General features: G+C 38.9%; 3 protein-coding genes across 7 annotated transcripts in view; all 3 read right to left on the bottom strand.

Annotated features, from left to right (window-relative positions):
- LOC127956072 (membrane-spanning 4-domains subfamily A member 8-like) overlaps positions 1 to 9670 on the bottom strand; it is a 27351-nt gene extending 17681 nt beyond the window's left edge. For both annotated transcript variants that reach the window (XM_052553848.1, XM_052553849.1), the window contains exons 1-3: positions 9576 to 9670; positions 8055 to 8259; positions 7767 to 7877 (exon numbers count right to left, since the gene is read on the bottom strand). In XM_052553848.1, coding sequence (XP_052409808.1) covers positions 7767 to 7877; positions 8055 to 8240 — 297 coding nt within the window. In that variant the 5' untranslated portion in view covers positions 8241 to 8259; positions 9576 to 9670. The remainder of the gene's footprint in view (positions 1 to 7766; positions 7878 to 8054; positions 8260 to 9575) is intronic.
- Positions 9671 to 17532: 7862 nt separating this feature from the next.
- Positions 17533 to 51455, bottom strand: LOC127956073 (membrane-spanning 4-domains subfamily A member 4A-like). Its single transcript, XM_052553850.1, has 7 exons — positions 51394 to 51455; positions 41953 to 42163; positions 41643 to 41753; positions 41477 to 41545; positions 30660 to 30803; positions 28460 to 28576; positions 17533 to 18033 (listed from the first exon to the last, which is right to left on the bottom strand). Exons 2-7 carry the CDS (start codon positions 42136 to 42138, stop codon positions 17962 to 17964), a joined length of 699 nt encoding a protein of 232 aa, XP_052409810.1. The 5' UTR covers positions 42139 to 42163; positions 51394 to 51455; the 3' UTR covers positions 17533 to 17961.
- An 18679-nt stretch (positions 51456 to 70134) lies between these two features.
- LOC127956058 (membrane-spanning 4-domains subfamily A member 4A-like) overlaps positions 70135 to 72089 on the bottom strand; it is a 5608-nt gene continuing 3653 nt past the window's right edge. For 3 of the 4 annotated variants that reach the window (XM_052553822.1, XM_052553823.1, XM_052553820.1), the window contains exons 7-8: positions 70994 to 71071; positions 70135 to 70560 (exon numbers count right to left, since the gene is read on the bottom strand). In XM_052553822.1, the coding sequence (XP_052409782.1) occupies positions 70551 to 70560; positions 70994 to 71071 (88 nt within the window). In that variant the 3' untranslated portion in view covers positions 70135 to 70550. The remainder of the gene's footprint in view (positions 70561 to 70993; positions 71072 to 72089) is intronic. The other variant, XM_052553821.1, reaches the window with a different exon arrangement.

Genomic DNA, 72089 nt, shown 5'->3' with positions numbered 1-72089 from the left:
ACACAGTTTATTTACTACTTACTATTTACCTGAGCATTCACTATTGTGCAGTATAGCACACAGAAGGTGAGGGACATTTTGGGGGGAAAGAAGTGCTGTATGTTATCATTTAAACGTGACTTTTCATGAAAATTATATAATTCAAGATGGCCACCACCATATGACGTCATAATATGCATATTAGATGGGAAAATGTAATCCTTACATAAACATTGGGTCATCCTTAATATTTTTATAATTGACAGAAAGTCTCTATCTTTTATCACTTTTAAGATATAGCCTTTTGAATTTAAATTGTCAAAATTGAACGTTTTAGGAAAAAACCTCTAGCGCCTAAAGGGTTAATGTAAGGTATTGCATGTAATCTCCATGAAGAGAGTGATCAGGTGTACTAAGTTTTATTTTTGTAGAAGTAGTGATTCAAGAGTTATAACAATTTAAATGTTGAATTTTGAACTGCTGGTGGCGCTATAGAGTTGGTTCTAGAGACCCCAAAGTTCACTAATCATGGCCATCACTACAAGTGTTCCAAATTTCATCATTTGCCTATGTTCCCTTCATAGGGCTGCCATAGACTCCCATTGGATGAAAAGAAGAAAAATAAATCTTACAGAAAAGGTGATTTGTGTCTGTCACATTCACTACACACATCCCCCCAGGATTCACCATTTCAGAAAAACCCAACAGTCAATGGGGATGTGGGCGTATCAGCCCGCCACACCAGCTAAACTGTACTGGAGGTCGAGGAGACCCCACTGCAGCTGGTGTATTGTCAATTACATGGATGAGGGGCATGGGGTGGGAGGCTTGGGTGGGATGGGAGCATGGGGTGGGGGCAGAGCAGGAGGCCGTCCACATCATGGGGGCTGGGCCAGGTCAATAGGCCTGGCCACTTCCAAATGAGCCGGTTTAAGGCGGTCAATGGAGAGTCGCTCCAGTTTTCCACCCCTGTCCACCATGAAGTGTTTGTCCCCTGTCTACAGAACCCGGAATGGCCCCTCGTTGGGCGGGCACAGCGGTCCCCTGTGGGCATCATGGCGAATGAAAACATAGTCAGCTGCTTGATGTCCAGCGGGGATGTGTGACTGAGGGAGGCCATGACAGGAAGTAGGAACAGGTGCAAAAAGCCTCGTATTATCCAGTAGAGTAAACCGCTGGAGAGTAGCAGACCAGGGAACTGTGGTGCTAGGGACAAAATCCTTTGGTGGAGTCCTGACACCCTGCATCACCCAGGTGAGCTTGTCAACCAAGTTGCTGTCTTTGAGACTGGCACGCAGAGCAGCCTTCATCGATCTATGAAAACATTCATGGAGTCCGTTCTCCTGCAGGTAATATGTGGTCGTGCGGTGGAGTCTCACTTCGAGGCTCTGTGTGACTATGTCCCAAAGCTCAGACGTGGACTATGCACCTCGGTCATAGGAAATGTCCAAAGGGGTGCCGAAATGGGCAATCAGATGCCACCGAAGTCAGGCCAGCGGGTGGTCCTGTCAACCATCGTTAACAGATATGTGTAAATTTGAGAGGAATCTCTAATTTCCTTCTTGAAGCCGTGCCACACAAACTTGAGTGCCCTCTGCTTTCGCACCTGATTGGGAAAGACCATGGATGGCATCAAAAACTTTTCGCCTCCACTCCGAGGGAACGATAGGCTGAGGACTACCTGTGGAGATGTCACACAAGAGCATGCCGGGATCACCAAAAACCATGTCCTCGATCTGCAGCCCGGCAGTCATGGTTTTCAGATGTTGTACGTCTGGGTCTGTTGTCTGAGTCGCGGCCATGCAGTTGTAATCCAAACCAAGATGAACTGCCCCTGCAACAGCCATGGTAGGCAATCCGCCATGTGGTTGCTCTTACTGGCTACGTGCTGCAAGTCCATGGTGAACTCTGAAATGTAAGACAGATGTCATTGCTGGCAGGCGGACCACGGCTCAGCCACCTTGGCCACGGCAAAAGTCAGTAGCTTGTGGTCCACAAAAGCAGTGAAGTGTCGGCTTTCCATAAGAGCGCAGCTGACGGCTAAAGAAAGCCAGCGGCTTACAGGCACGGCCTACCCACTGCTCGTAAACAGCACCGACAGCTTAATCAGAGGCATCCGAGGTGATGGCAATGGGGGCTGTAAGAGAAGGATGCGCCAGCATGGTGGCGTTCGCTAATGCTGCTCTATTGGCATCTAAAGCCTTTTACCTTAAACTTTTAAGGCCTAGTGCAAGGGCCCCATGAGCTGAGCAGCTCGAAGGATGAAACAGAAATGAAAAAATTCACCATGCCGAGGAACTCCTCCAGGGATTTGACAGTGAGTGGGCGTGGGAACGGTATGACTGCCTCCAACTTAGATGGGAGAGAAACTGCCCCATCCTTAGTGACTCTGTGTCCTAGGAAGTCAATGGTTTAGAGATCGAACTGAAACTTGGCAGGGTTGACAATCAGTCCATGGTGGCTAAGCCACTCAAAAAGGGATCAGAGGTGCGCAAAGTGCTGAGGCTCGGAGGTGCACACTACCAGAATGTCATCCAAGTACACAAAAAGGAAAGGCATGTCCCACAAAACAGAGTCCATGTGGTGCTGGAAAGATTGGGCGGCATATTTAAGGCTTGAACGGCATGATCACTGACGTTGTGCATGGGAAAAAGCGTGGCCGCACAATGTCCCTGACTAGCCCGGAAAAATGTATCAGCCTCTTCAGCTACGACAGTCAGTGATTGCAGTGTTGGCTAATGCAGCTCTCACTTGGGAAGGCGGCTGACACAAGAAAAGCTGGATGAAAAGAAAGTCAGGTCTGTGTTCACCCAAAAGATCCAGCATACAGTCCATGAGCTCGGACTGTTTGCTGTCACCCAGTCCTTGAAGTGAGAAAGCGACCGACAGTTCAAACGTTTTCAACAGGTGGGCTTTAAGTAATGTATGGACCAACGCTACTTTTGCGTCATCGAAGGGTAACGCCCCTTTTTGGGGGTAAACAAACGGATTCCTGATACAGAACTCGCTCCAGGGACCTTTTGTTTTTCATTGTTTCTGATGTGTACAGGCCTGTCAGACACAATTACAAACAGATATTGTTTAGTCCTAGCCTGCGAATATTTCAAACTTAAAATCAGTTAACAGCCAAGGTAGCGTGCCTAATGAGAGCTAACGTTAATCACGTAGCTACTAGCAGCTTCGTATTTCTAACTACAACAAAACTGTCAATAGCTTAAATTAAGTGAAATATGATCCAAGTAAACCACCGACTCCTCTTGACATGGCCTCATCGTCTAGTTTATCATACTGTGAGTATGTGAATGACAAAAATAGGCTACTTGGTGATTCCACGAGATAATGGTAATGTTAGATGTCCATATTTGGCCACTGCGTGGGGTTATTAATCCAGTTTTCGACCATTTCATAGGGAAACCTCTGTAAACACCATATCCAGTAGCTTCTTTAAATACCTCTCACAGTCCTCGGCCCGCAAAGAGAGTGTGTATGTTTCTGCCATTTTTGCTATCAAGAAATTGGATCTAGTTCTGTATCAGGGGAATCCGTTTGTTTTCCCCCAAAAAGGGGTGTTAACCTTCGATGACGCAAAAGTAGCGTTGGTCTATACTTCTCATTTTCATATTTCTCACCACTCTGGATGCTGTTTAATATCCGAGATCAGACTCAATGTAGTAATATTTTGTAGTATCCGCGGTGATCTCACGCAATGCAAACTGCACTTCAGTTTGGGTGAACCATGTCTATGCTGATGATTCCAAGAATTTGGGGAGTTTGAGAGTGACAGCGTTCGTGTCTCTGGATACGTCCAGCAGACTCGTGTTGGGGTCACCAGTGTGGAAATTGCAGTAGTTTGTAAGAGACAACTTCTCACTTTGAGCACACGAATGCATGTGTCGTTTATTTTTCAAGGAAAACAAAGCACACAGAACAAAAGGCACTGACCAGCATTCCACGTCATCATGCATTCGAACATTTAAAGGGACTGTGATCCCTGAACAGTTACGCAGAAACACACTTACATTCACATTCACTACATCCTGTCATTTACTTACTCTCGAGCTGTTGCAAACCTGTGTTCTTTTTGCTGCTGAACACAAAGGAAGATATTTTGAAGAATGTTTGTCACCAAAATCTTGAGTCCCATTCACTTCCAAAGTAGGAAGAAATAATACAATAGAATAGGATCCAAGACTAGTTTGTATATTAACATTATTCCAAATATACTCCATTGTGTTCAGTAGAACAAAGAAATGTATACAGCTTTAGAACAACTCGAAGTTGAGTTAATGATGAAATTGTTCACTTTTAGGTGAACTATCCCTGAAAGCCAGGTAACATTACTGTGATTGTATTTAATGAAGTACCACTGTACTGGGACTGGAACACCATGGTGCCATGTACAAAATTATTTTGCTACTTTTTGTAAAAAGGGGGTGGGGAATTTATCAGTTTCTCCTGAGCGTCTGACTGACTTTAGTGTTGTGTTTTGCAGATGATGAGCAAGGTGACCATGAGACCAGACAAACGGAGCCATTGCAGCTGCCCCTTCAGTACAGTGATGCCTGAAGTCCAGGCATTGACAGACCACACTTATGCCTCAGGAGATAAAATAATGTTACACAATGCAATACAGTTCCACAGTAAAGATCCCCTAGCCCTTGCCATTCTCAAGAATAACACTAGCTCTTTACTGTACACTGTTAAATTCTACTCTTCCAATTTTGAAACTGAATTTATTTCAAGGAGATCTTGATGAATGCTTTGAGGAGCAGCACATAAGTCTATATCCATGTCATTTTATATTAAATTAAGAATGGTGTAGTAATTTTGGAGACATTGTGTAGCTTTTTTGGAATTATTCAGTTACCATTAAATATACTGTTTTTACACAAATATTCTTTTAATATCTCATATTACCATACATTATCATACATTATTTTTCAGACTATAAGTCGCAGCGAAGTATAAGTCGCATCAGTCCAAAAATACGTCATGACGAGGAAAAAAACATATATAAGTCGCACTGGACTATAAGTCACATTTATTTAGAAACAAGAACCAACCTCTTGTGGCTGTACACGGTACATGTTTTCTCTTGGTTAATTTCTCTTGGTTTGAGTCAAATTAATTTTGATAAATAAGTCGCACCTGACTATAAGTCACAGGATCAGCCAAACTGTGAAAAGAAGTGTGAATTACAGTAGGTGGACAGCCTAAATGGGCATTACCGCTGCGACCCCGCAAATGTAATTACTGTAAATCAGTCGCATGTTAAAATCATTTGCAAAACTACCGCCAGGTGGCACAAATGGATGGATTGCAAATTGTATGTAATTGTAAAATGAGATAAAAGGATGAAGTAAAACAACAATAACATTGGTATTACATTGTAACATCTTCAAAAAACATTTAATTTTTTTAATTAAATAAATTTCAAAATGTAGGATAGTCTTAGGCTACAGTCTACTCATCAAAAATTAAAAGAAGACCTTTACAAAAAGGATCATATGCATGCTATTGTTATTAAACAGTAAATAAATTTAAGCCATATATATATATATATATATATATATATATATAGATAGATAGATAGATAGATAGATAGATAGAGATAGATAGATAGATAGATAGATAGATAGATAGATAGATAGATAGATAGATAGAGATAGATAGATAGATAGAGATATATAGATAGATAGAGATATATAGATAGATAGATAGATAGATATAGATAGATAGAGATATATATATATATATATATATATATATTAGGGCCGGGACTTTAACGTGTAATTGAGATTAATTAATTGGACTTAGTATGTTATGGCCTCTGAAGCAACAGAGAGATGTTTTCTAATAGTCAGTGTTTCTAATGTTCTGATTTCTAAATTGTTTCTAAATATGCTATTGCTACACTTCATGGCAAAAATTGCACTGGTCTGCTAGACTTGGTTGAACAAAAATAAACAATATTTTGTTGCTAAAGCTTATGTATTCAGTCATTATTCAATGGTATACTATAAATCCATGTGAAAAAAAATTACTTCTCACTGTTCTCAGGTCAAATATTTATATGCGATTAAAATGCGATTAATTTCGATTAATTAATTACAAAGCCTCTAATTAATTAGATTAATTTTTTTAATCGAGTCCCGGCCCTAATATATATATATATATATATATATATATATATAGATATATATCTATATGTATACAGATAGATAGATAGATAGATAGATAGATAGATAGATAGATGGATAAAAAGCTAAATTCTTGGTTTAAAAAAATCGTCAGGTTCTATATGCAGAGCGAAATGAGAAATTAGTTCGCAACTATGGTTTTGGGAATGCACTCAGGTTATTTTTATTTTTTTTCATTGCATCTGAGTTAGTGCATCACATTCATTTCACGTGCTCTGGCGCAGATCCGCCTCTCGCGTTGCTCAGCTGTGGACGATTTAAAAATGCTTGATATAAAGGTTGCTGCCCCATGTTATACAGGAATAGTTCATAAAAAAAAAAAACGAATTATATTTTTAGTTCTAATTATATTGTTAACACAAGTTCATTAAGGACACGCACTGTTACTTTTTAACTTATAAACTTATAAACATTTTTTAACTCCTTGAGATTTCAAAGTTAGTTTAATAGTATTTAAATTCAAGTTAAAAAAGGTTTTAATTGCTTAAATTATTTATATGAATTAATTATATGTTATGTTTATTCTTGTAGAAAATAAGGAAAAAAATAAGGGGACGATCCAAATATTTGTTTTGCTTCACCTGTTTATGTAGGCTACAATTATTTAAAAAAAAAAAAAATAATTACATATATATAAATAATGTCATTAAAAAAATGCCATCGGCCTGAGTAAATTTGACCATTATAGAATTGTGACTTTAAAGGTTAGTGATTTGGAAGGTGTAAATACTGTAAAATTACAATTGGCAAGGATTTTAGAGCATAACATTGAATGTCTATGAAACAGCCAATAAAGCATTTTTTTTAAACAATGTAACTTAAATTTGTGAACTAAAATTTTATTTCAACCATGTAGCCTGTGAATAAATAAAATGCATACTTTCATAACGTTTCATTATTTATAAAATGCATAACGTTTCTGTTGTTTGGATTTGTACTAATGAGCTTAGTTTAAGAATAGCCCTAGACTTGGTTTTCTCTCTTTCTCTCTCTCTCTCTCTCTATTTAACCACATTAGCTCAATGAAATACATTCATGTTTACAAAATTCATGAAATTAATGAAAAATATTCTGTATAGTACTGTAAAAGGAATAACTGCATACAAAATAAAAGTTATATAAATATATAAAAAGTACACACGTTTATTTAAGTTACGACTTTTATTTCAGATCCAATTCTGCACTATATAGTAATGAGTTTATGGATAGGAGTAAAAAAAAATCATTACTACTAATCAAAACAATAAGTGATTTCACAGATGTGATATGCTTCAGTGCTTTTATAATTCGCATCATAGACCTGTCTACGCCAAGCGCCAAAAGAAAATATTAAAAAAGTTATTGCAGGGAGCTTCTTAATTTCATCTTCCCACTGTGTCATACACCGCGGGTGTGGTAAATTTTTACCATCACTGTGTTTAATAGTGTTCTGTGTGCGCCCACCATATCACTTCTGAGCTTCTTACCATCCGGCTAGCGAAACGGAAGATTAACACATTATCAGGAAATAAGTCATTGTATTTATTTCCGCGTTGCAAAATAAGGTGGATAAAAGACGGGACACTTCCTTGTACGACTGTTTCTTACTATGAGAGATCCCCAGAAAGGAATACCAGCATAGACAAAGATGGGATCAGCGTAAACTTTAGCCACAATGCCTAACAGGAAAGTCAGCACACCGATCATTATCTGGACCGTCTGTGAGAGACAAAAAGAATGCAGAAAGTGTGAGAGTCTTTAATAAATTTCATAAATATACAATATGCATTTATGGCAGCTGTAGTTATTGACTAATGAATGTACCAAAAAATATATTAACAAAATATTAATATGTTAATATTAACATATTAATAATGTTTATGAGAGATTTCTCACCCCAAGGGCTTTCGGTTGTCCTTTCAGAAATGCCTGAAGTCCATGAAAAGGTGAACCTCCTGTTATCTGTTGTACACGAACAGGCCCGGGAGCATTTGTTCGTGTCGTAATAGGAGCTGTTTGTGTTACTGGTTGAAACTGGATGATGAGTGTTGAAGAGTTCACGGGAATGACTGTGTGGGACATCCTGGTTTCTAAAACTGACCTGTTCAAAATCTTAGTAAATTATAACATATAAATGATATTTCAGCATATAATACAGCATATAAACTGAAAACATTTTGAGGTACATTATGAGGTAAAAAAGGATCATAGCCCTGGTGTCTGAGATAATGACCTTCTGTCTTTGTCATTCAAATGCATAGGTGCTAATTCAATCCGTCTTAAAAAGCAAAATGGCAGGGAAAAGTACACTGTTATGCTGATGAGATCAAGGCTGGGAAAATGTCAGTGTCTGGAATTTTCCAGATTCCATTTACTTGCTTTGTTTAAATTGTCTCCACCTTTACTGTAGATATCCCTCCCCCTTGAAATGTATATAAACTACAATGGATTTAAGGGTTAGTTCATCCAAAAATAAAAATTATGTCATTAATGACTCACCTTCATATCGTTCCAAACCCGTAAGACCATCTTCAGAACACAATTTAATATTTTAGATCGAGTCCGAGAGCCCTCAGTTGAGAGAAAATGTTGTTTTCGATGCTTCAAAACATTCTAACTGACCCTCTGATGTCTCATGGACTACTTTGATGATGTTTTTCTTACCTTTCTGGACATGGACAGTATACCGTACACACAGCTTCAATGGAGGGACTGAGAGCTCTCGGACTAAATCTAAAATATCTTAAACTGTGTTCAGAAGATGAACGGAGGTCTCATGGGTTTGGAACAACATTAGGGTGAGTTATTAATGACATAATTATGATTTTTGGGTGAACTAACCCTAGTTATATAGAACTAAGGACTAGTTAGATTTTTGATGACGCCATGCAGATCTTTCTCAATAACGAATTCTTCTGAAGATTACCCAATAGTCTCCTGGTATTCGTTTCAGAGTTTCCAACACCTGCAGGGATTGAGGCGTGTGAACCAGGATGTTTTTGTTGTTGTTATTTTATATGCTTTGTTGGAGGTTGATGACCTTCCCTCTGTACATGACTGTGTGTACAAGCAGTTCTGTGGTATTTGGAATTCCTTATTAATTAAAAAAAATATAGTCACATTGATGTTCAATTAACATGTTTCATTTTAAAATATAAAGAAATTGTAACACTTAAGTGTTTTTAGGTGTAATATTTCTGTAAAGGCTAGGAACAGAAAAAATTACATTTCCAAATAATGACCTTGAATCATAATGGATTTGAATCTGCAGAATAATAGACAGAGTTTGTGATGAATTGCCCCTGACTCCTCGAGTAAACACCTTTCAGCTAGAAGTATACCAAACATACAAACACGCACTAAAATCATCACATTTAAATGATAGCATCATATACGTTATGGGAAGGACATACTTACCGATATGTAAGACAGAAGTTGTAAGCTTTGGTTTATAGCGTTCAGAAATTAAGTCTTATCACAAGACGAACTCAAACTTTTAGTTTCAGTTTACATGTGAAACACCTATAGAGAGAGAGAGAGAGAGAGAGTTGCGACAGGGAAATGCTCAATAATCACATGATTCACCTAGACTTCAAATAGTTTAATAAGGTTCACAGCAGACAAAGAATACATTGAGTTATAGAGATAGAACTGTGATTAAAATTATTTATTAACATTACTTCTACAATACATCAACACGTGTATCGGTGTTGTTTTTAAAAGATAAATTACGTAATGAGGATTAATGTGTTAAACTTTTGCTGCTTGCCTTGTTAACATTTCAAGATTAAGTTACCTGGGTTAAAGACGCTGTGTTTGCTGATGTTTTGAAATAGTTGGTTATATTAGTGTGTTGTCTTAAAAAATGTAATTCAAAATAAGTGAATTATAAAATTAAGGGAAAATAAAATCTTTTTTTTAAGGGAAAAAGTATCTTTTTTAATGTTTTAGATTTTTGCTTACTTCATAATTATTTATTATAACTTAAAACATACTTTTTACTATTAATCATATAGTTTATTATGCTGTATGGGAATGCTCCAGTCACTCACAGAAAGCAGAATTAATGTAAGGTTTTCCTACTGACATGGAGAAGAGAAAAAAAGATGCAAGTTTTATTCAATTCACATTTATTTGTATAAATTTATCGGTTTCACGATGAAGTGAGAGTTTGAAACTTGTCTGTGCTCCAATCCTTGATAAAGTGTCTTAACTCCTTAAGTGTCACTGGCCCACCGGTGGGCCCAAAGCCATTGCATATTTAAAACCGTAATATTCTATACTAAACCTAAACTAATCTTGACAAACTATATATCATTGGAGACCTTAGAGGTTGTATTTTTTATATTTGACCACTGTTTTATATTTAAAATTATGTAGTGACAGTAATTCATAAATTTGTGACAAGAAAATTTAGCAAAAAAAAAAAAGTAGTTGCTTTTTGTTACAAAAAGCTGATACATACATATACAATCACGAAAGTATATATTTCTTATATTTTTTTGGCTGCCAATAATTCAGACAAAACATCTTTTCTAGTTTTTATAAAAAAAATTGAGAATAAATTGAATATGTATATTTGTATATCTATGATTGATGTTGCAAGTATTCAGTAAAACATTTAATGAATGTCAATTTCATGTATGATCATAATATGATGTGATAATATGATCATGATCATGTATGAAGTTTCTGTAACAACACTCTAGTAGCTATGTTTGATTAAAAAATCATTTACAACCTATCTAGAAAGTTTTATTGCTTTTTGAATAAAAAAAATCAAATCAGTCGTCCATTACAATTCATACAAGGAGCATGACTAGTACCTAGTGGACATTGTTGGTATAGCAACTAAAAATAACACAGAAACCTCATTTTTTGTGATATCAATGTCAAATTTGGAACACAACTTCTTTAGATTTTAGGCTTTTCATTTGACATGAAATTAAGTGATATTAGGGAGCAGAGTGAAAGCAGGAATGGGCAAGACTAATAAACCTGGCAGTGCTTAAAAACAAGTAGCATCTTGTAAAGAATTCCAGGTACCTGACACGAGGGCGGCAGCAACTGCTCCTTTAACACAGAGCAGCTTGGGAAGTCAAAGGAAAGTTTAACAGAGGAATTTACTACTTTTCTCAAGCCTTCCCTGTCTCCTTTACAAACATCTTTGGATAATATTCACGGCACTTCGGCCTCTCATACCACCACTATTTCTGAGTTGGAAAAGGCCCTCATTGATAGCAGGATTACGGAGTTGGGGAATGAAGTCACTTCGTTAAAGGCCAAATTAACAGCATGCTGCTAAAGCTTAGAAATGTAATTAAATGCTGCTTTAGACGATTTAGTGTCCCGAACAAAGCGACACAATCTATGGGCGGTAGGCTCTCCAGAGGGCATTGAGGATAGAAATCAAAGAGAATTCATGATTGACTATTTCTTTAAAGGGTCATGAAACCCTGGACAACTTTTTCTGAGCTCTAAGCGGAGGTGTATGTGTTCCTCATCATAGAACACAATGTTAGCATCTTTTAATTGAAATTGTTTAAACGATGCTTGATTTAAACTATTTAACCAGCTCAACTGGTACTAAGGGTCCCAAACCACGCCAAGAAAATATCCCACACACCATTATCACAACCAGACTGAACCTTACATACAAGGCAGGTTGGATCCATTGGTGCCAAATTCTGACCACAACATTTGAACATCACAACAGAAATCAAGACCCATCAGACCAGGCAACCTTTTTAAAGTCCTTTTATTGGGTTACATTCCTGTTCCTTCACTTCATCTATTACATAAAGGTCTATTATAGACATTACACTGCACATTACACTGTCTTAAAATCTTTTTTAAATGATTGTTAGGTCTTTCTTAACAGTAATCCTAGTAAAATGAGACAACCCACAAAAAAGGTCATTCTCCACCTCATATATTTATACATATATTAACTATGTATACATAATTCCAAAGTCTGGTGTGCCAGGTCCATTGGTAGATTACTTTTCGAGTTTAAACCACCTGTCCATGGGTCAATTTATTTATTTTTTGGAGATATAGTTACCCAGAAATTATTGTGAGATAAAATATTATTGTAATTTTAAGACCATTTAATGTCACTGATTATATAGTTACATTTCAGCAGTATAAGTGGGTTAAGGCTAGATGGTATACAGTAGTGTTACATGTGCCAGCTATTTTCATTTTAGTCTTAGTTCCGTCTTAAAATGTCCTTGTTAGTTTTTATTAAATTTAGTCAACCTTATGCTATGTAGTTTTAGATGACTAAAAGTCTTAACATTTAGTGTAGTTTTAATCCAAAAACTGAAGTATTTTAGTCTATGTAGTCAATGAAAACTTGAGATTTTAGCAATAAATGTATTATTAATTAACCGTACAGTATAATTTTTTGCAGCCATTTTTTATTTATTCTTAGTCTTACTCAAATGTACATTTTAAATATCATATTTAGTCAATCTTGTCCTGTTTTACTTTAGTCAAGTTTAGAGTCAATTAAATGTATGAGCGGTTTAGTTAATGAAATATTAGTCACATTTCTGTCATGCTGGATAATGATTAAACTGATAAAAAAATGATTGCTGTCATTTTGAGAAATGTACTTTTGCATTTCAGGTTTTGATCACTAAACTCCAGCCTGTTTTTCTGTGTTTTCAGGTCATCGGCAGCGTTACTTCTGCAATGAGGAGCGTTATGGAGCCATTATTATGACAAAATGATTTGAATTTGAATTGTGTAAATTTGAATAATTTGCAATTTTAATCTAACTAAATTGAATTTTAGGTGGTAGTTTAAATAGTTCTGAATTAGATTTTTTTAAACGAATATTGAACATTTGAAATTTAACCAACTGAAATGTTTTTATGGCTGAATTTTATAGACATGTATTTTCAAACAGCTAGTTTTTTTGTTCTGAATTCTTATACTGCAAATATTCAGTTTAAAAAAATTCAGATTCTATTTTTCAAGATGAAGAAATTCAGAACTTCAAATTCAGTTTTCTAAAATTCAATGTCAAAAATTCAAACTCAAAAATTCAGATCTTACAGAAAGTAGGTCACAGGTCATCCACAGGGAAGAGTAGATGATCTCAGAAAAGTCGAAAAGTCGAACACTCTCTGACGCCCGGAGGTAGGTGATTCTTAAACATAAATGATTTTGTGTTTATATGTTAGGTTAGCGTTCTCAGCACATGAGACATTTGTCTAAGCGGTCTTTGGTGTTTGTTTTAAAGTATATTTTGTGTCAAATTGATTAGAAACGCCACCGTGTCTACTAGGCCTAAGTTACACAGACAGGGCACGAGCGGCGCGACGCAACACAGTGCTTGAAGCGACTGTTGTAAAGAGCTGGGACTAGGTCAGAAATAGGAGGGGAATCCGTGTGCTGTTGGGATTTCACGGGTCACGTCGCACCGTTCGCGTCCGGTGTTGTGTAATATTCGGTTCCCGTGAAAAACTGTTTTTGTACAGTGTCAAAACAATGCAGTTTGTGTAATATTAATCGTCTGTAAGCTGATTTGCTTGATTGATTGAAGGCACACAGAAAAACAATAAGCGAATAACCTATGCTAACCTTGGGATATATAGTTTCTTAATCATATTTTTTTATGTGTTTAGATTTTTATACATTTAATTTGTGGGGCATTAATTGCTGTTTGAATAGTATGATTAGCTAAGTTAGGCTATTGGTTACTATTACTGCAATGTATTCATGACAATGCTTGAAACAAATATATATGCCGCCTAATAAATATAGCTATAGGCTAGCTATCCTGTGTCATTTATAAAAAGTTTAGTTTGTATGTAGACAGAGTTTCTGTTACCTAAAAATTTTACTTGTAGTGAAAATGTCAATATTGTAATCAATCTAATTTCTAATTGGTTATATAAAATGGTGCATAAACCTTAAAGTAGTGTTATGTAGTCTTCTTGGACATAGGTCAGCAGCTACTCCAAAAATATTATTTTTAAATTTGGATAAGAAATCATGTGTCTCATCAACACCAATGTTATAATATGGCTTTGATTTGCTTTTGTGATGTTTCCACATATATTGATCCTCATGTAAAGTCACTGTCTGTTTCAGACTGGATAAGAGAGCTGAAGTCACTGGTACAGTAGCTGATCATTGTATGAACTGGACATACATGGAGGCTGTTCTCATCCAGAGACAATAAATATCTCAGACACTCACCTCATTTTGCATTGCTTCATTCCATGCTTACTTTCACACAACTTTCCTTGTCGTTTCAATTTGAGTTATATTCATAAAGCAATTATTTCTTTACTTGTCAGAGAAACATTTAATGAATGTAATATTTGTTTTCTACAATATTGTTTTTTTTAGTATATTTTTAAACCGTAAACATACTTAAAGATAACATGTTAATTGTTAACCTGTATGCCATGTTACTATTAATACACATCAGAGAACTGTCAACATTAAAGAGTGTTGTTAAATTATTGAAATATTAACTTTAATGAATCTCCGAGGATATTAATTTCGGTAAGCGACAGGAGAACAGAGTTTGGCTGACAAAGAAACATTTGGGTTTCATTCTATGTAATAGTTGTAAAATGTGAAAAACTATTTTGAATAAGATTTTCAAATGTTAAACATTATTTACACAATGGATCACTATTCACTATTCTTAAACATGACATGATGAGGTTGTTTTTCAGTGCCTATGGTCAAAGAACAGACACAAGGTATGCTTAGACATACAGATACAATGTATGCAATATATGCTTATGATATTCATTATTATTATATTTATTATTAGTAGTTCTTTCTCAGGTTGTCTAAAGCGTTAAGCTCTGTATTTGACTATTAACTCAATGCAACAAAGAAAAATGTCCATTTTAAGACTGTTCATTTAAATATAAAAATTAACTCACATGTTGTTTCAATGTTGCATGACTTTAAAATCTTAGTAATAGGATAAAATATGTGACAGAAGTAAATTTGCATTTTTAATAATAAATAGACTGATGGGGCTGTGAAGGCTGGTAAAAAACTGGTTATAAAAAAAAAGATTAAAGAAAGCATGACACAGGATGCTCACACCGATTTTATTAAGACACAGATACATTTGTAGTGGGTTTTTTTCAGGTTTTGTATACAAATTGTACTAGTCTCTCTCCAATGACAACTAGGTAGTCTAATCAAAGCAAACTATTATTAAAAAAAGCTCCACAAATGAAATATATAAAAAGCGAAATACACCAAACAGTAAAAATTAGGTAAGATAGGCTATATTATCTTATTGATTGTTTTTCTGTGTGCCTGTAATCAATCAAGCAAAACATGAAAGACAATGTATCATATTACACAAACTATCCATTGTTTTGGCACTGTTGCAGTTAATGCTAATTAACACTTAACATTGATACTTCGTTACCTGATCAAAACAATCCATTAAATCAAATAGAGATTTGACAAGCGTGCACTGATATTTTCAGTTCCATTCGTTTGCACGTTGTTTCAAGGACACGCCCACAATAAGGGAACTAATGAATATTCATGTTAACTCCACCCACGGGAACAGTTTTTCACGGAACCGAATATAACACAACACCGGGCGATTCATGATCAGAGTCAGAGAGTGGCAACCTCTTGAACCACCACCACATTCGCGCTGGAAAACTTCCGCAGTCCCCAAATGGCCAAACTTTTCTGAGATCATCTACTCTTCCCTGTGGATGACCTGTGACCTACTTTCTTTAAGATCTGAATTTTTGAGTTTGAATTTTTGACATTGAATTTTAGAAAACTGAATTTGAAGTTCCGAATTTCTTCATCTTGAAAACTTGAATCTGATTTTTTTTTAAATGAATATTTGCAGTATAAGAATTCAGAACAAAAAAACTAGCTGTTTGAAAATACATGTCTATAAAATTCAGCCATAATAACATTTCAGTTTGTTAAATTTCAAATGTTCAATATTCGTTTAAAAAAATCAAATTCAGAACTATTTAAACTACCACCTAAAATTCTATTTTATTAGATTACACTTGCAAATAATTCAAATTTACACAATTCAAATTAAAATCATTTTGTCATAATAATAGCTCCATAGAGCGTGCGCACATGTTTGCCAGATTGCAAAATAAGCAAAAAACACCGGGCATAAAATATATACACACACATCTGGCAACCGCACTCATGAAAGCTTACATAGTAGAGGTGTGTATTGAGCAGTCTCTAATAACATTTTGTCTCCTTTTTTGACGAAATAAGAAGTTATTGGAAAAGTAAAAAAAAAAAAAAAAAAAGAATCTCGTTTTGTTTATTGATATATTGTTGATGGCCTTTTTTCCTATCATTTATCACCTGTTTCCAGGTGGAGAGAAGCTGCTTTTAACCGTCCATATTCATCGGGTATTGTTCATTGAGATCTGATATGGTACACATGGTGAAAGGCAATGGTCTAAACCGTTTCAGCCAGTTTGAGTTTGATTTGTAGATTTGATCTTGATGATATTTAATTTTTTTATCAAGTGTACAGCTGTACAGTTTCATATTATGCGTCTTGAAAAAATATTTCTGTGTTCTGTATCCCTCTGTGTTGTGTTTAACTTTTCAGTTTGGAAGATGAATGGTCCTTTAAATCTCCTTTGTGAGTGATTTAAATGTATAAACAGTCCCTTACTTTAGATGAGCTCAAAAAAATAGATGGCTGGCAACTACTAATTTTTTTATATAAAAAAATGACTTTATCATGAATTACAGCAGGAATATGTGTTAATAAAACAGTTATTAACTCAACTATTATCATTTATCTAAATTATAATATTTATATATTTACACTTAAATAGTTATTAATCATTTAATTTCAGTTTCTTAATGAATATTGTTCTGTGTGTGTGTTTTCAAAGTCTTGATGGTTCTGATTAACCCTTTAATTGCTATATCCCTTAAAACCTGACAGCCAGAGGGTTACTATAAATGCATATGCTCGCTGGGCACATTTTACGGGATGCCACCGGGGTGGCGTTTGCACTAATGGCTTGAGCCCGCCATCGCTGCATGCAGCTATATGTTTATTTTTATGTTTGAACTTATATATCTCTATTATCATAACAGTCTGAGTAATTCTGATTCCTGTAAACTTTTTGGAGTGTCAGCATTGTGAACATATGTTGATTATGTATCTAGTCAGAAAGAATCATGAGCAGAAACCTTTTTATTTTGGGTATGTCATTTCTGTCTCCATGCCGAAAAATGGATGGGGAGACTAGTAAGGGGTTAACTATTTTGAAAAAATATTGAATAATACATTGCATTAATATATTACAAAATATTGAATAATACTCAAGTGTCAAGGGTGCAGTGTACAATAAGCACATGAAGAAAAAGAATAACATCTTTAATTAATCCACACAAAAGTTATCCACATCAGGCAGGCAAGTAACACATGCGCAACTGAACACAGGATGAGGAAACACAGGACAGACTAGAACTAAATACGCAGGCAAAAGATGAAAATTAACAAGACAGGTGAACTGAATGACGTTATCAGGAAAAACTAGGCCATGGGTGCATGAGGGAGAAGCAACCAACATTTCTGGGGTGTGACAATAAGAAATCGATGCTTATCATATATTGAAAAAGGTTAAAATATATTTACTTATTATAATATACATATTCAATGTTATTCTTTTATCAAATATGGAAGTATAATGTGATGTAATATTTAACAATAAATGTATTATTTATTACATCACATTAAACTGCCATATTTGTTTTCATAAGGAAACACTGTCCACTTTATTTTTTAAATTCATATTTCACTGTATTGTGGAGGAGCCTCTGCAGGTTGGCCATGAATGGAATAACTGCTTACCACAGGTATCTGCAAGATTTAAAAAAAAAAGATTATGATCAACTTCCTTTCTCAGTGATAGATATATATATATAGATATATATATATATATATATATATATATATATATATATATATATATATATATATATATATATATATATACACATTTAGTCAAAAGCAGATGCTTTTATCCAATGAGGACAATGGAAGCAATAAAAAACAACAAAAGAGCAATGAGTGCTGTAACAATACGCAGCAAGCGTATTACTTTTAAATAATATAATACATAAAAAGAAAACTAATAGAATAGAAAAAGAATAAAGAAAGCTAGTGTTATAGGTCTTCTTTATATTTTTATAATAAAGGAAAAATGGATAGAATACAAAAAGATTAGAAAGGTAGTTCTATTTTTTTAAAGAATAGAATAGTGTAGAATAGTGAGGGTCAAATAAAGATGGAAGAGATGTGTTTTAAGCTGGTTCTTGGAGATTGCTAAGGACTCAGCTGAATTTAGGGTAAAGGAGTACAGAGCCAGTAGTGGTTTTGTTGGCAAACATCAATGCCTTGCATTTTATGCGAGCAGCTTTTGGTAACCAATGCAAATTGATAAACAGAGGTGTAACATGTTTTCTTTTCATCTCATTAAAAATTTATCTTGCTGCCGCTTTCTGTATTAATTGTAAAGGTTTGATAGAACTGGCTGGAAGACCTGCCAAGAGAGCATTGCAATAGTCCAGCCTGGACAGAACAAGAGCTTGAACAAGGAGTTGTGCAGCATGTTCCGAAAGAAACATCAGATCATCTGGATGGAATGAGAGGTAGAGCTGAGTGTCATCAGCATAGCAGTGGTATGAAAAGCCATGTTTCTGAATGACAGAACCTAATGATGCCATGTAGACAGAGAAGAGAAGTGGTCCAAGAACTGAGCCCTGAGGCACCCCAGTAGTTAGATGGACACCTCACCTTTCCAAAATACCTTGTAGGAACTATCTGAGAGGTAAGACTCAAACCACCGGAGTGTGGTTCCTGAGAGGCCCTTCGGCAATAGGGTTTAAAGGAGGATCTGGTGGTTAACCGTGTCAAAAGCAGTGGACAGATCCAGCAATTTAAGTAATGCGTTAAGTAGCACAGCTCATTCAAGTGTTTTTACAATGAAAGGAAGAAGGGAAACTGGTCTGTAGTTCTCTAAAAGAGATGGGTTCAGAGTGGGTTTTCACTGAAGCTGTCTTCACATGCAAGCAGAATTATCTTAAATATGAATGTGATAGTTAAAAACTGCATATTAAAGAAATGTGAAGTGATCTCTTGAATTTGTCGAGTTTATAATCACAAGTGGGACTAACGGTTATTTTTTTTATTTAACATTTTGTGATATTATGCAAAGGCAACGTGAAATTAATGTAATACAAACGTACTTCATAAAAACACATTTATTATGCTCAGTACAATTAGATGAATGATAACAGGCTTGCACTAATAGTGTAATGTTTATTTGCAAAGGCCAACCCATCCTGAAGTATCGATATATCAATACTGATGCAAGTATTGAAAGTATCAATACTAAAATAAAAAAATATTGATACTAAGGTCTTTATATTTCCCAGTGATTTAGTTTAACAAAAAATAATGCATACAATATGCATTAAATTGGACATATAACCTATGTTAGCAGTGTGGGAGGGATTTTCCTGCTCATCTGAACCAAACACATGCAAATGTTGCAAGGCAGAATCAAGTAATTACAAAAAGCATTCACTCACTTCTGATTTAAATAGAGTTTTTGTTTCCCCAAAGTAGCCTATAACAAGAAAGCATTTATATTTTTGGGAACGGCATCCCAGAACAATGAAGAAAAAAACTTGAGTTATTTCACAATAAACATATTGAAACTGTGCCCTAGTTTTTGCAGTACATTTATTTAAATTTGAATGTTAAAAGTTGATATTGCTCATGTTCTATTCTGTATAGATCATACACTGAATAAAAATGTTACATTTTATGCATGCAACAGCCAAATAATGGCAGTTCCTTATGACAATGAACCTAAAGAGACCATAGTTTAACTATAGTATTTGTAGATTTCCATGGTTACCACTACTGTAAACTTATTTTGACCATATTGTTAACAAAAAACATTACCTAATAAGTTGCTTATAAGTCATATTGAATGTTAAAATGCATTTCAAATATGAAGTTAAGTAGGTGTTATTACCCATTGTATTCTAAATATTTTAATGAACTTCATAATTTAAAAGTTCAGTTTAGAAGTATCGTATCGGTATATATGCTGATGATACTGGCTATTAAAAGTATCGAAATAAGTGTATACCCCATCCCTAATTCTCTGTGCGTGAGAATGTTTTTGCTGATATGCCGTAGTATGAGCTCTTGAAGATCCACCCTCTTCTGAAAGAGGGCCGGGAGCACCAGCTCATTTGCATTTAAAGAGAGAAATAAAAACATGTTTTGACTCATACCCTAAACTCATACCCTAAAGCAATTTTAACAAGTTATAAAAATATTATCTGTAGGTTATTTTGAGCTAAAACTTCACATACACATACATGGGAACATCATAGATTTCTTTTACATCTTGTAAAAAGGGCATAATGGGCCACCAATAAATAATTCCAAAATGAGGAGAAGAAAAAACAGTTATGACTAGAGGTCGAAAGATGTATCGGTTTTGTCCATAGTTGATTGATGAAAAAAGCAAAAATCCATGCCGATAGTTTTCCGGGTTGTGTCCGTTGCTGGAGTGGCTGAGAAGGGTCTGTTTTCATTATACAGTGTGATTTAAATGCAGCTGACAGGAAATCCTGTCTCGCCTCAGAGCGCCATTCACATGGTTTTATCTTCAATTACATTACATTCACCTCAAACCATTGTTAATGTACATAATACATTTTATATTGAAATGTTTGTCTTTTTGTGGCTTTAATAAAGTCTGTATGCTTCATTTATAGAGCTATAATATAGATCATATAGATAGTTTTTTTTTCCAATGAACTTCAAACTTATCTATGCCTCATTGTTCATTCTTGAAGTAAACTTGTGTCTGTTTGGTGAATAATTAAACTGTTTTTTTGTTTAATTAACTGTTTAATTGAACGTGACTCATCCAAGAGTGTGTGACAAAGGTGAGTTCTCCTAGGCTCAGCCACTGCTTTTATTTTGATTAGATAATTACCAAGTGTTCAAGAATACAAGAATAATGAACTAATTGATCAAAAGTAGGTCATTACACTTAAATCAAATCATGATATGGACTATTATCTATAACTTTAAAGCCGTAAGAGTCGATTTAAATATGATTCCTGCATGTCCTGCATGACTCTGTTAATGAATGGCACAAATGCGAGGTTTAATTTTTTTTGCACATATAACGTTACTGAAGAGCGTGACGCTCGCAGTGATTTCAGCATCTGCCTTGTCACTTAATGGGGATGTAAACACATGAACAGCATCTCCAAAACTACTCTGAGAGAGAATTCATGAGCATCTGACCATTAGAACTGTAAGGGTATTCACGGCTACCCATCAAAATTAAAGTCCGGTTTGGTTTTGTAGTCTATTGTTCATCAGAATGTACATAGTCTACTGTTACTACTAAAATGAAACAAACATTATTTTTCAAGGAATAACCACACAACATTTCTTCCATGTTTTAATTTTAATAGTAAATCCCATTTGTTTGCCAAAAAATAAGTTTGCTTAATTTTCAGTAATTAAAAGGCAAATTAAATTAATGTTTCATGACTTGATTTGATAACCAGAATTTTTTTCATACACAACACAGATTTTTTGGGGGGGGGAAAAATCATAAGCTTTTTTATGCATTCAAATAATTAGACATGCTGAAACACAGAATTTGCAAACAAATTAGACTAGCTTTTTGATTAATAATCTCAACATTTATTATTACTATTATATTATAAGAAAAAGCAGCCAGACTGTTCAAGATTTTTTATTTTACTGTTTGCTTCGCGATGAGAGGAATAAGACATAATTCACCCCAAAAAGATGGGATGTGGATTACCTCAGGATTTGAGATTTGGATTTCCTCAGAAAAAAGAATGAAACACTTTATTCAGGAGAGATCATAAACATGAGCAAGTCTCTTTTTATTTATTTATATACTTGTACTAGTTTTCACATAATGTATAAACTTTTTACTAGACCTTTTACAAACATTACAAATTTCCTGACTAAATGTATAATCAAATGAAACTGTCACGGTAGGAAATCCAGTGTTTCCTCCGTGTCATGTTTTGTTATTGTTTTTGTACTTACGTTGTCTCCATGTGTTCGTTTAGTTGATTGTCATCACCTGGGTGTTGATTGTCTCGCTCCAGCTGATCGTCATCATACCTCTGCTACTTATACTCACCTCGCTCTCTCTCTGTTGTCAGATCCTCTCTTATGTCTCCACGTACAAACTGGATTACCGTCTTCCGTGTTTGTGTGCTGGTTGGATTCGTGTTGTCGTCCGCGTGTCAGTGTTCCGGTCTGTTCCTGGTTCTAACCATTGACCACCTTCACCTGCACCGCTGACTTCACCATCCCGCTCTTCGCACGCCACCGTAGACCTTCCTTGCCATTGCCAACACTCTGGACATTCCTTATCAATAAACAACATCTGATTGCCTGCAATTGCTTCCTCCTCTTTTGTCTGTCGTTACAGTAGGATCTGACCATCATGGAAGCAGCAGGCGATCGCTCCCCATCTCATCTCGAAGAATTTCTGCAACGAGCTGTGGGTCGTATGGATCGTCAAGACAAGGCGATAGATGAGATGGGTCGAGCCTTCCAAGCAATGGTGACGAAGGTGTCCGAGCTCGTTCTCCAGACGCAACAACAACAACAATCGTCACCCGCTGCGCCTCCCACGCCACCCACACCGCCGATCGTCTCCGGGGGGATTTCCCAGCCCGATCCACGCCTCCCCATCCCGGAGAAATATACGGGTGAGCCAGAGTTCTGTCGATCTTTTTTGTCTCATTGTTCTCTGCACTTCGCCCTGCAGCCCCGCACGTTCTACACCGAGGAAATGAAGGTGGCATTCGTCTTATCTCTACTTACGGGAAGGGCTGCCCTCTGGGGGACGGCGGTGTGGGAGAACCAAGACAGCTGCTGTGCCTCGTTCCACGCACTTTCGGAAGAGATGAGACGGGTCTTCGACCGCTCCGCCGCCGGGAGGGAAGCGGCTTGGCTTCTCACGGACCTACGTCAGGGGGAAAGGTCCGTTTCTGACTATTCGATTGAGTTCCGCACCCTGGCGGCGGAGTGTAAGTGGAACGAGGAGGCGCAGTGGGATCACTTCCTGCATGGGTTGGCTGACCGCATCCAACAGGAGATCCGCGCCGTCGAGCTCCCCACTTCTCTCAACAGTCTGATTGACCTAACCATCAGAGTGGAGAATCGACTCGATCAAGCCACCAGACGGAGGGGGAGAGCAGTTCTCACGAACAGACCGGAGGCCCAGTATCAGCGCTCAGATGTTGCGGTCAGCCCACCGGGAGATCTTGAACCCATGCAGGTGGGGCGAGCTCGGCTCTCCCGGGAGGAGAGGATCAGGCGGAGATCCCTGGGACTATGTTTATACTGCGGCAGTCAAGAACATCACATCCAGCGTTGTCCGGTAAAAGACCAAGCCCGATAGTAAGACGGAGGCTACTATCGGGTGGGATCTCTGCCAGAAAGACCTCTTCTACATCGACACTCCTTCCGGTGAGTCTACGGTGGTCCACCCACGCACTCGAGCATCACGCCTTGTTGGATTCTGGGGCAGAGGGTAATTTCATGGACTTCCAGTTCGCTAGTAAGCTCAACATTCCTCTCACCTCCCTCAAACACCCCATTGCACCCTTTGCTCTCAATGGACACAGACTACCAGTCATCACTCAGACCACCTTACCTGTTTCCCTCACCACCTCTGGCAATCATACAGAGGAGATATCATTCTACATTACGGACTCACCTTCATCCCCCATCGTTCTCGGTCACACCTGGCTTCAGAAACACAACCCCAGCATCAATTGGCGCCTTGGATCTGTGGTTAGCTGGAGCGAGGAATGTCATTTGTCTTGTCTTTTGTCTGCTGGTGTTAATGTTTCTGAGTCTGTGTTTCAGGGGGAAGCAGTGGATTTGGCTAGCGTGCCCGCGGAGTACCACGACCTGAAGGAGGTGTTCAGTAAGTCTCGTGCTGATTCTCTTCCTCCTCATCGTCCCTATGACTGTGCGATAGAGTTATTGCCAGGTACTTCTCCGCCTAAGGGCAAGTTATATTCTTTGTCTGTTCCAGAGACGGCGGCCATGGAGAAATATATATCCAGTTCTCTAGCAACGGGGTTTATCCGCCCTTCCTCTTCTCCAGCGGGGGCGGGGTTCTTTTTTGTGGGAAAGAAGGACGGATCCTTGCGACCTTGCATTGACTACCGAGGGCTGAACAACATAACGGTAAAGAATACCTATCCTTTGCCGCTTATGTCTTCAGCTTTTGAGAGGTTGCAGGGAGCGTCCGTTTTCACTAAATTGGACTTACGTAATGCTTATCATTTGGTCCGCATCAGGGAGGGGGATGAGTGGAAGACTGCCTTTAACACCCCTAGAGGCCATTTTGAGTACTGCGTTATGCCGTTCGGGCTAACCAACTCGCCGGCAGTCTTTCAAGCACTCGTTAATGACGTGTTGCGAGACATGGTCGATCTGTTCATATATGTTTACCTGGATGACATATTGATCTTTTCTTCGTCTCTCCAGGAACACGTGCAACACGTACGACGAGTGCTTCTGCGGTTGCTAGAGAATGGATTGTTTGTCAAGGCGGAGAAATGCGTTTTTCATGCACAGTCTGTTTCTTTTCTAGGACACATCATTTCGACTGAGGGTGTTCGCATGGATCCTGAGAAGGTTAAGGCTGTGGTAAATTGGCCATCCCCTGAGTCTCGCAAGGCCCTGCAGAGATTTCTGGGGTTCGCCAATTTTTACCGGCGTTTCATTCGCAATTTCAGCCAACTAGCCGCTCCTCTGACCGCCTTGACCTCCCCTAGTTTGACGTTCAGGTGGTCAGACGCAGCTGAGGCTGCGTTTGCCAAACTGAAAAGCTGCTTTGTTTCAGCTCCCATTCTCGTCACCCCTGATCGCTCACGTCAATTCATAGTGGAGGTCGACGCGTCAGAGGTGGGGGTAGGAGCAGTGTTATCCCAACGCGCATCCTCAGACGGAAAGGTGCATCCGTGCGCGTATTATTCTCACCGTTTATCTCCTGCAGAAGTTAATTATGACATTGGCAATCGAGAGTTGTTGGCAGTCAAACTTGCACTGGAAGAATGGCGTCACTGGCTTGAAGGGTCGGGTGTACCTTTCATTGTATGGACAGACCATAAGAATCTCGAATACATTAGAACCGCCAAAAGACTTAACTCCAGGCAGGCTCGGTGGGCATTGTTTTTCGGTCGTTTCGATTTTACACTTTCTTACCGGCCGGGTTCCAAAAACATCAAACCCGATGCTTTATCCCGTCTTTTTGAGCGTTCCGATCGTACTGCTACTCCCGAGCCCATTTTACCGGGGACCATCATTATCTCCGCGCTCAGATGGGAGGTCGAATCGAAGGTGTTGACCGCCTTAGAAGGGGTAACGCCCCCGGCTCGTTGCCCACCGAACCGATTGTTTGTGCCGGAGAGGTTACGGTCAGACGTTCTCCAGTGGGGTCATTGTTCCAGTGTTGCTTGTCACCCAGGGGTTAGTAGAACTAGATTTCTGGTCAAGCAACGATTTTGGTGGCCTGGTATGGCTCGTGACGTCCACGATTTCGTCTTGGCTTGTTCAGTTTGCGCTATTGGTAAGACTTCCAATCGACCTCCAGATGGGTTACTCTTACCGCTGTCTGTCCCTTCAAGACCCTGGTCCCACATTTCGCTAGATTTTATCACCGCCCTCCCGCCCTCTAAAGGCAATACGGTGATTTTAACCGTAGTGGACCGGTTCTCGAAGGCGACTCATTTTATTCCCTTGCCCAAATTACCTTCAGCCAAGGAAACAGCGGTAGCTGTCATTGACCACGTCTTCCGCATACATGGCCTCCCGACAGACGTGGTTTCTGACAGGGGTCCCCAATTTGTGTCCAAATTTTGGCGAGAGTTTTGTAAATTGTTAGGAGCGACTGTTAGTCTTTCTTCCGGGTTCCATCCCCAGAGCAATGGTCAAACCGAACGAGCCAATCAGGATGTCGAGAGGGTTTTGCGATGTTTGGTTTCCAATAATCCTTCGTCCTGGTGTCAGCAACTCTCAGTTGTGGAGTACGCACACAATTCTTTGCCAGTGTCATCTACGGGCATGTCTCCATTTAAGTGTAGTTTAGGGTACCAACCACCTAATTTTGTCAGTACGGAATCCGAGGTTTCGGTCCCCACCGCACACGCATTAGTCCAGAGGTGTCACCGCACCTGGACCAGAGCTCGCAGAGCTCTGCTCCAGGCTAGGTCGCGCACCAAGGCTAAGGCCGATCGCCACCGGTCGAAGCCTCCCCGTTACGTCGTCGGTCAAAGAGTGTGGCTTTCTACCCAGAACATTCCTATGCGGTCCGTTTCTAACAAACTTGCTCCCAAATTTATTGGCCCGTTTTCTATTACCAAGATTATTAATCCGGTTACCGTGCGTCTTAGCCTTCCTCCGGCGTACAGGAGGATTCATCCCGTGTTCCACGTCTCCAAAATTAAATCGGTGATTTCTTCCCGTCTTAATCCGCCTGCTCCGGTTCCCCCCCCGCCTCGTCTCGTTAATGGGGAAACCACCTATTTGGTTAATCGTATTCTGGACTCTAGACGGAGGGGACGCGGTTTTCAGTACTTGGTGGATTGGGAAGGTTACGGTCCGGAGGAGAGGAGTTGGGTTCCTGCTCGGGACATATTGGATCACCACCTTATAGATGATTACAATCTACAGGTAAAGCAGGCTGGGAACGTCAGGTGACGTCCTAGGGGAGAGGGTACTGTCACGGTAGGAAATCCAGTGTTTCCTCCGTGTCATGTTTTGTTATTGTTTTTGTACTTACGTTGTCTCCATGTGTTCGTTTAGTTGATTGTCATCACCTGGGTGTTGATTGTCTCGCTCCAGCTGATCGTCATCATACCTCTGCTACTTATACTCACCTCGCTCTCTCTCTGTTGTCAGATCCTCTCTTATGTCTCCACGTACAAACTGGATTACCGTCTTCCGTGTTTGTGTGCTGGTTGGATTCGTGTTGTCGTCCGCGTGTCAGTGTTCCGGTCTGTTCCTGGTTCTAACCATTGACCACCTTCACCTGCACCGCTGACTTCACCATCCCGCTCTTCGCACGCCACCGTAGACCTTCCTTGCCATTGCCAACACTCTGGACATTCCTTATCAATAAACAACATCTGATTGCCTGCAATTGCTTCCTCCTCTTTTGTCTGTCGTTACAGAAACATTATAAAGTTTCAATAACAAATACAATACTATACCATTCAAAATATTGATGTAAATAATATAAATGTAACAAATAGATAACTGTAACAAATGTAACAAACTGATGTTCTTTCGAAAAAATATTCTCAGCTCTTTTCAACATTATTAATAATAATAATTATAATGATAACAATAAATGTTTTTTGTTTTTTTTTAGAAAATCAGATTGTTAAAAGGATTTCTGAAGGATTGTGTGACTGGAGTAATGATGCAAAAAATTAGTTTGAAAGTCAGCTTTGATTGTTCCTAATAAACTGTTTAACTGCTTCCCCAAGTGGATATTAAATTATGTTGTGGGATAATTAAATATATTCTAAATAAACTACAAACATAAAATGATATACATTTATTTTGTCCTCAAATTCTTTCTTTTAACTCCTCACTCACAGTGACACAGCTGACTGAGAGGCTCATTATGCAGCTCATTATGCAGGCCTTTGTCTTCTCAGGTGTAAATCACAATGATATTCATGGTAGTTGACACTTACTCACATAAGACTCTTACCCATAAAAAGTGTCTCAGAAAATTTAAATCAATATATTGTTTTCTGTAAGTGAGTAAACAAGATGATTTTCACATAATTTAGAAAGAAAAATTCTAGGCTACAAGCTCCAGTTCACATTTTTAGTTTTTCACTAACCACGCATAACATTTTTTTTATGTACATACATGCTACTCACATATTATTATAGCCCAGTTTGTGCTGATTACAGTGAGATTACACTTTTACCATTAGATATCTATAAGAAACTGAAAAAAGCACAAATGTCAGGGCATGACAAAACTTCTCCAGGCCCCAAAAATACCCTTAGACCTCAAAGGGTTAAAGGTCAAGTAGCACCAATGTAACAGGGTGGACTGGAGTATTTCACAAATATTTTTATTTTATTTATTTATATATTTTTATTTTATTTATTTTATTTATTTTATTTATTTTTTACAGAAATTGATATTACTCACCTGAGAACGAGAACGGCAGGCTTTTTCTTTACGGGCAAATGTTAACAGATACATGGAGATGATAAACTCCAGCAAGGCAAATATCAGGAATATTCCTCTGATTCCTCTGAAGAGATTCTGAGAGAAAAATCAACATGAACACAATTAGAGACCCCTTTCTCTCAAATGGCCCATTAACACTCTATCTACAATCTCAATTAGGAGTTAAAGCAAGAAGAAGTTGATGCCTCAATTGTTTTGTACTGTAAACGTGTTCTCAAGAGTTCTAACAGTATGGACACTGCGTGAATCAGAGGTAAAAAAAAAAGATATAAATACTGTTCAGTTTCTTGCACAGACTGATTGTTTTGTGTCTTTACACATCAATGTATCATTGTGAGCCATAGGGTTTAATTTGGATTTGTCTGTTTATGTTTTTTTCTCTCTCATAGATTCCATTACCATTTGCCAAGCATGCTACGACTGATAGGCTGCAACACCTGAAGCTAAACATCATAATTTGCGTTCTACTGAAGAAACAAAGTCACCTTCATCTTGGATGCCCTGGGGGTAAGCAGATGAACATCAAATATTCATTTTTGGGTTAACTATCCCTTTAATGCATTAAGATTCACAATGAGCAATCGCTACATTTGCTACAGAAGTTATTAATCTTTGTTAAAAAATACAAGTTTTAGTTCAAGTTAGCTAATTAAATAACACAGTTACAACTTTTGATTTGAACAACATGTTATTAAGTATTGGAATACCTAAGATTAATGAATGTTCAGAAGATATTCATTGGCAGTTTGTTAACTAATGAATTAACTAATGTTAACTAATCAGGCCTTATGTAAAGTGTAAATGAACAATCAAGAATCAAAACACTCTCAAACAATATCTAGGGCATGTTTTAGTCCAGATTAAAATGAAAAAAAAAAAGTCTAAATATTTAAATATTTGGCGCTGTGATGAACACCATAGTGAATACACAAATCTGAATGGCTATTTAAATATATTTAATTTTAGAAAGTAGCAGCTGCTTTATTTATGGGGTTTCCAGGTAAGGGCTGCACTTTCTGCAGTTTATCTCCATCTGCTGTCGGAGAGTAAATGTCATTTCATTCAGCGCATCTATCATGCGTGCTTTAACATCAGAGCGCAAACGTCTTTCAAGCAGCATACAGCAGTATTGTGCATTTTTACCTGTTGATGGGAATAGTATTCTTAAAATGCTTTCCAAAGTCGGAGTAATTTTTAATGTATAATTGCTCACGGTATTTAGAAGTGCCCACAATGACAATATTGTGCATATCCATTACCATGATATATCACATTACACATTTTTGATGACATTTTATTCAATTTTAATATCAAATTGTTAATGAAAAGAATTTAAAAACAATTTTTTAAAACCTTTAGATAGTCTGTATATGTGATGGACATTGGTTTTGATCATCTTTGGTAACTCCTTTGAAGGTGTCTTGAGTAAAACAGCTCCATGTTTAATGAAGCACATACAAAACTCTTGAACCAAAAGTGACAAGACCTGTTTAACAGAATACTGAATTCTGTTGTGTAATAACCCCATTAGCATCTGGTTTAAGACATGCATTTTGTGGACATTAAATTAAATTATGGTGGAAATACCAGTAAATTGACTAGTGCAAACCTTAAGTTGCCTTTAAAAAGTATCCTCACATAAATGTTGTCTCTGAAATGTAAACTCCTACAAATTTATCTGCAGTAATGTCAGTTGCAGTAACAACTGCGTCAATGCCTTTCCATCGCTAATTTCTCACTACCGGTCTTAAGTAAACAGTAGTTTTCTTGTTTTTTATTTTTACACCAAAATAGTCTTTTCACTGACACAAGCTGTTAGTAAATCTGGCTCTCATAATTCAAACTTGACTGAGTTTACAATTGATGAATAATGCCAATGACTTCTTGCATTGTAAATATCTACTTGAGATAGTCACCACTGATAAGCTATTGGTAAATATAATGTAGAAATTTTAATTTTCTGGAAAGCTGCTTTGCAACGATTTGCATCGTGAAAAGTGCTATGCAAATAAACTTAAATTTAATTTAATTATCTAAAGACTACTTCTGAAAATGATAAGAGTGAACAGATGAGTGCAGATTAATGCTTGTGTACTGACCACACAGAGATCTTACAGTAATTACTAAATAAATGTGAATATAAAGTTTGCTGACACACCTTATACTTTCTGTCTGAATCATCACAGCTATAACTGTAGTAGCAAGTGCTGAATCCCCCTAAAGCCAAATCCAGTGAAATTAAAACAATGGCAATGCCTGCGGTTATAATACAGAAAATGTTCAGTCCATGTGAAGCCTTCATCTATAGGAAGAAAAACAACAGAAACAGATTAATAAGTTGCCAACATTGTAAAACCTAGTATTAACATGATACTGTAGATAGAAAAAGTAACGTAATTCCTCAAATAAAAGCCGGGCCCTTTATTTACCTGAACTGCAGAAGGTAACAGGCTTTTATTTGAAGCAGGCTTTTATTAGAGGCAGGCCTTTATTTCTAATTCCATCTGTTTGATAAGTAATTGTTTTAAATAACCCATTTTAAAAGCGATAGCGTTCCAGTGGACAGAGATCATAACACTAACACAGAATCAGTTCAGAATCAATCACCAAAAGAATCAGTTCGGTTCAGGCGTGCTCTGTGTGTCAGTCTGCTTCACGCTGAATCACACAAGCGCAGTATCATCAGCTCCTCGGTTCACGAATCGGACGCGTACAACAGAAACGGTTCTCGGTTCAGTGTACTGGTGATCTGAAAAAACGATGCAACCGGTTCTTGACTCGAGAACAAGTAACACTCCGGCAGAGGGCCTGTGTACGTTCATTATCTGTATAAATACCATTATATATATACATATGTAATGGAGTTTAAATAATGCTGTTAAATTCATGCATTAATTGGGGGAAACTCAACACTGGGTGGCTGTTGAGTCACTCACATTTGTGTGTGTGATATTGTGGGCGGAGTTATGTCATTAGCAGCAGAGTCTCACATCTCTCACTGCTGGTAAGTCGCATCAATAAGCGCTGTGTCATCAACGGAGTTTAGATTCTTTTCAAGTGCAAGGTTGGACTCTAATATTACACACAAGTTTACTTCATTTGCCTGTCAGTTCCTGGTTCTGTCAGTAGAGTCAAATGTGTTATTTGCGATGAATAAATGTGATGCGTGTGTATGTTAACCTGCTTGTGAACTCCGAATCTATGTTGAGTTCATTTAAGATTTCTGAGCAACGTTGATGCTTTGTAGCCTACACTAACCAGCTTTTGGTCGTGTTTGTCCCAGGTATGTTTTATATTTACATCTGTCATGTTCTGTGTAAAAATTAGTGGTAGGCATAGATACATTTTTTTTTAATCTAGATTAATCTCACTGTAATCTTGGAATGAATCTAGATTAATCTATATTAAAATGGCTCATTTGAATTCTGATGAAAACATTCAGAATATGTGTGCTACCCAAATAAAATAATGACTAAAAGTAAGTCTTTTAGAACGGGTTTCTCAAGGCAGGTGGTGCATTAGACCAGGGGCTCATCTCCTGTTTCCAAAATGCATCACAAACTGCTTGAGAAAGCTGTAAACGAATTCCACATTGCACAAGGTGCAAACAACCTTACGCTTGTTTCACACATAATCCGTCTGCAGTGCTTATGCGTTTCATATTTTTTTACGCACCTATGTTAACGGATTCCAGCATTCATACGGTTGCGGTCCGTCAGTGCGTTCCAGGTGATCGATTGTTTACGTACCGAGTAGCGGACTGCAAACGCGTCCTGTGTGAAAGCACAACGAGTATGAGTCCGTGCTGCTTCTGCACTCAGGGCCGTAGCTTGGGTCAGTGGGGCCCCAGTTAAGGTTGTACCAATGGGCCCTGTTTGAAATGGTTTAATTTGTATGTTCGTACGTTTTTATTTATTTGTGCTATTTACACAATGTTTAAGGTTTTTTTCAAGTTTGTAGGTGTCAAGGTACAGAAACTAAATAATTAAATGTAAAATAGCACTGGATAGTCTTCAATGTAAAAATGAAATATACAATCAAACCAAAATTTATTCAGACACCTTCAACATTTCTCACATTATTACAGTTTATTTGCTATCGCTTGTAAAATGGTTCTAAAATATGACAAGAACTTAGAGTTAAACTGTGTCAGAACAAATTTGTCTTGATAATGTCATAACTTTGATAGAAATGTATGTAATGGATTACAATCAGCCCAAACTACAGACAACTGTTATTATGACAATATTTACACAACTATCAATACTCTGTTGAACAATTACCAAGCAATGCTTCATTTTGTTCAGACTGTGGTGTGAAAAGGTTGCATTAGCAATTCAGAAAAAGAACACATAAGCAATACATGGTGCTTTATAAGGTGCTGAATAATTTTTGATATACAATTTATCAATTTCGCTAGTACTTCACTGTATGAAGATTCTTTGGGTATAATATGTCACAGTTCACTCAATTTTGATATACTCACTTACATAAATGTATTATAGTGTCCTGTACCTACTAGTCAAATATATAAAAAAATTATATCTGGTGTCTGAATAATTTTTGGTTTGACTGTGCATTAATTCTTGTTAAAACTACAAATTAATTCAGTCAAGAGCAGTGAGTGATTTTCATTTTCTTGGATTTACATTACAGCAGCCAATAGCTAAATTAAGCACGGTCACTTTAAGAGACGATGAACGCATCCAATATAATACACATCCCATTTTTTTCCTCAACTGTTTACTTTCTCTTAAGAAATAACAGACAGGGCCCGGTTCCCCAAAACGTTGTTATCGCTAAGTAGTTCTTAACCTATTCCTTAACCACTCTCTTAACTTTATGGCACGATTCCTGACACGTTCGTATGCTAAGTATATCTTCTGTAAGTCACAATTTCGTAAGGTTGGTCTGGACCATTCGTAAGCTCTCTCTTAGCGTTGTTTGAGCTCAAGACGCTACTGTACAGCAGTCTTTAGAAACCAGCGCAGCGAAGTACAAGTCAAATTTGGTATGTTGACAATGTTGTGGCTCAATAATGATTTTATGTTATTTTTTAATGGCAGCGATCCAACGTGTCCTTGTATTGAATCAAAGACGGAGCCGGACGCGGAGCCGTTTAGTTCATGTAAATTTTTTTATTCGGCAAAACTTAAGCCCTTTTGACATTTTGCCTGACGTGGCTATATTAAAAAAAAAAAATCGCCTCCCAAGACAGCTCATTATAGACCTTCTCAGACCTGCGCTTGCCAGGATAACGCGGCGGAATTCCAGCGCTAGGTTTTTTGCTACAGAGAGCTTCCCCGAGGTCGTGGGAGAGGTCTACGGCCTAATCAAGACCTCGGTGTGGAAGTGCGTCCACACTGTCACCAATGCCCTTCTGCGCCATGCCGGGGATTACATCCTGTGGATGGCACACTCATCCCTATCGCCAATTCATCAGTGATTGATCAGGCGTAGGCTACTTATCGCGAAAGGGATACTCGGCCTTTACGTGCAGGTTATAGTGGACCATAGGGGTGTGATCTCCGACCTGGTGTCAAGGTCCAGCAAGACTTCAAGTTCCTCTGATGAGAGGCTTTGTGCACTTTTTTACGTTGCTTCCCCAGCATATTCTGTATCTAACTCTCTCTCTCTATGTTCATTGTATATAGCTTGCTTTTTTATTAAAAACATAAACCAATTGCAATCAATACCGCATTAAACAGAAGTAAATGCAGCTGCTTGACAATCAATTCTTATTGTAAAGTACCTTACCATTTATATAAAAGTGTATTTTATAATTTTTATAAGTCGTTAAACCCATGTCAAGAAGCGGCACAACGGGATAAGGAGGGTGGATGATTAGCGAGGGATACCCCGTTCATCTAAGTCACAACATTATCATGTGAACATATTACTGACCATTTGATAATTCAATTTATAGTCTATATTCTGCTGATAACTTAATCTATGTTAAAATAAATGTTACTGTAATAATTTGAGGAATGTTTCATTTGCTTTCTTAACGCTGTAATGCACCTTCGCGTGAAGTGGAAAATCGATTCCTGAGCAATCGATGCCAACTAATTCAGTACCTTCACTTTGGACAGCGCTCTTGTAACGTCGGACGTAAGAGGCAGCGTGCTAAGAAGCTTCCTAAGGGACACTTCGGGGAACACACTTAGGAACATAAACAACTTTGGTAAGATATATCTTTCGAGGTCTTCTTAGCGCGCTAAGAGTGAGCGTTATCGGGAAACCGGGCCCAGTTTTTTTAGAGCATAATTTCCAAGGTGGGTATTTTTGACATATTTTGTATGTATTTGTCGGCACAAGACAAAAATGTTCAATGTTCAAGTGTTTTGAGACGCCTTTTTTTTTTTGCGTGAGCCCAGCCCTGAACATCACGAGTACTGAAGTGGGCTCTTTCACATCTTTTTGTTTGTTCAAACTTTGATTTGTATTTGTTGGTTCAGGTGCAGGAGGGACTTCGAGGAGAACTTCGCAGAAGAGAGCTTGGTTCAGTGTCGCTGTCCGTGATACACGGCTCTCTCTCTCTCCGCACCGAACACAGCGCGCGAGTAACCAGCTACTCTGTTCAGCTTTTCCGCGTCTTGTGTTTGGATGCTTTAATGTTTAAATCGACAAACGGTAAGGCTTAAAAGTTAAAAACATGTGAAAAAGATAAGCTTTCGTGACAATGCGCAGCAGTGGCCCGTCAACTGTCCTGAGCATCTTTTTAGGCTGGCCTCAGCCAGTAGGTTATATAAAATATCAAGGTGAAAGTCATCATAGCTTGCTTAGTATAGACCCAGCTCTCAACCCAACTTTGAGAATAGATTAACAGCGATATTTTTTTTCGCCCGATAAGAGTCTCGCGTTAACGCCGATAACGGCCCACCATATATATATATATATATATATATATATATATATATATATATATTATTGTTGCTTTTCTATGCCCTGTTTTGGTTTTATTTATAGAAAATCTAAACTATTTCTGTAATTCCAGCACAGTGCTTGGATCCCTTGTGCACTCCTCATTTGAGTCACACTCCTGGTCCACGCTTTTTTTCTTCTGTAATTCCAGCACAGTGCTTGGATCCCTTGTGCACTCCTCATTTGAGTCACACTCCTGGTCCACACTTTTTTTCTTCAGTAAAATCAATCTAATATATTTTTGTTCAATAATATTTTTTCTTGTTTTGTACTGCATGGGACTAATTAATATATATGCAATAATTATGATAAATTTTTCCCATTGAAAATATCCATCGATTGACCTCAATGAAGCTCTCTGTAGCAAAAAAAAAAAAAATAGAACTGAAAGCAGCTGGACTTCAGGGCTTAAAGCAAAATTCCGCCGCGTTAGCCTGGTAAGTGCAGGTCTGAGAAGGTCTGACATGGACTAAACGGCTCCACGTCCGGCGCCGTTTTTGATTCTATACAAGGACACGTTGGATTGCTGCCATAGTTGGTTGCTTACTGGACACATGCTTACCCATTTATAGATCTTAACAATTTAGAGCCAAATTGTTTGCCAGATTTTAATGATCAAAAGTGATTGCCAATTCGCTTTAATTTCATTACGAAAAAGCCTAGGCTATTTACCACCATAAAGTTCTGATACCACAAAGTCAACTTCATAAATAGGCCTGTATCCATTGCGAACATAATTTAAAATGTCTATAACATAAAATCATTGAGCCACAATATTGTCAACATACCATAGTTTGACTTGTACTGTGCTGCGCTGCTTTATAAAGACTGCGGCGACTAGCGTCTTGAGCTCAAACAACGCTAAGAAAGAGCTTACGAATGGTCCAGACCAACTTTACGAAAGTGTGACTTACAGAAGATATACTTAGCGTACGAACGTGTTGGGAATCGTGCCATAAGGTTAAGAGAGAGGTTAAGGAATAGGTTAAGAACTACTAAACAATAAGTAAGTTTTGGGGAACCGAGCCTAGGTCGATAGCGCAATCCCAGGGGCGATGTGGTGGAAGCTTGGAGGCTGCTAGGGGGTTGAAGACGTCTGCAAAAGAGGCATAAAAAAGATGGGACATTGACAGATAGGTTCTCTTTGGGGCTCTCAATTGATATGGAATTTACAGACATGGAGACCGGATGGTCCTCGACGGATGGTGTGGAATATGCTCTTTGAATCACATGGCAGTTACAACCCCATTTTAGAATTTTCCCCGTGGTCCAATCTATTGTAGGCTGATGTTGGATCAACCAAGGATGGCCTAGAATCAATTCAGCTCGACTATAAGTGAGAATGAATGGGATGAATTGTTCTTGGTGGTTATGCTCAACACAGAGGGTGATTGGTGCTATCTGTGATGTCACGTACCCTTTATTTATAATCTCGCCTGTCACTGCATAGATGGAGTATGGATTTGGAGTTTGGGTCCTTTGGAGGCGACGAGTCTTAATGAATTTCCCTGAAATTAAATTGCCAGCCGATCCAGAGTCAACAGTGGCGGTAGCTTCAACATTGAGACCTCTAAACCTCAGATTCGCACATATGGTTAGTGGGATTGATACCGAAGGTTGAGGAAGTACTGAACTCACCACTAACCATGGAGGACGAGATGGACAGGTGCGTATAAAGTGTTCACCACTTCCGCAGTATAAGCACAGTTTGAGCTCCAACCGACGATTTCGCTCTTCTGGGGATAAAGGTTGGGAATCTACTTGCATCTTTTCCGGCTGTGGCTCAGGGGTTTTTTCAGGTACGTTTCGGCAAGGAGCAGTATCTGTGGTGTGTGCATCCCAATAGAAGAACTGGGATCTCAGGTGAACTCGGAGGGCTTGTTGTCACGGCAGAAGTAAGGACAGGAAGCAGTTGCAAGTAATTGATGTTTATTAAGAGAAGTATCGTCAGGCTGGATGATGGTGGGTGACACAGGGACCTCAGTGGCAGTACAGGCAGGTGAGGAGGTGATTGAGTGCACTGGTGGTGGTGGTGGTGGTGAGGAATCCGCGTGATGACTCATAAATCCAAAAGCGACCGAACAGGAACAAGACACAATGAAGCAGAGCTGGTGGAACACCAGAGAATGAAATACAGGCTTTATTCTGGATACATGAAAGGCGGGATGAATTCTCCTGTACGCAGGAGGAAGTTTGATGTGGACTGCCACCAGACTTATGATCTTGGTGACAGTGAATGGGCCAATAAAAGATCCCAACTGATAGTAGCCTCATACTTACTACCGGGCTTGGCCTTTTACCGGACAGATGTAGGCGTGATGACCGTTCCCCCCGCAGTAGAGGCACAGACCCAGGAACCTCTGCCTCTCCTTCTCCTACTGGGAAAGCCGAGCTCGCCCTGCCTGCATGGGCTCGTGATCGTAGGAGGGGCTGGCCGCGTCCCCGCCGCTGACTCATACGTCTGTCTGAGCCCTCGTTGTGGAATTGGGTAGGTTCCATCGATCCACTCGTGTCAGTCGTGCATCTACCCTCAGTGCCAGCTCAATGAGCCCATTGAGTGAGGTCAGAAGGTCCAGGGCATAGATCTCCTTCTGGATGCGGTCAGCCAGCCCATGCAGGAACATGTCCCACTGCGCCTCCTCGTTCCATCGACACTCCACCGCCAGGGTGCAGAACTCGATGGAAAAGTCTTAAACGGATCGCTCTCCCTGATGTAATTCAGCTAGCATCCTAGCCGCCTCTCTCCCAGCGACGGCCCGATCAAAGACCCGCTTCATCTCGGCAGAGAGTGTCTGGAATGAGGCACAGCATGGATCTTGATTCTCCCACACCGCCGTTCCCCATAATGCCCCCTTCCCAGTGAGCAGGGTTAACACAAATGCCACCTTGGCTTGTTCGTTGGAGAAAGTCCTGGGTTGAAGAGAGAAGTGCATATCGCATCGTGTTAAGAAAGCTCTACAGAAATTCGGCTCACCCGAGTAGGTCTCCGGAATGGGGAGGCGTGGTTCCGGCATTAAGTAGGCTGGTGGAATGAGCTGCAGCTGCCACATGAAACAATCAACATGACGTAACATGAGACGAGCAGGAGATGGTGCATTCATGAACCGTGACACTTGTTGCATGAATTTCTTTAACCCCAGATTGTCTTCATATATGGCGAGCTGTAGTCAGAGTTAGGGCTGGGCGATAAATCGATTTTATCGATTAACTCGAATTTGACGTTAAGGGCGATTTGTTTTTAATGAAAATCGGTTTTCTCTTTAACTTCCACCACCGGCTCTCCCCTTGGGCTTCCGTAGTTCAGAGTTGGCTCGCCCTCCCCCCGCTTTCCTTACAGCCGCATACAGACAACATGGCAGTTAACAGCGCAGAGCTCGTTCCAAAGAAAGGCACCGTTTCATCCGTTGTTTGGAATTGGTTTGCTTTTTTAGTGTCAGACACAGAACAAATAACGCCACATTGCAAAGTGTGTTTAAAAGCCGTTGCTACCAAGCAAGCACAACAAATTTATTCCAGCATCTTAAACAGAGGCATGCAGCCGAGTGGGAAGTGTGTGCCTCTCAACGAAGAGAACAAGACCGCAGTTCACACACACCCGCAAAAAAAAAAAAAAACTACAACCAACCCAAAAAAAACGATTAAAATTGAAAATCGGGTTTGGTGTGAAAAAAATCTGAGATTTTTTTTTAAAGCCATATTGCCCAGCCCTAGTCAGAGTGCAGGGTTTAGTCCTCGTCAATACACTGTCAGAAGAGCTTTTTCATTCTATCCACTCACTGCGAGCAAAGTACGAAATTCAAAGGATTACTCTGAGATGGTCTTTTACCTTGTCGCAGGATTAAGAGTTAATCGTTGACCGAAGAATCTCCCACAGGGCGTCCAAACACTTCCTTGAAATGGCCGATGAAATTCTGTAAGGAGGAGGTGATTATGGATTCCTGAAACCACAGAAGTTCGGCCCATCTCAATGCTGTACCGGACAGTTGTTGTATTATGAAGGAAATTTTCGATCCCCCTGTAGGGTATTGGTGTGCGTGTTGCTCAAGTGCGAGTGAACATTGTAATAAAAACCCATTGCAATCTTCCTCCCGACCGGAGAAGGGCGCTGGTCGTGAGACTGAACTTGCCATATACACCAACGTGGAAGTGGGATTTGCGGAAGCGCTGTGCTGAATTCATTTTTCGGTGTTCATCAAGCCTTCTGTCAGGATATGCACGGGAGACAAAGGTAAGTGAATTCAGTACACAGTGTTTATTAGTGATTTAAGTGCTCGGTGAATACTTCGTGGTTTCAAGTGCTGGCTGTACGATGAACACAGGGGACTGGATCGTAGACAGGTGAGTACATTTGGTTCAGGAGTGTCACAGCCACAGATCGCTCATATTTGTTCTCTTCCTTTACAGAGGCCGAAGTTAATACCAGCTCGGGATATACACAGGAGACTACAGAGACTGTTAGATCACAGGTAACGATAGAGTGTTCCGGGGTCCTGGGGGCAACAGAACAAGGACACAGGTTAGTGTTACAAAAGGGTGAGTATACGTTACGTCTGGTTGGCAGTGAAGTGTCAGGAGCTCAGGAGACAAATACGTAGGGTGAGTGTTTTATAGTTCTCTGATTGGATCATTAATGCGGAGCAGGTGTGGCTGGTTAGAACTCAGGAGAACGCGAGCGTTGTGGATTGGTTGAGACCAGGCTTGCCTGATCCCTGACACTAGGCCTTTAATATCCTATATTTGAAAGCAGAATAGCTCCTCCTGGTGAGAGCAGACCTGTTATTTCATGGTATACACACTAGATTCTTGTATAGGAGTCTACAGAGAGGCTTGTGAATTGCCTAGTTGTTTAAATGTATATTAAGGCATTCACAAAGACTACTTTTTTTCAAGGTTTATATTTTTTGTTGTTTTAAATGGTTTGAAGTGTAGTTTTGTTTTTTGCACTAGTACTATATTCAAACCTGAACACAGAAAGCACTTTGTTACAGAAAACATAAAAATTCTATAAAAATGTAACACAAATTGACAGGAATCCTTTATCAGAGGCTAATCCTTTTAGGTCTGATCTGATTTTAACCTCTTATTTCATAGTTGTTTACAAGTGTGTGTCTGCGCGTATGAGTTGGTTTGTTGATTTTGCACTCTAGATGTTTCACCCTTTCATTGCGGTGCATTTTATTCTGCATTGTGGGGAATTTGTAGATTGTACTCAAAACATGTTTTTTTATTTTCACTTTTTTTTTCATGTTGAACAGGATGGCGGCGCGTCCACAGGCAGCGGCTTCTCTCTGTCTTTTTTGTCTTGTGAGTTGTAGTGTTTTTGTACGTCGTCATCGTGTCTACCTGTTTTTAAGCACGCATACATTTGTGAGCTTCTGCTGGATGTCGGCTGAACCGCATTTTTAGAGTTAAACTCTGCGCACGCAGAACAGCTGCAGGATCTCGGACTGCTCCAGAGGCCTACACCATCACCGACCCCCACGACTTCATCTCGCCCACAGCGGAGGCGCCACAAGTGATGTGAGAGGAAGCATAAGAGGGGTAAGCGTGGAGGTTTCTGGGCTAGGCTAATGGCTAACCCACACAAGCCATCTATCCCCACCACTGGCTAAGGTACTCTCTTTGGACAATGAAAAGGACTGCATCTGATTACTATGTTCAACTCAGAGGACTGTAAGAGACTGTTGTGTTTTTGTGTTCATGGAAACATGGCTCAGCAACAGTGTTCCAGACTGCACTATTCAGCTCGATCAGCTGAGGTGTTTTCGAGTGGACAGAGCTCTGGTCACAGGAGGAAAAACCAGAGGCGGCGGGCTTTGTGTTTACATCAATGACGTGTTGTGCCGCGATGCTGTTGTGAACTGATTTTTTAATCATGCCCTCAATTTTTCTTATATATATGTTCACATACCAAATGGCATAAAAGTCACCAAGTTTCATACCATTCTGGTAAAGTTACAAATTTTAAACATTCAAAATGTAAAAATTCTCTAGTCAGAAATGACCAAAGACCACACAAGGGTTAAAAGTAAAGTGTTGTGTAGTACATACCAAACACAAACTGGAGGGTGAATTAATTTTGTTTTCTGCAGCGATGTAGAGTGAGCCTGTAGTAATGTACTGAGAAGAGAGAGAAAGAACAAAATATAAGCTTGTGCTGGAACATGTAGCTTGTTTTATAAAAAACAGAACACTTAATTGTTTAGTAGTTTCTTACGATGAGTGATCCCCAGAAAGTAAGACCACTATAGACAAAGATGGATTCAGCATAAACTTTTAACACAATGCCAAACAGCAGAGTCATCACACCGATCATTATCTGGACCGTCTGTGGGGCACAAAAAGAACTTACAGTGTGAGGTGTGTTTCCTGCACTGCCACCAAGACAATGAGTCACATTCTACAATAAACATTGTGTATAATTTCTTAATGTGTGAACTGCTCCCCGTTTAAAACTTATTCATGCATTTATTTGCTTACCTCACAGTGATATACACACAGAAAAGGGTTTATGAGACATTTCTCACCCCAAGGGCTTTCGGTTGTCCTTTCAGAAATGCCTGAAGTCCATGAAGAGGTGAAGCTCTTGTCATCTGTTGTACATGAACAGGTCCAGGAGCATTTGTCAGCGTCGTTATAGAAGCTGTTTGTGTTACTGGTTGAAACTGGATGACCAGCGTCGAAGAGTTCACAGGAATGACTGTGTGGGACATCCTGGTTTCTCGATCTCAAACTGACCTGTACAGAATCATAGTACATCAAAACATGTAAACCAAAATATGATTATGAAACAGATCATGATTAAAAATAAGTCATATGATGTGATTTAAATTTAGCTTTCTCTTTGTAGTGTTACAAGCTCTTATTGTATAAAGAAAATCTGTAAAGTTACAAAAAGATATTCTTTATAACACGGCCCCACATCTCTACATCACTCTGTGGGAAGATTTGCATAACACCACCCAAATGTTCACGCAAAGAAAGAAGGCATAACTTTTATTCTCTCTGTTACCGCCACTGCAATCCATGTTGTGGAGATGTTGTGTGTTTCGTTATGATAGCAAAGCTACTTTGTTTGGACTTTAAAAAGAGGACTCAACTAGAAATCAGTGGTTAAGTTGTATGAACAGTGTTGTTTACAACACTGTCAATATAACACCTTATATATATATGCAAAAAAAAATAAAGTTTTGCAAAATGGTGAATGGTAAACGGACTGCATTTATATAGTGCTTTCAACAGACCACATGGCCATCCAAATCACTTTACAAGTTGCCTCACATTCACCCATTCACACACCAACTGCGGTGTCAGCCATTCAAGGCGCCATCCAGCTCGTTTTCAAAAGAAAATAAAGTTTTGCAAACTAAAATTAGTCCTTAATTCCTTTGATTCCGCCCCCAGATCAAAACAGTGCTACAAAGCAAGACGCGCAGAAAAGTGAAGCGTAAAGGGAAAATGGTATTGCAAGCTCAAACTAGACTGACACACAAAATAAAAGCAGCGTTGCAAATAAATTAATAGATATGACCATGGACAATATGTATTGCAAAATCATTGATTTCGTGCTGTTTCATATATTTTTTGCAATTCTTTATTTTTGTTTGCAAAAAGCAAATTTATCTTCCTCAATACTTTAATTGTAGTTTGCAAAACTTTATTTTCTTTTGCAAAACTTAATTTTTTTTGTATATATATATATATATATAAGGTGTTATATCGACTCCATAATTGTAATCAGTAATTATGTCCTTACTGGATGCTACAAATGCCTAGTTTGTAATTAGTTTTATTGGCTTTGTCTTGTCGTGCTGGGACACTGCATCACAGTATATAAGTATATAAGGGGCGAAACATTTCTGTCACACACTTGAGGTATTTATCCAATCGCAATGCACTGGATAGCTGGCCAATCAGAGAAAAGCTTGCTGTTCAGAATGATTTGTAAATATCAATGTGTTTCAGAAGGCGGGGCATAGAGGATAATAATTAATGTACAGTATGTGGAAAATAATGTTTATTGAACCTTAAACCACATAAACACATTGCATTACACCAAATAACAAAATACTGTACTTTTTAGCAGCATCATATGATGCCTTTAATTGATCTACATAATTTCCGTTTAAGGCATTTAGCAGATTCTTATTTACAAAGACTACCTGCCACTATCCACTGAAACAGGGCCATATTCACCATATTCACTGAGAAGCCCAAATAATAAAAAATGGCCAGTGTTAGGTAAGTTACTTCCAAAATACAATACAACTATATATTACTTCTTACTGTATTTTGAAAGTAATTAGTTACATTACAGTATTACTGCCTCTGAATTGTAATATGTTACACTACTTTTGAGTTACTTTCACTTTCAAGCACAAACCACAGTAACATTCAGAAATAAAGTGAGTGAATTTAATGTTATTCACAACTAAACAAGAATGAAAAATTTAATTTGCTAAAAAAGCCTAACAAACTTTCTTTGCTAACCAAAGAATTAATTTAAAAGCATTAATGAAAGCAAACTCTTAACCAACCTACCTCTCTCATTCGGCATAAATCCTAATGTTATGTATTCGAGATGTATTTGAATGCTAAATTATTATTTGTTATGTAAACCAGGCTTTGTACTTAACTCTACCAAAAATATATAAATAAATAAAAAATCATTCTCTTCACATGATCTAATATATGCCTTTCCTACACTTACATCTGCATCACACATACTATGTATTAATTTCACAATAAATAGATATAAATCAATTCTACAGTTTTTTCAGTCAACGACTGTTGTTGTTTTTTTGGCTATGTTTAAAACTTGCACTTAAACAAGGGAACAATGCACTTGTGGAGGTAGGAAAACAAAGTTCTTTAAAACACGTGGGATTGCTTCTAATATGCAAAAGAAAAAGCATGATAGCTGTTTCTGTCTGTGGTAAGTTTTAATTTAAAATGTTTGTGATAGCCTACTTTTAACGTAAGAAAGGTGGGCTATATGTTGTATTCAAATGCATTGCCACTTGCTTGAGCAACTAATATTCAAATCTAGAAGAAATGCATTGAATAATATGTTGTATTACGTTTATCAAGTTTAAACGTAAATTAATATTACCAGATGACTTTAACGGTAATTACAAAAATGTGATGCTATTTTTCCTCTGTTTTGCAGTGTTGGTAAATTCAACACATATTTTTGAGTTAAAATATGTTGTTGTAGTCGACGCCCATAGCCATGTGGTAAGTGCATCGATATACAGCATCCCAAGTTCGAGTTCTGGGTCAAAGAGATTTCCCGATCCCACCCCCCCCTTCTCTCTCCCACTTCACTTCCTGTCCTCTCTACACTATCCTATCAAATAAAAAGCAAAAATGCTAAAAACAAATATTTAAAGAAATTTAGGTAACACTTTATAATAAGGTTCCATTAGTTAATGTTAGTTAATGTATTAATTAACATGAACAAACAATGAATAATACATTTATTACTGTATTTATTCATCTTCGTTAATGTTAGTTAATGAAAATGCAGTTATTCATTGTTAGTTCATGGTAATTCACAGTGCATTAATTAATGTTAACAAGCACAACCTTTGATTTAAATAATGCATTAGTAAATGTTGAAATTAACATGAACTGAGACTTATAAATGCTGTAGAAGGATTGTTCTTGCTTAGTTCATGTTAACGAAAGTAGTTAACTAACATTAACTAATGGAACCTTATTCTAAAGTGTTACCGAAATTTATTTTTTCTTTTTAATGCATTATCGAGTATAATATTACCCAAATTTTATTAGTAATGTGTTATATAACTGCATTGGAGCAAAAAGTATTCCAACACTAGAAATGGCCAACTGTCCAAGTAAAAGAGGTATTTTTGTTTATTTTAATCAATTAAATTCCTAAATAAAATATTAATTTAACCCCCCCCCCCCCCCCCCCCAAATTACATACTGTTACCAAAGAATTGTATTTTTAATAAATGCTGATTTTAACTTTTTATTAATCTAAGAATCCGGAAAAAGTAACACAGGATTCAAAAATAAAATATAAATAAAATATATTCCATCCAAAGTTGCAAATTTAACTTATACGCAAAATTAGAATATCGCACAAAACATTTGCAAATAAACATTATTTCCGTCCAGCGAGTCAAAGAAAACAAAGAAAACTGGGACTATACATCACTAAGAAAAGTAGGAAAAGCTGCTGAATGTAATAATTTTCATATATGCTAAATTACTTGCACCTCAGAACGAGCAGATGAAACACAATGAATGCGATTATTGCTTTCAGAGGTGGATGCTGCTGTTTGGGAACACAGTCATTTAACAGTTCTGGGAGGCAATCATACAGAAATACTTTGATGACTGACTTTGCTCAAACATTTCCGAGTGACCGTAACAACATTTCAGATGCTGTGGAATGAGATCAGTCTGCTGGTTAGTCACGATTTACCATCTAATAGCGTAAAGTCACAACTTTTCTGATCTGCGCGTCACTAAAGCCCACCCTTTACATGCCTCTTTGGAACAATGTCACGCAACCCCATAATAAATCAACAAAGACGAACGAACATGATAAAAGCAACCATTTGTTTTTCATGTTTTGTTAAATATTTAAAACCAAAAGCATTGATGTTTTTCAATAAGTGATCGATTGATCATAATATATCAATATATGAATTCTCAAGAGGATTTTACTAAATAAATACACAACTGGGATAGCCTGAACGAGAAGCTGACGTCTGATTTCTTCAACCGGCCGTATTTACCATGTTTACTATGGTAATGGCTAGCGTGCATAGCCTTTTGCATTTATGATCAATATTTCTGCCATCTAGAGAGATCTTAATCAACGGGATCTTAAACAGAAGTTATTTCAAACACTCGATGTTATCTGAATGTGAGTTTTGAACTAAAATTATTTTAAAATTCTTTAATCCTGGTGTTACAGCAGTTAACTTAAAAAAGTGCAAAAGTGAAAGTGACCCATACTTGGAATTCGTGCTCTGCATTTAACCCATCCAAAGTGCACACACACAGCGGTGAACACACACACGGAGCAGTGGGCAGCTATTTATGCTGAAGCACCTGGGGAGCAGTCTTACCTTGCTCAAGGTCACCAAAGTTGTGCTATTGAGGGTGGAAGAGAGTGCTGTACATTCACTCCCCCCACCTACAATCCCTGCCGGCCTGAGAATTGAACTAGCAACCTTTGGATTACAAGTCTGAATCTTTAACCATTAGGCCACAACTACCCCCATTTATGAAATTATATGCAGCACTGAAGCTTTTCAAATGTGGAGAAACTCTGCCTTTGTTCATAACCACTCCTCTAGACTGACCCTGGCATGCACTAGCACACCCACTTTTGACCCGACAGTGAAAACGCAGCTATTGTTTCCATCAGCTGGTTCCATTTATCAACACTGTCTGTATGCTGTGTAAAAAAGACTTGTATACTCTGAAAACAACCCCAACATTAACAAGAAGCAAGACAGAATGAGTGAAGGAGACATTAACCTCTGACAGTAGGTGGCACTTATGTAACAGCAGAAATACAGAGGTTTCCAGGGGTAAACACAACAGGTTAGGCTATTTTTGGTTTCTGATATAAAGAAAGTCAGTCAAATAGAATTTACATGTTTTTAAATAGCTCTAAAGATTTTTTTTTGTTTTTGGTCGCTATGGGGAAATGCCTTCAGCATGACCGGTGTCTGAAGAAAACAACTAAACATGGCAAAAACTCTGGCTGACGACAGATTATGACATCAATGCTGACACAACCACAGTATAAAAGGGCGCTGAGAAAACACATCATCCTCTTCTTCATCTTTACTGCCGTATGTGTAAACTGCTAAACATGACTGGGAGGGTGTGCTCTCTCGTCAGAGGCTTTGCTCAGATACTCGCATTTACATGCAACTAGTGTTGTGTGGCCAAACATGTTCTCGAGGGAAGAATACATGATGCATGTTCTTTATTTCTGAATAAATGTTTAGTTTGGATCTTGTGGAGATGAAGAGATGGCGCCGCCGAGTCCGGTCGCCGTCCAGGTCGCTCCGCTTGGAATATGTTTTTATTTATTTTACCTACTTTTGCTTTCTCTTTTTACACACATTACCTCTGCACTGATCATATACGACAAAGAAACACTTTTGGACATTGGACACCGCTTCACTGACCTGTTTCAGGACACTTTATCCTCCAACCCATCGTGGCCATCTGAGATTCTCCGGAACGCCGAGATGAACAATGGCCACCTGAATAACCACCTGACGCAACGGATCAAGAAACACAGTGGGAAATATGCTGGGATTCGCAACAGACTAAGGAAAAGAGCACACAGCCCTCCTTTACCGAGCATTCTGCTCGCCAATGTCCAGTCTCTGGAGAATAAGATGGACGATCTTAGAGCCAGAAAACGTTTCCAATGGGACATTAGGGACTGTAACATCCTTTGTTTTTCTGAAACGTGGCTCATGCCCTTGGTCCCGGACGTCTGAAAACTACTCTGTTTTACGGATGGACAGGACAGCCGAGGCCAGCAAATCCAAAGGCGTGAGGAGTGTGTTTCATGATTAACAAGCAATGGTGTGACCCCAGGAATATCTCCACTGCAGAGAGTTGTGCGCTTAGCTGAGCGCATTTCAGGGTCTGCTCTCCCCTCTCTGCAGGACATCTACCTCAAACGCAGCAGAAACAGAGCTGCTAAAATCATCAAAGACTCCACCCACCCCAGTAACCATCTTTTCACTTTGCTGCCATCTGGTAAGCGCTTCCTTAGCCTGATGGCAAAAACCAAGAGACTCAGGAGGAGTTTCTTCCCCCAGACCATCAGGCTCTTAAACTCTAAACCAGCCTCTTAACATCTTCATGCCTCCACTTTATGTACACTTTATCAGTAAGATATTCATCATTCACTTCCTCACATTGACACACTGACAGTGTCACCCTGTTTGCGCATTTGCTTCTTGTACATTCCTGTGTGTCTTAATATTAAAGACTACAGTATAATGCACATATGCACATTGTACATCCCTGTATATCTTATATTTAAGACTACAGTTTACTTTCATGCACATTATTTTGCGTTCTATATTTAATTCTACAATACACATCTTTTTTTATATTTTATTCTTATATTTTTATCGTTTACTTTTATTTCATTCTTACATACCTATATTTATGTATATTTTCATCTGTGTTGTTTTTTTTATAATTGCACTGTCCATGGAGCGGACCTGACTCACATTTCACTGCTGGTTATATATGCTATATATCATTTTGTATGTGACGAATAAAAATCTTGAATCTTGAATCTTGTGATTAAAGTATATTTCAGATATATCCCTATGAGTTAATTAATTATTTTAATATCATTAACAGTAACTGTTATAATAATATTCAATTATATTACACGAGATTAATATTTTTAAATGCTTAATGTACCTTAACGTATCAATATAACGTGCATACTTATATAAATGATGATGTTTTATGTGTTATAAAAGTAAATTCCCCTTGGCGCTACTCTGTTAAGAAAGTAACCCCTGTCCCTCACTTCCAGTTCTGTGGCTGTGGTGATATGCCACTCCAGGAGCCCCATCATGCACCTCTCCTCTCACGTGAGTTATCCTCTCACTATGAGAGTCCATGGTAGAGTTGGTACTTAGTGCTTGTCTTTGTGTTTGGCATTCACTCCCCTTAGCATGGCAGCAAGAGTATTTCATTTCCACATGACAACTGTAAGAGGACGTGGTTTGAGTTCCCTCAGAAGGGAACTTCTCAGGTTATGCATGTAACCATGCTTCCCTGAGAGGGGAATGAGACACCGTTTCCCCTTTTTCTTGCCATGCCTCAGATTCAAGCTTCAGACAAAGCAGAAGATGTTATATTTGAGTCTCTTTATCCTGCTGTTGCACTGGTAGTGACATCATAAGTGTTATTGCCGTGTTAGATGTTTGCTTCAGACACAGATCATGCTGAAGGGGTTCCTCATAGCTATTACAAAGGGTTGCCGTGTCTCATTCCCTTCTCAGGGAACCATGGTTATATGAAGGGCTTGACATTTACTCTTTTGTGGCTACTGGTTTTCCAATTTTAATAGCCATTCAAGATTTTCACTGGCCACAATTTTGTTGATGGGAAATAACGTTTTCTATGACTTAATAGGCTAATGCATATAAAAAGGGCATTAATTAAAAGCCATTTTTCCTTACACATGTTAATGCATGTATCATCTTTCATATTACACTTCTTTCATTTCATTAATCATTTTACGTAATAAAATATGACAATATAGGGCTGTTTTAAAATAGCTTTTTATATACAAATATAAAGTGTTGGGGGAAAAAAGCAAAAATAAACTACTATGAAAGTAAACTGCCATCAAACGATTCATTCAGACAGCTGATTCATTCAGGAATGAAGCAAGTGGCTGTCTTTATAAAAGGAGAACTGAATCATTGACAAAATTCAAAAACGCAAATCATTCAGTAAGAAAACAGAGATGCACACCTATTTTCTGTCATCTTTGTGTGGAACTATTTAAATATTGAACTAAAATGCATATTACCTACGTGTTTTAAATATCGTGTAAAATGTCAAATTTGCAGTCATGGTCTTCAGGGAACTCCATTGGTCGTGTCATGTTGCTTAACTAAGCTGTATGTCATAAATATCAAAACAAATGTTTCTTCTCTGTGCAGTTGTGTTCATTTGTTTTAATTATTCTTTGAGATTCTCTCACAGACAGGGTGCTTGAGTTTAACTAGCACAACCTTGTGTTACTGGTGATTATCCATTATCAATCGCCGTTTACACCAAATGTTATAGAGGCAGAATCATTCTCACTGAAATTAAATTTAATGAAATTTAATTAAATTAAATCCACCCACATTTGGCAGGTGTCAGTGTCCTGGTTACATGTATAACCTGAGAGTTATCATCAGTGTTCTCTTTTTATAAATTACACAACCCAATGGTTCTTGAGGTCAGAAAGTCATAAAAATGTTAGAAGCTTGTTGTAAGTGGTATATTATGAAATGCTGCAAATATAATCCTGTGGGACTGTCTGTATCAGTCTTATTTTTCAAAGAGGAAGTAAGCTGTTCTCTGTGAATGTGCTAGATTTCCAGTTTTGCTGCTGTATGACAGGAACAATAAGAAAATGTATTGTAATAAAACCATAAAAAGTGCTTTTAATTAAGACACTGCAGAAAAATTATCTGGTAAAGCCCAAATTATTCTTTCGACTTTGTGATAGTTTTTGTAACTGCCTAGATTGTCAGCGTACTACATCACAAACACGAGGTGAATGTTGAGATAGGAATAATGAAAGTGAGATGTGAACTGCGCATGTGTCAAGCTCATTGAGGTTTGAGTGTTATTTGAAAGTTATGTGATGCAGCTGTGTGCTAAATGTAATGGAATGCAGAATGTGAAGTTTACCCAGCCATAAGAAACAGCATTTTGCAATACCAGGAAGCAAGGGCTGTTTTGTATAGCTACAAATAGCCCTGCTTGCTGGAATGCCACATGTAGAGCGTTTGCACTGCGGGCAACCCGAAATCATGTCCCGGCTCGCTGAGCTTTCCTGATTCTGTCCCTGTCTCTCTCTCCCGCTTCATTTACTGTCCACTCTTCACTGTACTATGTAACATAAATATTAAATAAACAAAATTTTTTTTAAAGACAGAAACATCTTTCACAACTAAAAAAGAAAGGTGAAAATATAAAAATTTACTTCGATGTGAATCATAAAGGATTCAAATTCGCAGAGATGTATATAATAAATACATTGTGATAAATATTAGTTATTCATAAATTGTTCCTGACTCCTTGAGTAAATACCTCACAGTTAACTCGAGTTCAGTAAATGAAACACATGCACACATGTATCTAATATCATGACATTTATATGACAACATGAAATAAATGAAGTATGAGAAGAACAATTGCCTTACCGATTAATAAGACAGAACTTCTAAGCTTTGGTTTACAGCATTCAGAAATGGGGACTTATCACTTTTAGTTTCAGTTTACCTGTGAACCACCTGTAAATCCCCAAATGACAAGCACCATCCCAACTGACAATATATGGCTGTGATTGGCTCAAAACGGATTGAGCGCACCACTCCCCTTCTTTAGTCATCCTATATTTTGTAATACATTTTGAGTGTTCCTTGGAAATAAGTGATTGGATTACAGATAAACACAGTGAATACAGGGTTGTGCAGGAAGATATATATATATATATATTTTTTTTTATCAAACCAAAAATTATTCGGATACCATATAATATAAACAGTGGACTACAAATTGGGACCAAAATTTTCATCTGACCCCGTTAAATAGCCCAGCTTGCTGGAATGCCACAGGTAGAGCGTTTGCACAAATCATGTCACGACTTGTTGAGCTTTCCTGATTCTGTCCCCGTCTCTCTCTTTAACTTCATTGATATAATAATTATTTATTATAATATGATAAACATTGGTTAGACACAAATTGTTCCTGACTCCTCGAGTAAACACTTCACAGTAAACTTGAGTTCAGTAAATGAAAAACATGCACACATATATTAATATCATGGCATTTATATGAACACATGTAATAAATGAGGTATTAAAAGAAAAATGTACTTACCGATTAATAAGGCAAAACTTCTAAGCTTTGGTTTACAGCATTGAGAAATGGGGACTTATCATTTTTAGTTTCAGTTTACCTGTGAACCACCTGTAAATTCCCAACTAACAATAAATGGCTGTGATTGGCTCAAATCGGGTTGAGGGCACCACTCGCCCTTCTTTAATTCAATTCAATTCAAGTTTATTTGTTTATCGTAATGGATTGTAGTGTGGTATAGCCAGTGCAGAGACTGTTAAATTGGGGTAATATGATCATATTTTCTTGACCTGGTAAGGACTCTAGCTGCTGCATTTTGGACTACCTGTAGCTTGTTTATTGAAGAAGCAGAACAACCACCTAGAAGTGCATTACAATAGTCAAGTCTAGAGGTCATGAATGCATGAACTAGCTTTTCTGCATCAGAAACGGGTAACATGTTTCGCAGCTTGGCAGTGTTTCTAAGATGTAAGAATGCAGTTTTTATAACATGGGAAATATGGTTTTCAAAAGACAAGTTGCTGTCTAATATAACACCCAGATTTTGTCACGCTGTCTAGTCTCTGTTTCCCTCGGTGTCGACTAGTGGGCTCACTTCCCCTTAGGCACTTCACCATAGGCACTAGAATTCTTGTCCTGTCATTACAGTAATTGCACTCCTGTTAATTGGAATCCCTGAATAGAGACATCTGCAATTGGATCCCTCACTCTCCCTGTGTCTCTCTGGGTACACGATCGTCACAGAAGGACTCCATCACTGAGATCCAGCGGTATGTCTGTTCATATTTCCACCCCATTCACCGAGCGGGAGAGGAATGGTTTCGAGGGTACCCACCTGGTCGTGTTTCGTGGGACCAGGGGAGGTCACTCAGAAATGAGTGGTCGAGAGGAGGTCCGGCATCAATCTCCACCATGCCCCCCCACTGGCCCAGCATCACTGCCCATGATGGCAGCAGGTCCAGCGACACTGCACATCAGCCCAGCGCCACGAGGCAAGATTGACGCCAGCACAGCGCCACAGCACAAAGTGGTCATCAGCCCAGCGCCACGAGGCAAGATGAGACATTTTTGGATTATTTCTCCATGCTTTCAAAAATTCTAGAGATTCCCAGGAGTGTTCACGTCTGCTGATCCAGAGACTGTTCACGTCACGTCTGCTGAGCCAGCACCACAGTACAAGATGGCCACCAACCCAGCCTCACTGCACAAGGTGGCCGCCAGCCCGGAGCCACTGCAGAGGATGGCAGCTACAGTGGGCTTTCCTGAGTTGAGTCAGGTTCCCGTTGACCCTCCAGAGTTGAGTCAGGTTCCGGTTGACCCTCCAGAGTCGAGTCATATTCCCATTGACCCTCCAGAGTTGAGTCAGGTTTCTGTTGACCCTCCAGAGTTGAGTCAGGTTCCAGTTGACCCTCCAGAGTTGAGTCAGGTTTCTGTTGACCCTCCAGAGTTGAGTCAGGTTTCTGTTGACCCTCCAGAGTTGAGTCAGGTTCCAGTTGACCCTCCAGAGTCGAGTCATATTCCCATTGACCCTCCAGAGTTGAGTCAGGTTTCTGTTGACCCTCCAGAGTTGAGTCAGGTTCCAGTTGACCCTCCAGAGTCGAGTCATATTCCCATTGACCCTCCAGAGTTGAGTCAGGTTTCTGTTGACCCTCCAGAGTTGAGTCAGGTTCCAGTTGACCCTCCAGAGTCGCGTCATGTTCCAGTTGATCCTCCAGAATCAAGTCAGATTCCTGTTGACCTTCCAGAGTCGAGTCAGGTGCCCATTGACTTTCCAGAGTTGAGTCAGGTTCCAGTTGACCCTCCAGAGTTGAGTCAGGTGCTCGTGGACCCTCCAGAGTCAGGGTCAGTCGCCGTTGACCTTCCAGAGTCAAGTCAAGTCACTGGTAATCTTCAAGGACAGAGCCAAGTAACTGGTGATCTTCAAGGACCGAGTCAAGTCACCGGGGTTGTTCATGGGAAAATTCACCATTGATCTTCATGAACAAGGAAACACCATGGGAGTACCAGAGTCTCGTCATTTCTCTGTGGAACTACCAGAGCCTCTCCATGTCTCTGATGAACTATCAGAGCCTCTCCACATCTCTGATGAACTACCAGATTCTCTCCACGTCTCTGATGAACTACCAGAGTCTCTCCTCGCCTCTGCGGAACTTCCAGAGCCTTGTCACGTCTCAGTTGAACTCTCTGAGAACCCGACTGATCCGGTTGTGGCCACAGAGGCTACCCTTTACTTGTTCATGTTTTTTGTTTCAGACTTGCCCAATCAGACTTGTCCTCCTGTTTATTCGGCCACATGGATGTGATGGTCTTCTGCTCCGCCATGGGGGGCGTCGGTTTCGGCCGCACGGATGTGGTGGTCTTCTGCTCTGCCCGGAGAGTGACTCCCTAGGAGTTGCCAGAATTGCTGAGGGCTCAATAGCATATATATATATATATATATATATATATATATATATATATATATATATATATATATATATATATATACAGTCATGTGAAAAACCAAGGATACTCTATTGAATTCTATGGTTTTCTGTATCAGGACATAATCAATAAAATATCTGGTCCTTGGTATCAGGGCCGGTGCTGGGGTTTGCAGGGCCCCAGTGCAAACTGTACCTTTAGCGCAAATGAATAAATAGAACAAAGATACAAATTGTACAATGTTTACGTTTTTTTCACGTTTGTAGGTGTCCAGGTACAGAAACCAAATAATCAAATGTACAATAGCATAGTATAGTTTACACTGTATACATAAAATAAAATAAATAAAATAAAAAATTTCATTAAATAAAAAAACACTGGACACTGGCAGTAGCTTGTAAATTAGATGTGGTCACTTTAAGAGACAATGCATCCAATATAATGATACAATGTTTAAACTGGTGAGTTCTAATTATTTGTTCAGGTGCAGGAGGATGCGAAGGAAACTTGGTTCGGTTTGCAAGTTCTGAGTTCAGTTTTTCCACTTTTTGTGTTTGACTGCTTTAAACTGTTCAGATTTTTTAAATTAGCAAGGCTTAAAAATCATCAACTATCCCGAGCGTTTTTTTAGGCTGGTCTCAGACAGTCAGTTGAAGTCGCCGGGTCTCCCCACAGTCGTGGTCCCCAATAATCATCACTACCTTTCACAGCACTATCGACTTCAGAGCCGTAGCTGGGGTTTGGGGGACCCCGTTGCAGGTTGTAAGGACAGTAAAGATAAACAGCACACCGACAGCAGGTTGTAAATTAAGGCGCAGTCACTTTAAAGGGATCGTATGATGCAATTAAAATTTTTCCTTTCTCTTTGGAGTGTTAAAAGCTCTTGGTGCATAAAGAAGATCTGTGAAGTTGCAAAGACTTAAGTCTCAAATCCAAAGAGATATTGTTTATAAAAGTTAAGACTCTACCACACCTACCTGAAACGGCTCGTTCAACTTTAAGACAATTTGGCGCTTCTGAAAATCAGTTACTGTAAGAATGTTTAAGTATTTGCTATTGACTGTTAAAATGTGGAGTTTTGCGGGTTGTGTATGTGTGTGTGTGTGAGAGAGAGAGAGAGAGAGTGAAGTCAGCTGTTTTAACCATCCCTGGCTTGTGTACTGCAAACACATACAAGCTTCATCACTGTGTCTGTCACGTGACCCTGTTCCCATTTTGGGCGTGAAATCATGGTAAAACTAAAGACATTATTAACTGTCTTTACATTTATTTTGAAAGATGAAGCTCACGATTATGGAATGGGGCGTTACATTTCCAACGAGTGTTTGCGGTGTGCAACCAATCACAATCCACTGGGTCAGATCACCTGATTTACCAAAAGCTCCATATATCGGGCCACCTCATACCATACTGTTCGTTTCTTTTTCTGGAATAACAGATTGACTTTGAGAAAAATGAGCGTGCACTTCCAGACTCATCTTGGGAAGGACCCTGAGCTGTTTCCAGGCTCCACGCTCTCCGTCAGTGGGATCTGCAGGCCGAGATCACCATCATCGCTTGCGTGGTGGATGCATACAAATGGAAATCCTCGCTCTCCTCGCGAGCCGCTTCCTCAACGCTCCCATTTCACATCTTTCAGAATCCAGCGCTGAGGACAACTTAACCACGGGTCGCCTTCAACACGAATTTAAATCCAAGGTATCCAATTAAATCATGCAGATAACAAACAGATATTTCAACTGTATTCAGTATCATTAAAACTGCTGTCATGACAAACATTGAGCCCTCAGCACTTCTGGCAACTCCTAGGTAGTCACTCTCTGTCACACGTGATGTCACGAGAATTCCTGCACAGCATCAAACAGCAGCTCCCTCTAGCAGCAGGCAAGACGTAATTCCACCTGCATTCGCTCAATCTGATCTCTCTTCTCTATGCTCACAGTTTGCTCATAAATCTCCACTCACAAACATCCTTTCATTACGTTTAACAGATAGTTATTTCTTAGTATAAATGAATCATGACTAACCATTTTTGTTTATATTTACTTTCACCAACTGTCTACTAATAGCACGTTCAGACATGCTCACTGTTCTTGCTTCCGCATGGAACAAACAGAAATCAGACAGTCTGGCTAAATGTTTGTCTCGAAGATACATTAAGGTATTTTACTGCTGCAAAAGTTAACCTCATTTAACAATTTGAGCAGTTCTGTCTATTGCGTACATTTTTTAAACTTTATAAACTTTGATTATTAAATTAATGCATAGTGTTTTGATATGCATGTAGACAACTGAGATGCTGAAAGTGGAAAGTGAGAGCTTTGTGAGTCTGCAGAGTGAGCTTGATGTCAGTGATGAGAACAATCAGCAGTGGGTCAGTGATGTCCAGCAATGGGCCACAGGTAATACATTTAAAATGTCCTGTTTTATGTTTTTAATGTAGTAAAATGTTCGCACAGAAGGAAGAATATATCAAATTTGTAATGCACATTTATTTATTTGAGATGTAGTGTCAAGTGCAAAGGATGACTCTGGATTTGAGGGCAGAATTCGAGGCCTTTATTGTCAGCATAAAGCTGAGAAAACATTATCTGTACCATCGGACATGTCAGATTAGATGATGATAAGAAAATATTCACATAAGTTAAGGAATTAAAAAAGGAGTGCTTTATAATAATGTTGATGATTATTAGATAGCAACAAGAGAAAGCACAAAAAAGAAGAGAACTAAAGAACACAAGTCAGCCTTGGCAGCTGCCATGAAGGACTTCAATGAACAGTCAGTCCACAGATGAGCTGCTCACAGCTGATCATTTCCAATGCCCTGACACTAGTTATTAACTTAAAAATATGTTCAGTGTATGTAATTACCATTGTTTGATGTTAATTAAGTCCTCAGTGTAAAATATGCTAATTTAAGACCTTTGTTAATTACAGGTAACGGCAACCTCTCAACCAAGAAGATGTTGCTTTCCCGACTGAAGGAGGAGCAGATCCTAGTGATGGAGCTCAAGCAACACTGGCAGTCATTGAAGGAAGCTGAATGTTCCCTGAGGGATCTCTCTGTTCAAATTCAAAATAACAGTGAGGAGCAATAATAAAATGAAATAACCAATGAATTAAAACTTTTAGGATCGATTTTATTTATTTTATAACATGAACTGCATTACATTTCTACTTTATTATTATATTACTATTACTATTTATTTATTATTATGACTTTTATTATTGACCTAACTTATTATTTAGGAATCTCAGGGCTTACTTATAGTAAATATATTATTATGTAAAAGAGGTTTATCTGACAGCCTTTTGGGGGAAACTGCATTGCATGTAAATATGAAATGAAATTAGTAGTAATCCAGTTACTACCCAGCAATCAACGTTGTATAAAAAATAATATATGAAAAGTATTTAGAATTTCATCTTAGGTATATAGGCTTGTGCCTCAATCCAGAATCTTAATTAAGATTTTATTAATAATGTCTTAGGTTAGGGTTAGGGCTTGCACGTAGGGTTAGAGCTGTCCTGATGTAAGTAACCAAGAAAATTAAAAAAATTCACCCAAAAAGTTGCTCATTTTATCAATGTTTATAAACTTGCAACAATTTACATAATAGCAAGTTGTTGAAAAGACAATATAAATATGACTCAACAGACTTTGTTGTCTATGATGTGAATACAACTATGTATGTTTTACTGCCCTTCCTCCCTAAGGGAAGTTATGCTTAGGGTTAGGATCTCAGTAAAGGGGTAATTTATCACAACATTGCAGGATTTGCTGTGGTTGGAGATTTTAACTCATATTAAAAACAGTTTAATGTTGCAAACTACATGTTGCTGTCATTATTAGGTAAGTAATGTATTCAGTTAAGAAAGCGGTGTTGCTTTGTTGTGAGAAATGACCCCTTCACCGATGTCCTAACCTTAAGCATAACCCTAAGCATAACAACCCAGTTGAGCAGATTTCACAGTTACTTTTTAACAGATTATAATTTAAACATTTATTTGCCCCCATTAAATATCAAACTAAGACGACAGATCACATGTGGGTTTAAGCTGATGCAGCAAAAGATTTGTTGATTACAGTGAAACTTCTTTTCTTCCTTCTTGCTTACAAAAAAATAGTCTGATAATTATTCAAGCATTTGCAGTTTTTCTTGACCAAAGTGCATCTACTCAAATGAAGTGCTTCTCGTAATATTTAGTGTATTGATTGTGCATTAAATTTATACATTTAATCACTTCTGTGTTTCCTGGAAATGGACCCTTAAACTTTTCCGTTATTATCTCACTAGTTGAACTATAATGAGTTTATATAAAATCTATAATAACATACAATGTTATAAGACTGCGAGGGAAGCATGTGACCTGTGAGCATGATGGCATCATAGTGATCTGACTCCGCAAACCCTACTCATTTTCATTTATATATCCACGTTTTTTCACTAATTGCTCGACATTTTGTTTTGTGTTTTGACTTTTGTATCGGCAGTATGTCTTCTCGTCAAAGAAAATCAGCCAGCAAGCAAACGCAGCGTGATCAAGCACATGAGGCAGAAAAGACAGAAAAGCCTGCAATACAGGCTAGTTAATTTTCAGTTGGATCTTTCCAGCTGCTCTAATGGGGTTAGAGAACTGCGTGATTGATATTCCAGTCTGAACAGCCGGGTCGGCAAGTTGGAGAAAAATCATGACAAATCTGCCGCCAGACTGACGACACTGGAGGAAAAGATGGCTGATTTGAAGGACCAGAGCCGCAGGGATAACATTCGTATTATGAATCTCCCAGAAGGCATGAAATACTCGAATATTACGGCATATATCTCGGGATCTTTACCTGTAGGTTTCCTTCACTGAGCGATGCTAAACTGGAGATCATGAGAGTTCAACGCATCGCCCACCCAACAACTCTGGCAGGCCTCACACAGTCATTATGATCAAGGTGGATGGGAAAGACATCAGATTTGCCACAGACTATAGTGCGTTCACTATGAACCAGTGCCGTTCCTTCATGGAGGTAACCAATAAGTCTCAGAAAATGGGCTTTCAAGACCTTTTTCAGCTGAAGTTAACGCGAGGTTTGACTCAGCACATTTTCAAGTCCCCTTTGGAGGTTAAGGACTTTCTGAATGGCTTGGCCTCACAGGAGAATGAGGAGGGGTAAAGTGACATTAGGCTACCTTATACTATCCTAGAGGTTTTCCTCACTTTCTTCATTTGTTTTGTTCCTTTCGGATTGATTTTCCAACGTAAACTGAATGTCACAATCTGCCCTTTACGATAAACACATCTGTAAATTTAGTTGATTAACACTTAATAATGGGTGGGAGGCGGTGGGCACATGTTGTCTGCCGCCTTTCTCGGGGTCACGTGGTTCATAAGTTAATGTTTCATTTGACTTTTCTTTTTTATGTTTCTCTTTATCAATACTTTTTATACTTAGTGGATGTTCTGTTAGAGGGTTATTTGTTGTGTTTGTGGAAATTGGGTGTTCTTATGGTTTGTGGTGACCAGGGTGGGTGGGTATTTCTCCCTTTAGAGCGTATATATGGCTGTGATGCATTCTCTTTATGGCTCTATGTCCAGTTAATTAGTTTTCTTAGATTCTTTATGCTTTCTTTTTATAGTTAATTTATGGCTACAGAAACACTTCACATAGTCACCTGGAACGTAAATGGGCTGAATGATCCCATTAAACGTACTGCATGTTTGGATTACTAGCATAGGCAGCAGGTTGATTTGGCATTTATTCAAGAATCACATTTAAGAAAATCAGATGTTTAGAGGTTTTCTAACAAATTTTATTTTTTAGCCGCCTCATCTTCACTGTATAGTAAATCAAGGGGTACTCTGGTCATGTTAAAACGTAATCTTTCATTTAATATTCTATAAAGATATAGTTGTGAAGAAGGCAGAGTATCATATATTAAAACAGTTATCGCAGGTAAGAATTTTGCATTTTTTTCAATTTATGCTCCTCATCATTAAGGGGAAGTCATGGCCTAATGGTTAGAGAGTCGGACTCCCAATCGAAAGGTTGTGAGTTTGAGTTTCAGGCCAGCAGGAATTGTGGGTGGGGGGAGAACATGTACAGTTCTCTCTCCACCCTCAATACGACGACTTAGGTGCCCTTGAGCAAGGCACTGAACCCCCAACTGCTCCCCGGGCGCCGCTCCATAAATGGCTGCCCACTGCTCCGGGTGTGTGTTCACGGTTTGTGTGTGTTCACTGCTGTGTGTGTGCATTTTGGATGGGTTGAATGTAGAGCACAAATTCTGGGTTATGGTTCACCATACTTAGCTGAATATCACTTCAGTTATTAAAGTGCACAGGACCGACTCAATGACATTTGAGTAGAACTGTTTCAGCAGCTGCTGTGGCAGGTTAAACTTCCTCAGCTGGCGAAGGAAGTACAACCTCTGCTGGGCCTATTTAACAAGTGGAGTCAATGTCATTGTCCCAATTCAGGCTTTGAAAGATGGTGATGCCCAAGTCATCAAAAGTCTCCACTGCAGTCACAGTACCATCCATTATGGTGAGTGGGGGGAGTGCAGGGGGGCTTCTCCTTAAGTCCATTATCATCTTCCCTGTTTTGAGCATGTTAAGCTCCAGGTTATTAAGACTGTACCAGACAGCCAGCTCAATAAACTCTTGTCTGTATTCAGACTTGTCGTCTGCAAACTTCAGTAGTTTGACAGAAGAGTCGGTAGAGGTGCAGTTGTTGGTGTATGGAAAGAAGAGCTATGGGGAGAGGACAGAACCCTGAGGGGCACCAGTGTTGGTGGAGAGGTTGTTGGATGTGAATTTACCAGTTGTCACCCTCTGTTGCCTATCTGTCAGAAAGCTGGTAAACCATTGACAGATAGAGCTAGGACAGAGAACTGGGTTAGTTTGGTCTGGAGTGTTGGGATGATGGTGTTGAAAGCTGAGCTGAAGTCCACAAAGAGGAGCCTCACATAAGTCCCAGTTTTGTCCAGATGTTGCAGAATGAAGTGCAGTCCCGTGTTGACTGCATCATCGATGGACCTGTTTGCTTGGTAAGCAACCTGCAGGAAGTCCAGTAAGGGTCCAGTTATGTCCTTTGGATATCTGGTGACATGTCACATTGTCTGAGCCTGGTGACTTTCTTCTCTTGTTCTTTCTAAATACCTGCCATACATCATCTTCACTGATATAAAAAAAAACTCCAAGTGCAGTTGTGGGGGAAAGTGGGGTTGCAGGAGGTTGTGTGGAGATATCTTATTCGGTAGACGATCTTACTCTGTTCGCTGACCTTTTACCATAGGATTACTTCTATTATAATTCTCCTAGGTTAACTGGCGAGGTGAGGGCCTTACGTCTATTTTTAGTGGCTCTTGTGTATCTTCCTCCAAATCCAAATAAGGATTTTATTAATGAATTTTCTGATTTTGTGTGTAGGCTGATTACACAATTCGATAGTTTTAATTATTGGGTACTTAATGTACAACTGTGCTGTGGGCAGGATGTGGTTTCCAGAGAGTTTGTAAATATGATTGACTCTTTTGATCTGATACAGTGGGTCCAAGGGCTAACTTATAAGTTGGGCCATACATTGGATCTTGTTTACCCAGCAAATCTCTCGAAATCCTGCAAAGCAGAAATGGTGCCAGAATTAATCAACATCTATTGCCTATCTTCACTTAAGGCATGGCACTTGTTGCATGAGGGGAAGCACACACTAATTAGCCGGACCTTACACGCTCTGGGCGAGAAAGGACAGTAGATGAATCCAGCAAGACCAAAGTCGGCGGATTGTGCATTTATGTTAACAATGCTTGGTGTTTCATCAATGTCATTGTTGGGTGACACTAACCTAGAGTTTCTTATGGTTAAAGGTCCCATGACATGGATTATTTTGTTTATTTAAAAGCTTTTTTAATGTTTCCTGAGGTGTACTTATATTGTTAGTATGATTTTTACATTTAAAATTTAGAAATAGAAGGCATTTTTATATCATGAATTAAGCACTCTGGTTTGAATGCTCTGTTTGAAAAGGGGGGTGTCTGCTGTGAGACTCTGTCAACTGTTGTGATTGGCTGACATCTTTGCATTCAAACTGCATATTACATGTGGAACCCCTCTCAAATGACTTTTACTGTATTTTTTTTTTTACTATTACATCTGTCGAGGTTAACAAATCGTGCAAGTGTTGATTATAGCATAATTGTTTTATCTTTTCCCATCACATGAAAGGCTGCAGTGATGAGCATTGAGTAGACAGAGTCTGATTATCGCGGGAATGCAGTGATCGCATAATTTTTCTCATCTCGCATTTTCTCTCACAAGATGCTTTCACCACGACTAACAGCAAACACAATATCGACATGAATACAGTAAGAGCTCCGTTGTGCAGCATAACAGCGTAATTCATTATAACGGCAGTTTGGGTAAGTGTGCAGATATACTCGCGATGTGTGATTGACAGCTCCAAACAATATAATGGGAGAGTTCTTTGATCGCTCTCTATAGTTAAATCACAATTTAAATAAAAGATTTGTTTCAGTTGATCGTTTAGTCACTGGCTTGATTGACCAGGTTAGGTTCATAGAGTAAGTTATCATGGTAACTGACTCTTGAGTATAAGTTAGCTCTCTTCCAGAAACAGGCTTGACAAACCTCCCATTCTGAAACCGAAAACCTAGAGTTTCCCTCATTTCAGGGTTAACATACTCAGAGTATTCACTTAACCTCCTTAGTGAAACAGGCAAGTGAAATTTTCTTATCATGTGACTTTTAAGTGTAAACATTTTTAACTGCCAAGGGATTTCCACAATTATTACTGCATCCTATATTCCACCGGATGCTAATGCCAAGCTTGCTATGAATGATGCGGCCATTAGTAAACAACAAACAGCTCACCCAGAGACTGCTTTTATTGTCAAAGGTGAATTTAATCAGTCCAACTTAAAGACAGTGCTCCCCAAATTCCATCGACATATTTCCTTCCACACTAGGAGACAAAATTTTGGATCATGTTTACACAAACATTGATGGAGCTTACATTGCGACCACCCTCTCCCACCTCGGTCAGTCTGATCACCTTTCATTGTTTCTCAGCCCTGAGTATTCACCCCTCATCAACCGTGTGAAGCCTTCAGTGAGGACCATCAAATTGTGGCCAACTGAAGCAGACTCTTCACTTCAGGAAAGGTTTCAATACACGGTCTGGAGTATTTTTGCTCCTCAGGCTGCCTGTGACATCTCATGCGGGTTTACATCTATACCTCCTGTGTTATAAAAGGAATGGATCACAACTCACCATAATCAGAACCATGGATGAACAAGGAGGTGCAACTCCTGCTGAAAGCCCGCAACACTGCCTTCAGGTCAGATGCCTTCAGGTCACACTTAGGCATACAGCAAATCGAGGACTAACCAGAGGAGGAGCACTAAAAAGGCCAAGTTCTGCCACTAGCTAAAGGTAGAGGAAAACTTTCCAAACTCTGACCCCTGATGCATGTGGTAGGTCATCCAGGTCATAATGACTACAAGCCATGCAACTCCACTCCATCGGTCACACACGTCTCCTTCCTTAATGAGCTAAATGACTTTTATCCTAGCTTCAACAATGACTGCAAGGAGACGGCCACTCTCAGCAGACCACCAACCCCTCAAACTCACCTCCACAGAAGTCCACACTGCATTGAACCGGATCAACGCACGCAAGGCTGCTAGCATGGACAGCATTCCTGAACATGTGCTTAGAGCATGTGCAGAACAGCTTGCAGGGGTCTTCACAGACATGTTCAACCTGTCCCTCACCCAAGCAACTGTGCCAACAAGCTTTAAGTCCTCATCCATTGTCCCAGTGCCAAAACAATCCTCCCTGACATGCCTGAATAATACTACCCCATAGCACTCCTATTGTAATGAAGTGCTTTGAGTGACTGGTCAATGACTGCCTCCCACCCACAGTGGACCCACACCAATTTGCGTACTGTAGCAATAGGAGCACAGAGGATGCTGTATACACAGTGCTGCACACTTGGACAATAACAAAACATATGCACGGATGTTGTTTGTTGACTTCAGCTCAGCATTGAACTGTCATTCTTTCCAAGCTGACCACAAAACTTGGAGACCTGGACATTAACGCCTCCCGCTGCAACTGGATTATGGACTTTCCGGCCAACAGACATCAGCATGTTAGGTCAGGCCACACCTGCTCCAACACCATCACACTGAACACCGAAATACCACAGGGCTGTGTGCAGAGCCCATTCCTCTACTCCCTCTACACCCACGACTGCAAGCCTGTGCATGGATCCAACTCCATCAATTTTGCAGATGGCAATAAATGTGCTTATAGGGAAGAAGTACAGCACCTGGCCCTCAACAACAGCCTGCTCCTCGACACCAGTAAAACAAAGGAGGTCATTGTGGACTTTAGGAAGAAGAAAGGAAGGAGGCTTTATATGATCAGGAACAGTTTTTATATGATTTCAGAATTATTTGAATCCATAGTTAGATCCTACTTGCTGAAGGCGGCAACCACATTGACTTTTGGGCAGACAAAGACACTGAAGAGGGATTTCAGGAGCCTTATCAAAACGGTGCACAACACAACGCCCACAACGACGATCATCGTTTCAAGACCACTGCCCACGTATCGACGAAGACACAAAAGGTTCTGTAGAATTTTTGCTTTAAATTAATAGTTATTGGCATGGTGTAAAGAACAGAAACTGCTATTTGGTGTCCTAGGCTTGTTCACGCCGATGGCCTGTATTTTGATCATTATAAATGACAACTAAGGAAAATCACAAACTCAGTATCTTAGAAAATGTTAATATTACTTAAGACCAATACAAAGGAAGGATTTTTAGAAACCTTGGCCAACTGAAAATGAAGCAATACTTAGCAAGGAGAAAACACACAGACTCTTGTTAAAACAGGAAGTGAATGTAAAAGCAGAGAACAGATCCCGCTGTGCTTAACGACTGTGCTTAAACTAGCATTTTTTTTCTAACCTATGGCCATAAATGCTTTTGTGTAATTTGCCCGCTGACTAAGCATTTAAAGAATTTAGGGGAAGCATTTAAATAATCCTTTGAATGCACTTGAAGAGTGCAGAAATTAATTGTTATAATTGAATTAAATCAAATTTAATTTTGAATTGAATCATTCAAAATTTGCTAAAAAAAAATTTCTTGAAATCGAATCGAAAACCTATGAATCGTGAATCAAATTGAAACCTACCCAAAGATTCACAGTCCTTCTATACAGGTATTTAAGGCCAGGCTCTAAGATGGTTTAGATCCTAGCTGTCTGATCGCAACCATTTTGTTTATTTAAATGGGGAGTCATTTCATTTATCACCAGTAAAATATGGAGTGCCACAAGGATCTTTCCTAGGTCCTCTGCTATTTTCAGTAGGGAGAAGGGAGAATCCAAGAATGAGAAACAGAACAAGGTAGGCAAAGGTCATTCACACAATAGTCAAGACAATAGGGGTAAACGTTCAGTAAGGCAGGAGAACTGGCAATACTTCGCAAGGAGCAAACACACAGACTCTTGTTAAAACAAGAAATGAATGTAGAAGCAAAGGGAGCAGTACACAGTCAGTACTCAGGAGAGGGCTCCCTCTGTTGGTGTGGCGTTGCAGACCCCCCCCCCCCCCTCATTAATCTGCTTTAAGATCTTAAATGGGCCTACATACCTTGGGGTGAGCTTCCTGCTTGGTAGTCACAGCTTGAGGTCCCATGTAGAGGGCCAGACCCTCTGTCCGGGTTGGTAGGGAGAATGTGGGCAACGCCGCCTATTGGCCTGAATCTCCTGGTTCCTGATCGCCCTCTGTAGACATACATGAGCACTGTCCCACACCCTCTCACTGTGATTATTCTATTCATCTACTGCGGGTACTGCTGATGGTTCTCTTGACCATGGAAACATAGGGGGTTGTTATCCAAGCACACACTGAAATGGGGTGAGACCAGTCAAAGAATGCCTTAATGAGTTCTGCGCATATTCAACCCATTGTAGAAACTCTGACCAACGATGCTGTTCATGACTACAGTATGACCGTAGATACCTGCCAATTTCCTGGATCAGTCTTTCTACTTGTCCGTTGGACTGAGGATGATATCCAAATGTTAGACTGACATTGATGTCCAGATGTCTGCAAAAGGCTTTGCAAACTTGAAGTGAACTGTGTTCCTCTGTCAGACACAATGTCTTCAGGTATGCCATAAACTCTGAAAATGTGATGGAACAAGGCTAACACAGTTTCCATGGCCGTGGGGAGGGCTTTCATTGGAATGAGACGGCAGGCTTTTGAGAAGCTATCAATAATAACTAGAATTGTAGTGAATTCATTATACATAGGTAGATAAGTGTCAAAATCTTATGAAAGGTGTGACCAAGTGTGTTGGGGAATGGGCAAAGACTGTACCAAACCAGAGGGTAAGTCCTTTGGTGTTTCGAACTGGGCACAGGCCGAGCAAGACTTGACATAGTTAGCCAAGTCATTAATCATTGATAGCCACCAGAATGAGTTCTGTGTGAGATGGAGAGTTCTTGAGATACCTGGGTGGCCAGAGCAAAGTGATGTGTGGACCCATTGCATGACTCTAAACCAAAGATTTCCAGGTACATAGTGCTTGTTGGGGGGACAACCCTATGGTGCGGGTTCATTCTGTTGCTCTCTTTGAATTTCATCCATCAGGTCCCATGAAATGGGTGCAATGATTATTTATGGGGGTAAAATGGATTCTGGCTGGGATTCTGTTCACGGATGATTATGTTGTCTGGAAAGTGCATCGCCCTTACTGTTTTTACTGCCTGGTCTGTATGTGACTGTAAACTGGAATCTAGTAAAGAATAGCACCCAGCGGGCTTGATGAGAGTTCAATTTCATGACATTATTGATGTACTCATGATGTTATGGTCCATGATTGGCTGGAGGGTTCCACTCACCCTTTCCAGGTAATGTCTCCATTCTTCAATGGCAGCCTTCATGGATAAGAGTTCCTTGTTGCCGACATCATAGTTGCATTCTGCATCAGTAAGTTTTCTTGAAGTAGGCACACAGGTATAGAGCTTCCCTGGCTGTCTGTGGTGTTGAGAGAGCACTGCACCAATTCCTCTATCTGAAGCATCAACTTCTATGACAAATGGCAGGTTGGGATCAGGATGCTTAAGAATGGGTGTGGTAGTGAAACTTTCTTTGAATTTGGTGAAGGGTAGAGTGGTACTTTAAGACCGTTGTAACTTTAAAGGGGGGTGAAATGCTATTTCATGCATACTGAGTTTTTTTTTACACTGTTAAAAAGTTGGATTCCCATGCTAAACATGGACAAAGTCACAAGTTTCGGAATTCTTTTTTCGAGTATGGCTCTGTGCGACGTTAGATGGAGCGGAATTTCCTTATATGGGTCCTGAGGGCACGTTTGCCGGAAGAGCGTGTGCTCCCGTATAGCAGAGCAATGAGAGGCTGAGCACAGACAATCACTGATCAGAGCGAGAGCGTCGCGAAAAGTTACAAAAGGAGTGTGTTTTTGGTTGCCAGGGCAAGACAACCCTGCACAGATTACCAAAGAAAAAACAGTATTAAGGGACCAGTGGATGGAGTTTATTTTTACAGAGCATCAACGGAGTTGTGCAAGTGTTTGTTCCCCGCATTTCTAAAAGGCTTGTTTTACAAACAAAGCCCAGTTTGACGACGGATTTGCGTATCATTTATTTCTTAAGGATGATGCAGTCCCAACGAAAAAGGGTCACGATCGTGTGTTGGAACCACAGGCGGTGAGTAAAACTGCTTAAAATATCTCTGCCTCCTTGTTAGTGTGTCCGCTTCCCATCGGAGACCCGGGTTCGAGCCCCGCTCGGAGCGAGTCGTTGCTGCTGCTGCTCTCGTTCAGTTTCAGCCTTCACAGCTGTCACAGCTTCCAAACGCTCTCGACGCAAAAGCCTACTGGCGCTCGTGATTCTTTAGCTCCGCCCACACGTCACGCCTCCAGCCGGTCGTGTTTTTCCGGGAAAAATCGGTACAGACTATCTTTCTCTTATGAATATAATAAAACTAAATACTTTTTGGAGTTATGAAGGATGCAGTACTACTCTATAGGTACTCAAGATTAACAGGAGATTGAGTGAAAACGAGCATTTCACCCCCCCTTTAAAGGTTTACCTTTCAGGTTTATCTAGCAGCTATCGTGCTAAAGTTACAGATAAAACGTCGATAGAAGTTGCCAAATGTGAAGATGCGCTGAAGTTTCTTGATTGTGGTAGTTTGGGGCAATTCAGTGACTGTCATCTGCTGCTTTGTAACCCCTAACTGCATAGGTTCAGGATTGGATGGAACAGTGGGAAGGGCCGTATTGGAAATACGCAATTTCGGGTTAGCTGAAGATACTCTTGTGTCTTGAATTTAGTGGGGTTGCTGCGCATGAGGTAATCAATCCTGATAGCAACATAGTCACATAATCTGAAAATGACTGGTTCTCACCCATTCAGACATTCTGACTGCATTGGAATACAGCCTTGAGTGCGACATCGTTCCAACCGCTCTGAGCTGCACAAGCTCTGAATTCAATTGCGTACTTAGCAGCTGATTGGCTGCCCTGAGAGAGTTGTAAAAGTTGTGACAGGACATCTCTGCCCCCTGCTGGATGCTCAAACATCTCTGAGTTGTTGAAGAAAATAGGCATAAGATTTCTGAAATAAACAGTCTGTCTCTGTCTATCACTTTACAGGTTAACAAAGACGATAACACATTTTTTCCTCATTAGACTCAAAATCTTCCCCTTGGTGTCTGAAAAAGATTTCTACCTGTTGGAGAAATCATCTACATTGCTCAGCTGTGCAATCAAATTTATCGAGTAGAGCAAAATTTACCTTCTTAGGCATGGAGATATTACTTATTGGATCAAAAACAGTACACAGAATCTCGTAGACTGCAGTTTGCAACTAGACGGATGTACTGTTACTTCCTCTACAGTCAAAAATCTGGGTGTTATATTAGACAGCTTAGGGTTAAATTGGCTTAGGCTAAACTAATTAATTTTACTTTATTGGAGCAGCAGCTATGCTTATTAAGTCTCTATTTGTTTCTCTGTTTGCTGGGATTTACACAAGCTCCAGTCTGGATCCAGAACACCTGAGAAGAGATGATGCTGACCCTCAGAGGACCTCAGATAATGCTAACCCTGAATCAACAACAGAACTAAGAAATATTGCTACAAGTGTGATTACATCATATAATAATTGCTGTTAATAGTGTTCATTGTCTGGTTGACTACGGCTTGTATTCATTTTTCAAACAATTCCTGTCATGCACATAAGCTGACAGTCACCACTGATAAGCTACTACTAAATATTGTAGAAACTTTATTTTCTGTGAAGTTCCTTTGCAATGATTTGTATCATAAAAAAGTGCTATGCAAATAAACAGAATTGGAAGTAGTATTTGTTAACTATGAACAATATTTGGAACTCTTTTATGCACTTAATTAACAGATGAATATTTATGTACTGATAACTAACAGCTTTTACATTTGCAATATGCAATTATGTGCAATGTGAATAATCCACAAGGATTTGAAGCTTTTCATATATTAAAAAATGTGACAATATATTTACATGCAGTAAATAATATGAAAGTAAACCTGTTAAATGATTTTTAACAAGACATCTAATACTCCAAATAGAAAACTTTATTTTTTTTCAGTAGTTTTTTTTCATACATCAAAAATATTTTCACCTGAAATGTGTAACAAAGCAAACAAAGTGATAGAAAAGTTTATGAATGTGTTCGGCTATCTTGAAAGAGAAATTGAGTGTTAAAATAAAGCTATAACATGTAAAATTGCAGTGCACTTTTGAAATGCATTTTTATATGCCTCAATATTTAGCTATACATGACTCATGAATATACTGCAGTATAGTTTCCCTTTATGAAAATGTACTATAAATTGCATTATATATTTTTTTAAACATTCCCATATATTTTTTGTTTTTAATAAGGGAATACTGTCCAGTTATTCACATTGATTGCATTCACTGTATTCTGGCGGCACGTCTGCAGAATGGTGATGAATGGAAGAGTTGTTGGTCACAGGTTTCTGCAAGAAGAAAAAACACTATATGATGAGCTCTCTTGCTTGATAGCTTTTTTTTTAATAATATTATGTAACAATTATTGCTCTCATTACTGAGTGCTTTACACATTTCCAATTCATGGGGCCTTAATTATAAAGTGTGCGTACACACACACACATTTGATCATAGGGTGTCAACAGGTCAACGAGACAACAGCTTTTTGGAAGTGTGAGCAGTTTTTGCAGTTGCCGTTCTAGATTAAATGATTTGGAAGATGACTGGTGATCTTTTATATGTTAATGACATTAATTAGGAGTCGTTTACGAGGCAGAGAGCTGAACCCATTCAATCGAGAACAAGTTCAAGATAATTTGCGATTCATAGATTTCACATCAGGAATACGAGCATTTTCTCTTTGTACATTAATTTTAATTTTGCAATACACGTTTCTCTTACCTCTGAGCTGTTAAGATCCTGGAAACGAATGGGTCTGAAATCAGAGGCTCGTGGTGCTGAAACTTGAGGAAACTGCACCTTTAGAAAAACACGGGGTGTTAGATAAGAAATTGGTTGTACAAGAAAGGGTGTCTTGAAATAAAATATTGTTAAGTAAAGCATATTTAATGTTGTTTTTGTTTAACATTTGGGAACATAATGTGTGCTGGGGATGCTGGATGGTGCATGTAATGGACGCGCATGCTTGAATTACTATTACCGGAAATGTCCACACCGGATGTAAAAAATTGCTCATTGTTGTAGATTTATTTTACTGTTGCTGGTCTTCATTTCCATATAGGGATGAATCTAAACATCAGTAAATCTAACAGTCCTTCACTATTACAATGACTTGGTACAATTTGTATCATGCTTTTCATGATACAAATCGTTGCTAAGCAGCTTTACAGCAAATGAAGTTTCTACGAAGGCAATTTAATGCCTAAAAGATTTGCATACGCAGGATAATATTTGTGGAAGTGTATAAAAATGAAATGATTTGCAGCATTTTAGTGTTACTTGTAAGCAGTATTCAAGTATTGTGGGGGGGGGTCCACCTTCTGCTTGTAGCCAATCAAAAAGGTTCTATGCAGTCAATCTGTTTTGCAGTTCTTTAAACTGTTATCATTTCCAAATCACCGTTCACAGGCTTGCAGTGCTTTTGACCGTCTTTTGGCAAAAAAAACGTGGCAAGTGTCATCGTGGAAGATTGGAACTCAGAAGCATGCAGATCATATTTATTTTGCTTTAGCATGAAGCTGCTTTTTCAAAATACATGAATTATGCTTACAAGTAACACTAAAATGCAGCAAATAATTTTTTCTTACGCTTAAAACGCGATTTACACCTTTACAAAGCTTCTCTTGCGCATGCAAATTTAATTTACACTTACAGTCTTATGTTCACTTCCACAAATATTACCCTGCGTATGCAAATCTTTATGATGACGTTTTACCTTCATACTTCCTACAATAATTAGTAGTAGCTTATCAGTGGTGACTGTCAATTAATGTACATATGGCAAAAATGTACAAAAAAAATCAATTAAAGATGTAAT

This window comes from Carassius gibelio, chromosome B4, assembly GCF_023724105.1.
Source record: "Carassius gibelio isolate Cgi1373 ecotype wild population from Czech Republic chromosome B4, carGib1.2-hapl.c, whole genome shotgun sequence".
In the NCBI taxonomy this organism is placed as follows: Eukaryota; Metazoa; Chordata; class Actinopteri; order Cypriniformes; family Cyprinidae; genus Carassius; species Carassius gibelio.
This window is presented reverse-complemented; position numbering and strand designations above follow the sequence as displayed.

Bases quoted from the DNA above. Each gene is read 5' to 3' on its own strand.
- LOC127956073 (XM_052553850.1), bottom strand. From the start codon at position 42,138: ATGTCCCACACAGTCATTCCTGTGAACTCTTCGACGCTGGTCATCCAG. The intron at 41,546-41,642 runs GTAAGAAACTAC...CTCTCTTCTCAG, and splicing joins CTTTCTGGGGATCACTCATC to TACATTACTACAGGCTCACT. The intron at 18,034-28,459 runs GTGAGTAATATC...TAAATCTTGCAG, and splicing joins CCTGCCGTTCTCGTTCTCAG to ATACCTGTGGTAAGCAGTTA.